This window comes from Lactuca saligna, chromosome 6, assembly GCF_052625555.1.
Source record: "Lactuca saligna cultivar CGN05327 chromosome 6, ASM5262555v1, whole genome shotgun sequence".
Taxonomy (NCBI): domain Eukaryota; kingdom Viridiplantae; phylum Streptophyta; class Magnoliopsida; order Asterales; family Asteraceae; genus Lactuca; species Lactuca saligna.
In genome coordinates this window covers 39,760,613-39,832,701 of record NC_136422.1, presented here as the reverse complement: position 1 = coordinate 39,832,701, position 72,089 = coordinate 39,760,613, and the positions used below count along the sequence as shown (strand labels likewise).

Below are 72,089 nucleotides of genomic sequence, written 5' to 3'. Positions count from 1 at the left end.
GCCAACATGGTGGCCGATGCCCTGAGCCGCAAGGCAGTAGCAGCCCCAATTCGAGATGTATGTCTGAGGATGATAGTGATTACTCCATTGCTGGAGCATATCAGAGAGACGCATGTAAAGGACCTTAATGAGGAATGGTGAAAGTACGAGCAGATTATAGGCTAGGTGGCCTCGTTTGATTATAATAGTCGTGGGTTGTGGACCTTGCATGGGAGGTTCTAGGTACCATACTGGCGTGGAGTACGACAGATCTTGATGGATGAGGCCCACAAGTCTAGGTTCGCCATCCATCCCGCGGCGACGAAGATGTATAGTGATCTTCGTTCGAATTATGGATGGCCCTGCATGAAGCGGGATATAGCATGGTACGTTGAGATATGCTTGACATGTAGGAAGGTCAAGGCAGAGCACCAAAGGACCAACGACAAGATGCAGCCGTTAGACATTCTTATGTGGAAATGTGAAGATATCACTATGGACTTCATCACTAAGGTTCCTAGGATTGCACGTGGAGTTGATTCGATATGGTTCATCATGGATCGACTCACTAAGAGTTCTCATTTTATCCCAATCTAGGAGAGCATATCGGATGAGAAGTTGGCCGAGATTTACGTGCATGTGGTAGTGACACGACATGGAGTGCCTGTTTTAGTTGTGTCAGACAGAGATGTCCGTTTCACTTCTAGATTCTGGAAGTGGTTTCTCGACGAGATGGGTACTTGTCTCCACTTCAACACTGTTTTCCACCCTCAGATGGACGGACAGAGCGATAGGACGATACAGACTCTCGAGGACATGCTACACGCATGTGTCTTGGATTTTGTGGCAGTTGGGATATGTATCTTCCGTTAGTGGAATTTTTGTATAACAACAGTTACCACGCCAGCATAGACCGACCTCCCTTCGAGATGCTCTACGGGCGGGCGAGGATGGTCAGAGGGTCATGGGGAGTACCGAAGTTGTACTCAATACAATGGAGATGATACAACAAGAGGGCCATAGGGAGCAGGCTTGAGAGTGCTCAGAGTCGGCAAAAGAGATACACTGACAGACGCCGATCGGACCTAGAGTTCCAGGTCGGGGATATGGTCCTCCTGAAGGTATCACCTTGGAAAGCTGTCATCAGGTTCCGGAAGTGGGGCAAGCTAGGCCCCAAGTATATCGCTACTTTTAGGGTTATTGCCCGAGTAGGCAAGGTGGAATACTGATTGGATCTTCCAGCAGAGCTCAGCCAGATCCACAACACATTCCATGTTTCTCAGTTGCAAAAGTGCTTAGTCGATGATTCAGCGGTTGTGCCTTTAGAGGATATTCAGGTTGATGACAGCCTGAACTACATCGATAGACCGATGGCTATTCTCGACAGGAAAACGAAGGAGATGAGGAACAAGAGGGTTGAGCTAGTGAAGGTGCAGTGGCAACACTGCATGGGCTAAGAGTAGACTTGGGAGCCTGAGGAGGAGATGAGGGAGCACTACCTGGAGTTGTTCCCGGATGCAACAGACTTTGAGGACGAAGTCTGATTCAAGTAGGGGAGAATTGTAATGACCGTCACTTGAGGTAATAATTATTAAATATTTCTTAATTCATTGTTAGTCTAAGTGTTCATAGAAGGACTAATTGAGTGGACCTTTAGTGAGTGGGCTGAAGAGTTGGGTCGCCCACATAGTTTTCATTTGTAATTGCATTGTAAGGACAAGTTTTTCCGCACCTTTTATAAATAAAGAAAATTTGATTTTACCTTATTTTAGGTTTCCTTGTAATGACATTTATGAAAATTGTTGTTTATATGTTTCCATTTACAGCAATATTGAAAGATGTTTTGATTCTTAATTATATCAATTGTGGTAGTGTCATAATTTTCTAAGTAAGAAAAGATCCTCCTCGCCCAAGTTTCACTTGGATAGAAACTTGGAATCATATGATTTGAATCATGTGATGTATGAAAATCTTGGTACTTGGGAAAATTGGGACTAATTCCTTGTTTACATAAGTATGAAAGTGAAGTGAAAAATAAACGGATTTAGTACGCATTCATGTGAACAGGTCAGATCCACCACAAAGAATGATAAAAGCTATTCGTCATGATCTACTAATGGTTCAGTAAATATGGTTATGCTTACAAGATTAAGTATAATTCCGATACATTGAAAAGATTCAAAGTAGAACGAATATGAATAATCAAATTAGGCAAAAAGGTAAAGCATTTCTCTAATCAGAAAAGAAAGGAGAGAACTTTAGTATCATGGTTTATGATCATCCTAATGATTATGGAACCATGTCACAATTGATCCTCTAAGGACATCTTGGTACACTTGTATGGATAAGAAAAGGAATCAACTATTGTTGAAATGGTTAAATAAAATAGATGAATCATACTTTGTTCTAAAATCAAGTCTTAGAGTCATACTCCAAGAGTGTACGATGAGTGAGATATCTTAAGTAGGTTATAATGCCTCACGAAATGTGGAGCAGAAATATTTCTTATTCTTGCACATTTGAAATTGGTAGTTGTGATGTTTTGGATAAAGCAAAGGTCAACTAAGACCAATTACTTGAAGTGGTGTCTTGATAAGGTCTCACACTAACTCTTGAATATATGGTTGTCAAGAAATGTTCCTTGACAGAGAATCTTATATGTCAAGAGTTCAGTGGGAGTCTTATTGGTCCTGAATAGTTTGAAGAGCTAATAAAAAATATACCTATTATTTATCACTAGCACACGACTTGAGTTTTATAATCTATAGTATTGACATATTCTTATTTATGTGCCCATTCCCGTTAGTTTGACTATACATGTTTGTTCTATGAGTTCTCAATTGATTGCATAGGGCAAAGCACCTTGATCAATGGAAAGTACATTGATCTATATGGGTGAGTTGCTCGACTAACATGGAAGCAATGATTTTAGATGAGCGCATGGGCATCTTACACATGGGATTTTTGCTATTGTGGGGGCTTGCAATATTTCCTTTTGCAAGTATCGTGCATGTGGAGCTCCCGAGTTCTTTGGGGAGAAAGACCCAATTGCTAGTAGGAGGTGGTTAGCGGACATGCAAAATGTTTTTTGGTCGAGCTTCTACCCCGATTGGTCGAATGTTAGATTGTTTCTGGTCTTGTAAAAGACAGAGCCCGAGATTGGTGGGAGGAGGTGGACTTCTCTTTGGGATGCGATGCCATTAAGATGATGACTCAGGAATAATTTGTGACCCGGTTTAGTGCAGAGTTTGCACCAGCTACCGAGGTGCAACAGTTGGCGAGGGAGCTTCAGGACCTTCGCTAGTTGATTGAGATTGTCGCAGAGATCACTTCCAAGTTTAGGGAGAGAGCTGTTTTGGTTTCGTAGTAGTCCACAGACGAATATGAAGAAGACTTTGTTTAATCATTATGAAATTATTTTTGTTAAATTCCTGTATTTATTAAAAAAAACTGAAAGATCCAATAAATTTTTAAAAATTCATCGTCGAATATGTTGTTTCAGATATGAACAAATTTAATATCTATACTAATAAAAAAAATAGTTCTTTTGTCATGTGTCATCACACTAGACCTCTTAATTAATATGTTGCCACTTGTCAATTTATTAATTCTCTATTTTAAATTTATTAGACATCATCATTAATGTGATGCTATATATTAATGTATTTATTATCTATTTTAAATTTTAAATTTGAATTTTATATTATTGTTTTCATTAATTCACAAATAAGAAATATCTAATATATATTAAAAATTAATTTTACATATTTATTTGAATCAATAATTATAATTTCATATAACAAATAAAAATATCTCTTAATTAATAATTTATTTAAAATAATTGATTAATACTTTTAAGTTTTTTATTATAAAAGTTTAATTAATTTTATAACCGTGGCTCCCACGGGTTATAAACTAGTTGTTGTAATAATAGAGTTTTTACAATCATATCTAATTTGTTAATATATATTTTTTTAGATTAACAAATTACATATGTAATTTGTTAATTATTTATAAAAATAAAAAATAGACAAACAATTTATGGACCACTATTTCAATACGAAATAAAATTTAGTTTTTCTTTACACTGAAGTGGTAATTTATGCAACACACACTTTTACGCGATCTAATATAAATATATTTTCTTAATAACGAAAATACGTTTGGTAGCGGTATCAATGTATTGAAAAGATATGTCCGGATCAAATGGTTGAGGCTTTAACTTTCAAATCTAATATTGAACAACAATATAGGTTTAGGACTATAACAGAGGTATGTGACAACCATTTAAATTATTAAAAAAAAAATGTATTAACCATTTAAAATTAAAAAAAAAAAATGTAATCATATTTTTCTTAGATTTCTTAAGCATCCATAATATATTTTTGTAAACAAAGTTCTTTTGAAAAGCTTTTGTTGAAGATAACTTGTTGACGGAAGATTTACAAGGTCGAGAAGGGTACACGTGAATGGATTCGAAAACAACAATTACAAAAAATATATTGAAATCAAGAAAGGGACCATTTAGAGGTAGCTTTGACATCAACTTGAAGATGGCTCCTTTGAAAGAGGGTTGTGTTAATGCAACATCTGAAAAAGATGCCATAGTTTCTGGTGGTCCATAAGGAGTTCCAGACAACAATGATGGGGATACATCATAATAAAGTAGTACGCATCTATATGTATGTATATTAAAGCTTTCTAAGACATGGTTCAAAATGGCTATTTCTTAGATTCAGACTTTTTGAGTAGAGATTTTGCATGTGTTTGTATGTTAAGTGACAGAATTACAATGATTTGAACCTTGAAGATCATCATGATATTGCCCCGACCCTGTGGGGTCGATAGAGAAAATATAAAATCATGAAATTAAATCAATTTATTTCTGAGGTTACAGTCAAAAGTGTAGAATGCTTTTAATTTATATTTGGGTGATTTTGTAAGATTAAAAAAATATGTATTCGTATGTCATAAAACAAATGCTGGTACCTCTCAATCAGTAATATGTACATGTATGTGGGCTCTCCCACGTCTTTAGCTTTTATTGCTTCGACAATTTTGCTATCTACATCGAGGGTTATCATTGTAAGAGATATTTTGCTTCGAACATTAAATTGCTGCCTTTGCGTCCCCAGTATTTTGAAGTCACTTGAGCATCAACCACTATATATATATATATATATATATATATATATATATATATATATATATATATATATATATATATATATATATATATATATATATATATATATATATATATATATATATATATATATATATATATATAGAGAGAGAGAGAGAGAGAGAGAGAGAGAGAGAGAGAGAGGGAGAGTGAGAGGAAGAGAGAGAGGAGGGTTCAACTGAAAAAAAAAAAATTGAGAATGAGAGAATCATTCCGGTCCATACATTTATTTTGCCGCAAAAAACTTAAATGTATCCGCGAAATGAGTAACGGATATACATGTGTTTTCCAACCAAACATGTTTCCTTAAAATATGCTAATCATTAATTTAATATACACAAATATATATATATATACATATATATATATATATATATATATATATATATATATATATATATATATATATACTGTTTTTATTTTTATTTTTAGAGTAATATATTTTTATTGAAAATTTACTTTAATTATATCAAAATTCATAATCTTTTATTCTCTATAAATAGACATCTATGTTGATATAGTTTTGGAATAAAAAAAAATTATTTTTTTTGAAGTTTCAACTATCATTATTTATAAATGAATAAGGTTATCAACAGAATAGTCCCAAATTTTTTTCAAAAGTTTCGTTAAAGTCGTAAAAGAAAAAATTGAATAGAAAAGTCCCATCATTTATAAAAAATTATATTATGTATTATTTGCTGTTCCAATATAAAAATGATTTTTTTCGTTAATTTAGGCAAAACATCAATATATTGAGACTTTTCTGTTAAAAAACCGTTTACGATTTTATTGAAACTTTTCAAAAAAGTTTGATACTTTTTGTATATAACCCAAGTGAATGAAAACACATCAATTTTTTATTACAGTACATTCGTTAATCACTTATGAATAAAACGTATGTTTAACTTTTTTACAGTTGAAGTGTTGTTTATATATAAATGTAATACATTATAAAGTTTTTTTATCTAGAATATATTTTTTTAAATCATCTTTCGTTACATGTTATATATATATATATATATATATATATATATATATATATATATATATATATATATATATATATATATATATATATATATATATATAAGTTCAATTGAGAAAATAAGAAATGTTGCGAAGGAGGAATCATTCTCAGCTACTCATTTATTTTTTTTGTAAAAGCCTCTGTTGTACCAAAGAAAATAGGAAAGATATACACGTGTTTTTTTGCAACAAAACATGTTTCCTTAAATTATGCTAATGATTATCTTAATATATACAAAAACATAGTTTTTTTCATTTTTTTAATTTTTAAAAATCTATTTTTATTGAAAAATGATTTTAAATATACCAAAATTCATGATTTTTTATTGTCTACAAATAGACATCTATATTGATATAGTTTTAAAATAAAGTAATTTTTTTTTAATTTTTCAACAATCATTATTCATAAGTGAATAAAAGTGTATCAGATTTTTAGTACAGTACATTCGTTATTTGCTTATGAATAAAAAAAATATAATTAATTTTTTTTATAGATTAACTGTCATTAATATATAAATATAACATATAATAAACTATTTACTGCTTACATCAACTCTTTTCACATATTATATTCACATATGAATAAAAAGTGTATTGACTTTTCTTAACAAGTTATATTAATATACGAAGAACACATTCATCATAATGTTGTTACAATTTATTTATTATTCTTATATAAATGAGTAGTTTAAATTTTTAGAAAATTTCATCTTTTTTTTACATGCTACTTATTTATATATGAATATAAAATGAATTGTAACAGAAATTCTATAAATGTTTTATTAATATATGAATATAACATATGACGATAACTAATACATGTTATATTCATATATAAATATAATATATGATGAAAGATAATGTAAAAATATATTTTAGGTAAGAAAGCTTTATAATGTGTTATATTCATACATCAACGATACTTAAATTGTAAAAAAGTTAAGCATACATTTTATTCATAAGTGAATAACGAATGTATTATACTAAAAGCCTAATGTGTTTTTTTTTTTTTTCACTTATTAATAATGATAGCTGAAACTCTAAAAAAATATTTTTTTTTTTAAATTTTATCTCAAAACTATATCAACATAGATATCTATTTATAGAGAATAAACAATTAGGAATTTTGATATAATTAAAATAAATGTTTGAACAAATAACATTAAAAAAAAAAAATGTTTTGTGTATATTAAGGTAGTGATTAGCATACTTTTAGGAAACATATTTGGTTGGAAAACACATGTATATCCGTTACCCATTCCGCCGGTACGTCTAAGTTTTTTGCAGCAAAATAAATGTGTCACTGAGAATGATTCCGTCATTCTCAATATTTTTTTGCTTAATTGGACCCTCCAATATATATATATATATATATATATATATATATATATATATATATATATATATATATATATATATATATATATAAGCATGTTTAAATGAGAACATTTTGAATTTTGAGAACATTTGAGAACAATTGTCAACCGGTCTATAATAATTTATTATTTAGATAATAAAAAAAAATGCTTCACTGTTATACCCACACCGCCAACCTTATAGTATTCTATTTATCACTATTTACAATATGTGCTCCACTAAGACTGTTGGACCGCCTCCGGAACTCCAACGAATGTCTTCGGAACGTTAGCAGCCGTCGCCAGAGTGTCACCGCTTCGGATCTTCATGAATCGCTGTCACGAACCACCTCTAATCGTCTCTATTGTTCCTGAACCAGCTCCTAATTCCTCTGATATTCTTCCACCGGAAAAGCAACTCCAATCATCGAAGACTACCTTGTCGGAAATCACATCCTTCTCGTCTCCTTTTTAATCTTGTCTTCATCTAAAGATCTGGTTTCATAGCTCAAAACTAAAACAGAAAACAACCAGATATAGTTCCTGATCTGGTTTCATCGGCCACTACCGTCACCATATAGAGTTTTTCTGGCTGCTGTAACAAGCAAATTTCGAACTAATATTTGTGCTTGAGGTTTGAAGCTTTGAAAAATGTGTTAGCAGAGAAGAAGTTGAAGCTTTGAACTAAGATTTTTCCTTGTTAGTGAGAGACCTCGATAGCTAAACAACTGACCTTCGGAACGGATTGGTCCAATATATCTTCTCTTTCTGCGAATCTTCGATGAAGTGCATCGTATCAGATCTGGTCGAGATTTCAGAAATTGCTTGTTGAGGACATCTTCAATGTAGGAATGGGTTGACTGGAATGTGGCTAAGTGGAGGAATTTGAAGATTCAATGTTGTGGGCGAAAGAAGTGGTGGTCGGATATGGAGAAATGGTGGTTGGAGATGAAGATGGCTAAGCACGGTGCTGCAATTGATGAGGTATGGACTTATTACTTTATTTCATTCAACAACAATTAGGTTACTTTATCTTTTATTTGGTCTTAAACCTTTTTTCATGGACTTAATGCGGACTTATATTTTTTTTTATAAAATTAAAAGATTTTGGTCAGACTAATGAGTACAAAACGTGAAATGCACAAAACCAAGTGGTATTAATTATATAATATTATTTGATGATTTTAATATAAAAAAATTATATAGTCCAAATTTATTCTCAAATGTTCTCGCAATAAAAAATGTTTTCGATTGATATATATATATATATATATATATATATATATATATATATATATATATATATATATATATATATATATATATAGAGGAGGGTTCATGCGAAAATGCAAATAATTTGCGAAAACGCGAAAACAAGAAAACCATATGATATTATGTCACCTCAACATTATATTTTGGAAAATAATTTATCCAAACTTTGAAATACATGATGATAATCGATGATAGATGATAGATTATTTCATATTAGCAAAGTATGATTTTTTAACATTTTTATTATGAAAACATTAATTTAAAAATGATTAAGGACGTGAAAAAAATATAATTATAAAAACCGTTTTTAAATCTATATTATCATAACATCATCTAATGTAAACTTACTATCTTTAATTTATTGCTAATAAAATTATTTTTTTATAGTACATGTATCTAATTTTCATAATATAAAAGCTGTTTTCGCGTTTTCGCAGGATATTTATATTTTCGCATGAACTTACTTTTATATATATATATATATATATATATATATATATATATATATATATATATATATATATATATATATATATATATCCACTGTCGCGGTAATTGCTGCTTTCTTATACGTGTTTGCTCAGCATCCGTCATATCACTCTCAGTTCTTATTAATCAATTCATAATTTGTATCATTATATTCATGTTAATATATTAAATTATTGATCATTTACAAACTAGTTAAGGTATCTCTCTTTACCAAGTCCAGTCATTTTCTTGAGGTTCTATAGGTGGTGACAGGAGAGAGTGAAGTTAGTGATATGTAGGTTTTGTTTTAATTCAAGTAACCCCCACAAGACCTTTAAATCATGAATTGTGATTGTACCTTCTGAAAGTATGGACCCCGTTCTACAAGGTTGGGCGGAATGGGAAGAAGAAAGGCTTGGCAAGAGTGACGCGGAGTGGGAACTCGGCAGAATTTCACTGAGTCTTTCTCCTCCCTATAAGATCTCATAAAAATTATCAATTACGTGCATGAATTATTGCCATCATTATAAACCTTTTTTAATAAAAATGGTTATCATAATCATAATTATACTGAATTGAATGTTTCGAGCTTTAAAATAAATAAAATGCAACGTGTAGTTTTTGAAACAACGATCATTGAAAATTGTAAAATTGGCAGATTAGGTAATGAATCAAAACCAATAAATTGTTTCAATGAATATAACTTGGTTAAGCGGTCATTTATCATTTTTTATCAAACTTTTGATATCTTCATATGTTATAAATAAAGATCCTATTGATAGATTGTTAGTACTTTTTCTGTGTTTTTGTAACCATATCAAAAGAAGGTTATGAAGATTTGATGATTTTTGCCATTAAAAATTGTCATTATGGAGAGTGAAAAAGGGAGACAAGGGGACCAATATAGAGATCACTAACTCATTTAAACTGCCACCACTTGTATTTGCATATACACATTTAAAGTGGCAAATTATCTTCATGTCAATAACACCACTATTGGTGAATCTCATCTCATCCACACACTCATCGATTATTATGGATAATAATAACACTGTGATATTCCTTTTCTCACTTTTTTTTTTTTTTATTTATTTATTTTTATTATTATTTATGATTCACATAAACCGTCGTTGACAATATGTTGATTTTAACCTTGTAGATATTAATTTACCGATGTTTTGCTTGAATGCTAGTTCGGTCTTAATGAAATTTGCGACTAATGATTGGATGAGTATATTCCATAGTCTTCAATTATTCATATCTCCTCTCCATTTAACAATACCCCTAATAATTACATTTTATTTTTTTTAATACCCCTATTAATTATATTTTTTTACCTTAAATAACTAATGATTACATAATTATTATGTTTTTTTTTTTTTTTAATTTTCTTTTAATATATACTAGCTTATTTGTATTTTCTTTTATTAATCTTGTTTTTTATATTTAATTTATTTGTTTACCTTTGTTTTTATGACCTAAATATATTTTTTATTTTGACATTTTCTTTGAAGACATTGTTTATAGTAAAAAAACATCTTTGACCTTTTGTTCTTTCATATTTTTTTGACATTTTATTTAAATATTAATATATTATTTTAAATCCCTTTACATTTAGGAATAGTCATGTTTTGCTAATTCACAAATTGGCTACAGTTTCGTATTTTTGGCACATTTGTTTCATTATTTTTAATCTTTAATGTTTTGTGCAATTACATATTTTTAAGTTTTGTTTGTATGTATTCCAAAATTTTATTTTTAACACTTATTTTTGTTTTGAAAATTGAATGACAAATTAAAAAAAATATGACTTTTTGTTTTAAAAAATATATGACGTTTTATTTGTTTGTATAGTAAAAAAAAATCCTTAATTTCCTTTTTTTATAGTTCAAAAATCTTTGAATCTTTGTTGAACAACAGATTTAAACAAAAAAATGTTTGACGTGTGAATATATTTTTAATGTTTTATAAGTTTATAAGTATGATGTCATTATAAACAAAATAGAAAAAATCTAAAATATTGAATATTAAGTAATATAAACGAATAAAATGATAATAAATTATTATAAATTTCAAATTATAAATATAAATATAATTATAAATAAAATTAAATGACATAGACCAAATAATATATTTAAATAAATATTAAAATAATTATTACTTTGACCTAAACAATAATTATTACTTTATCAAATAATGAGAAAGAGAAAAAAAGACTTTTGCATGGAAAATGTTGTCAGATTCTTATCTTTTTACCTAAAATGTAATAATGGATGAGGTATGGTAATAAAAAAAAGAGGTAGCAATAACCAGATCTTTAGAGTAATACTGATGTCTGTCCCCTGGGGTATCCCCATATCATTTTCCATGGGAGAAATACTGGATCTGGGTAAAGGCAGCCTCCTGTCGGGTAAAATCCCATAATGCCTATCCCAAGGCTGAATAAACACAGTTCTGTGCCTTGTTCCTCTCATGGTCGGTCTAGTATTTCTTTGGTTAAAGGCACTTCATATACTCTTATGTCCTACGGAATCGATAATCTGTCCTACGGAATCGAGAATATGTCCTACATAATCAAGAAAGTTAGTCATCAGGTAGCTACGAATCGAGAATCTGTCCTTAAGGTAAGCCTATCGAGAATAGTGTCTTGTTGGTCATCCTATCGATAATCTATCAGTAGGAATTGAGAATATGTGCGTAGGAATCAATAATTTGTCCTACATAATCAATAATAGTGTCCTTAAGGTTAGCTATCGAGCGAGAAGTTGTGCTATCCAAGTAATCCTATTGAAAAAGAAAGTAAGGGTATAAGTAGAGAGAAAATCCCGAGTATTACTCTTTAAATAGATGATAAAAGAAATAATGAAAATTTTATTTGACATATTTAGGGTTAATCACACTAGAAATGATATATATTACACAGGTAATGGTGGAATGCTGCCTGAAAACTATCGTTTCAGAAAAAATGATACGTTTCTCTATGCGTAAATGTCTGAATTTGCCAAGGTCATTCCTAAGCCAATCCAACCATTGATTTATATTCCCCCCAATGACAATCTGAATTCTCATGTAAATAAGGATGAATTGATTAATAGTTTTCCTATTAACAATCTACCTGTGAAGAGTTTCCATCTTACTGATTTAAAAGAAAGTCTGATTTATGAACAACTTGAAGTTCAATCAGCAAAAGATGCTATTATGGCGTTATATATCCGTTTTTTTCCAGAGCATACTCGTTTCCAAAGATATGAATTTATAATGAGCAATTCAGCGAAGAAAATGTTAATGTACATCTTTCAATCTCTCGGGTTATAAAAAATGTTATGTTTTGCAACCCGAGGTTCAAGGGTGGGCTGCACATTTGCTTAGAAGTTCTCTCCAAGACCCTGTATAAAAAGTAATAGAATTTATCACATATTATAAAGGTATGTATGGCCGCTTAATCCTAACACTACGGGTTGAAAACCATAACAAAGGCCACAAACACAATCTCTCCCAAATCTCAATTGGTAATAAAAATCACATTTTCAACTTTTCCATTAACACCCATACCATCCCAACCCTTACTTTGTTGAAAATGGCTCATAAATGAAAGAAAAAACCAAAAAGACCAAGAAGCGTTTGCAAGTTACTCTACACTTGTGAACCATCGTAGGCATTCACAACCTCTTACCTTCGCAGGTCCTTGGACTTTTGCATACGAACCCTTCTTTCAGACCGAAACCCCCAACTTTTGCATGCACCGACAACTTTCACATCCTACTCGATGACTTTTGCATCTGCTCGTACACTTCGGCACAAAAGCCTCTTGCAGCAAACCGATAACTTTCGCACATAAACCTTTTGCAGCGAACTGATAATTTTTGCACAGAAGTCTCTCACAACAAACCTTCGCTTTCGCAAAGCTTACTATCGCATCCGAAGATAGCAACTTTCGCCCCCTCACATCCCATTCCCGATTTTTGGCAGTTTCGCACTTTACGTCATTTTTATGAGTTTTTGACGTGGGATTTCCACCAAACTCTTATTTTTGACATCTTAAACCCTCTAAAATCATATTTTATCCAAATCATGAAGATTTGTTGTACATATATCATAATTTTGCTTAAAATAATATCTAGAATTAAAAAGATATTATATTAGGCAAGTGGGTCAAGTAGATCCCCACTTATCACCTTTATGTCACTTCTCAACACCCTATTGTTCAAATCATTATCCATTATACTTCCCAACAACCAATCCACTTGCATCATTTCCTTCCATATAAAGATACCTCCGGGGGATCAAAATCACACATCTCTAGTTCTCCAAAAACCCCACTTTTTCTCACAAAGAACTCTCACTGTTTTCTCTCCTTCTAGCCACGTTTTTGAAGTATTCTTGGACCATTTCCTTCTCTTTTTTGGTAAGTATTTCCTAAAACTTCTAATGTCCTTACATATTTCCATAACAATCTTAAATCATCTGCACACATATTCACACATTAACATTAATAGGACCACCGAAAGTCCCAAGTGTTTCTCAATTGCTCTCGACTCAAAATTCTTCATCCTCAACCTTCAACTCCATAAGAAATCACATCAGGTGAGTTCAGACCCCTACATTTTTGAGTTTTTCCAAGTTTTCAAAAGGGGGGGGGGGGGAATACAAGTGATAACACTAAAACATAATGTAAACTTTAAAATCAGGTTTTCCCATAAAAGTTGAGGTTTATTCACGGACTCTTTTACCCATCTTAAACTTAATATTTTTCAAAACTATACAATATGCAAATAGTTCAGGTTAATACCTTTATAAGGAATACTCGCACACATTCACACAATTTTTCTACAATTTATGTTGATTTTATAAAACTGCCTATCATTTCAGAGCAGTTTTCAGACTAGTTAGTAAATATGAACATTTTCACACCGGTTAGTGACTACTAATGGTCATGATAAAAATGATGGAAAAAGTAGACTCATTTTCTCAACTCTAAGAGTTTATGGATTCAAATTTCTACTTACAATGATTTTTCTATAATTTTTCAAAAAACGTGAACAGAAAACTTAAAACTACAAAAATGGTTCATAGATTCATTTACATTTTGTATCATTTGAGAAAGGTGTGTAATATTATGGATATATATATATATATATATATATATATATATATATATATATATATATATATATATATATATATATATAGATTATTTTTCATGCTATTTTACTTCCATAAGAAGGTGATAATCAAGCACATTAATGCTTTCATCACTACGAAACACTTATGATAAACTATAATAGATATTGTTTATGGTTCATTCATACTAAGAAATTACTATTGAAGGTTATCGTTATTATTCCACTACAAAAGAGTTTTTCATTCACACTACACGTAAACTCGTTGAATCAAATTTGTGAGCTAAAGTCTTCATGTACAAATCAGTGTACCTACAAAAGTACTGTATTATAGCAAGAATATCTTCTAGGGAGAGCGTGATACTTGTGTATAGATCTATATTTTGACTGATAATCCCGCACCTAAGGTGCTTGCAAAAGCTAGACCGGCAGGTCTGGGGTGACAAATGTCACAACATTCCAACGCCTGATGAACGTCGTAATAGGCCATCTATGTCGTTAGCACGATTATAATATCTCACATGGGGAGACAACCATACATATAGTTCATGGGGATACATTCACTCAAACGGATTTATATATTTTAAAATTGCATACGCTAATATAAGTATGGAAAATACTTGTACATTTCGGTCTTTGGGTTTTAAGATTGCAATACATTTTATAAAGGAAAATATTTGATTTTTTGGAATGAACACTATCTTTTTATAATGAAAGGCTTTTAACATTGCATGAAAACGTTTATGAACTCACCAACTTAATTGTTGATACTTTTTTCAAAACTACTTGTATTCTAAGGTAATCGCTAAAACAAGTAACTACAAGCATTTGAGGATGGGACACAAAGGCGTCAGACAAATCATTTTTGTCATCATATTGTAATTGATTTTGAAACATGTAACTCATGAAAAAATGTACCCTTTAAATTATAATTATGATGTTTGTGTTTACTTTGGTCACTATTATACTCATTGTTAGGATATTTTACATGAAGTCATCCATTCTCGAACGTTTCCGCCATCCTGGTTTGGGGGTGTGATAGATTGTTATCAGAGCATTGTTTAAAGTGAACTAAGTATATATCAGACCACGTAAGATATACAAACTATAAACACAATGGAACTAAAACTCTCTGGCGTAACATTTTTGTACAAGTATACTTTAAAATATTATGATATTTTTATAAAAGTGTAAGTACATTCATACTCACTAGTTCAGTATCATAACAGTAACAAAACAAAAATATTGAAATAAGTTGAACACTACGGGTAGGCCTCGGTGTATGTAATCAGAACGGGGATGAATATAGCCTGATCAACTATATTTATTCGAGATATGACTAACATATGCCGAGGGATGGTCGTAGTGAACAATGAGTCTAAAACTTACCAACCCCACGTATCAAGAAACTCTAGAACCAAACATAAAAACTTAAAATGCTATAGGAGTATTTTATGATACTGTAAGAACTGTAACAACAACGTTTAGGCCATAATATTTATTAAAACTAGTAGTCGTGAGGAACCTTCTCACCAAAATAAATTAAAGCATTCACATAAAAACTAAGGACCCTTAGTGATAGATCGATAATTGCAAGGTGCATACGTTAAGGTTATATATAATTAAGATTTTATTGACTTAGGATCTATGATTCCGCTTTGAATCATGTTCCTTGTTTGGTTGTGGGTTTAGAGTGGAGCTACATATCCGACAGTTTATTCGATTTTGATTATACACAACAAGTATGCATTAAGTAATTATAGGAGGACCCGGTATGGATCACATCACAAAATTTTTATTAAAAATATTTCTATTTAAACTTTATTTTCCTTCAAAAATATTACAAAATTATACACTTAAGTTTTCATATAATTCTCATATCCCTATTCTCGCACAAACGTAATGACAGGATTCCATATACCCAGAGACCCCTATTTCCCTAACCAGGGAAATGGTGGTTGGATTGAAGAGGATCCCGAGGAGGATCCTGAGGAAATAATGGAGGGAGACCCTAAAGACGATTCGGAGGAAGAAGACGAGTCAGAGGAAGAAGATGAGGAAAATGATCAGGATGACACCGAATCGGAACCAGAGGTCTACAATCCACCCCAGGCTGACCGAAACTCCGCTCCTAAACGGAACTTTCAGGGCCCGACGCCTCAATAGGTGGTAGATTTGAAAAGATGGAGCCAGGAATAGGGCCAACTCCCTCCCTATGGTATGGAACGAGGTTTCTACAATATTTAAAGAAGGGGCTCAGCAAACACGGTTCTCCCTATCAATGTTCATCATACAGATCGCCATGGTGAACAAGTAAGGGCATTCGCCAAACACATCATGGAAATCGGCGCCACCACTGAAATCACCGCAGTTCACATTCGTCGCCTGGACGGAGACCATGATCAAACTAGGAACGACACCGAGGCTCTCCAGGAAGAATTTGGATGCAGCTCGAGCCGATGTGAGAAGGTTTTCAGAATGTCAATCCACATTAGAAGGAGATATAACATAGGCTAAACGCCAAGTGGTAAAATCTAGAGTAGAGATCAGAGCAATGCAAAATTTCATGAATTCATTTCATGGCCCTCAAAGTAACACTCACCATGAGTAGTGCATGCACTACACACATTTTGATATATACTAGATTTACGAGTAAGCGTTGGTAACCTATGGAAACATTCATAACTTGAGGACAAGTTCTAGAGTCATCAAAACACTTTAATGAAAACACTCTTCATTTTTTATGTAACCTATGGAATTTTTATGAGCTTTAAGATTCATAAATGTGACCTTTTATGTAACTTTGATGACAAGTTACAAAAACACCTTTTATGAACTTCTTTTAGATTAATATGGACTGAAAGCAACTAAAAAAATAACATTTTTCATTAATCTAAAATACTCATAAAACAATGCAACATAAAAACTTTTGGTAATCCATAACTTGAGGACAAGTTATGGACTCCATACAATTTCATTGAGATCAACAATTATACTAACAAATAATTTGCACATAATTCCTATGATCTACCAAAACTCATAAGCATGAACATTCATAATCAACATTTTTCAAGAATTACATAAACACAGATAAAACTTGAAATTGGTTTAGCATAATCATTACCACTTAAAAAATAGGTTTAATAAGTCCAAAACAGTCGATGATAATTATTCTAGACCAATTTCGACACCAAAACTCGAAGATATGCTGTTTGGGGTTCCAACTTGTCGAGTGCATGAACCAACTCGTCGAGTTGGTTTAATTTTGCCTTGGACTCGACGAGTCCATCAGTGAACTCGGTGAGTCCACTGTCCTAGAAAAAAAAAACTTCGATTTTAAGCAGTTTGCATCAAGTATAAGTGAAAACAAGCCTAGGCTCTGATACCACTGTTGGGTTTTGAACATTCTAACACTCCTATGGTGTACATGCAACCCTATATACCTTGGATCTATTTTTTCTCTATTATACATGCAAATATCAATTTCCAAGGTATTTATCCTAACTAGCATATTATGAAGTACAACTAATATAAAATCGAGTAGAATGACATACCTCTTAGTTAGTGCTTGATTCCAAGGAGCTTGAGAGCCTAGTGCCCCAAGTGTGACACCTCAGTGTCGAACTCACTCTTGCTATCATTTAGCACAATTTGGAGTCTATTTGAGTGTTCTAAGCCTAGTACACTTAAGGAATACGTGTTGGGATTTTCCTGCTAAAGTCACAGTACAAGATTCAAGCCCTAAACTCCAACATGTGGAGTTTGCGGCCATAAACTCAACACAGGCCAAACACTCACCCTTATATATATATATATATATATATATATATATATATATATATATATATATATATAAGTCTTGGCCATTTCTTCCATTCTTTCCTTGCTTGGCCGATTTTCCTCCATTCTCTCTCAAGTTTCATCCAACATTTCATCTTAGATCTTCAAAAGTGTAAGTTTTCTTCCTTTAGTTTGTTGTTACACTTGATCTCCTAGTTACACTCCTTGATTTCATCCATGAAAATCATGTTTTCTTAGATCTTCAAGTTTCACCAAGAACACCAAGAACACACACTATTGTTCTTGGCCAAAATCAACCATTTCAAGCTTCAATATCGTAAGTATCCCTTCATTATACTTCATATCTACTAGGAAGACTTGAAATACATCATCTTAACATGCTTTTCCCATGAAGATCATGTGTTCACGGCCCAAGATCTCCCTTGGTCGTAAACTCCATTTTGATGCATTTTTGTACCTTAAAACCTTCATAGAGTTCAAGCGCTTGACCTAGAACACTTCCTTGATGAAAAAAAGACCTTAAACCACTCTCATTGCAAGATGTCCATGGGTTTACGGCCGTAAGCTCCTAGTTTTGCCGTAAACTCATCAAGAGCCTTTCTTATGATGGTCTTTATCATCCTTGTGTAGAGAGATGGTCCGTCAAGCTTCCCTAACCTTCAAACACCCTCTTATGCATGTTTGACCATGGAAACTCCCTTGTCCGTAAACTCATGATAGTGCCATTCCACACTCCTTAGTCGAATCACATGTGATTCAACACTTCATTCCAAGTGTTTCCTAGTCCCGTGAGGTGTTCCCTTGTCTTTAGTTACCTCAAAAATCTATATTTATGGTAATATATGTCATTTAGGACTTGTTAAGTATCGGGACTTCATTTTTGGAGCTTCTCATCCTTACACGCATATTCATTTGATTCACCCACATCAGGTGAGTTCATACCCCGTAATGAATCCTTTAACTGTTTTAAATGCTATTAAGGGGGGGGGGGGGGGGGGGGGAATACAAGTTGAACACAATTGATAATTGTGTAAATGTTTGTTAAACAACATTCAAAAAAGGTTACTTATGTCTTTTAAAAGTTATCAAAAAATTTCAAAAACTCTTTTAAAGTTATGTTATTTTTTCGTTTAACAGAACTTTATTTTTAAAGTACAAGCATAACTTAGCAGTAAAATGAGTCTTTTCAATAATAGTTCAAGTAGAACATTAGTAAACTATAAGGGGCATAGTTTAGAGTTCAATTCATACTAGATACAAAACACGATAACATAAGAGAACACACAATAAAGAGAAACCTGGAGGAAGATACTATACACGATAACTAAAAGAACATACTAAGATACTATAGCAGAACAAACATAATAAGGTGCTATAACATGGGGCATCTACATGATCTAATTATACCAATGAATCACTAATGATTTGTTCTAAACAAAAGGTGATAGTTATATTGGGTATACATGATCACATAACCTTAGTGTGAAGTTACACCGCCTAGCAACTCGTTTGCTAAAGTCGCGTTTGGTTCCGAGAATCTTTTGACAGGGAGAGCGTTTAGTATGGGAACTAACCTTGACATTATGACCTTAATAAAACAAATATGTTTTAAGGTGATTAGTACGATCAGTATGTCAATTTATAAGACAACTGAGTAGTTATATTTTCCCATTACTTTCATAAAGTGACAGTTCCACTTGGAAGTTAATGCAAACTATTTTTGAGTCAAGATAGTTATAAACAAGGGAAAAACTTACATCTTTTCAAAACAACAAACAGAACAGTCGGGTTTAGTACATTCAGTAGAAAGGGAGCATATTGCTAACCTTATGATTCCTTAATGTATACATCAAAGGATATATATATATATATATATATATATATATATATATATATATATATATATATATATATATATATATATATATATATCAATAGGATCCAACAAGTAATAGGATGTGTACTCTCCGCTTCACTTCATGTTCCTTGTTTGGTTGTGGATTTGGAACGGATTCATCCAGTCTATTATCTATTTGATTATATATATATATATATATATATATATATATATATATATATATATATATATATATATATATGTTCGATATACATTAAGTCATCATAAGGGTACCAGGTATGGGTCAGGTCATACGACACTAATTCAATGCACAGTTTTCTAGTACAAAACATACTTTTCAAATCAAAACTTTGGATATACGAAACTAGAAACTTACCAGTAAAGGGTTTAATCCATTTTATTAAACCATCTTTTTAAAGGACCTTAGGTAGTTAACTCTATAATACCTTATTTTATACATCGAAGGTTATATATAATTAATATCCAATAGGTAGTTGGATGTGTGCCTTCAGCCTCATTCCCTGTTCCTTGTTTGGTTGTGGGCTTAGGGCAGATTCACACAATTAACTAATTGTTCGATATTAGATTATATATAGCTAGTATAAGCTAAGTGATTATAGAAGGAACCACTGTGGTTACTATTTTATAATAAGAAATAAGGGTTTTCTTAAAGAATCTTTTCATTAAATATAAAGGAACTATTACAATTAACTCCATGAGTAACAAGTGAATACATCAGAGTTATATACAACAAGGATCGAACAACCAATGGGATGTGTGTCATCCGCCTCATTTCATGTTCCTTGTTTGGTTGTGGGCTTAGGGTAAATACACACAATCGATTGTTTGTTTACTCTAGGTTTTATATAACTTTTACCCATTTAATACTCATAGAAAGGATTGTAGAGTCATTTTTACTTATCTTTCATGAAAGCAGGAAATATAGGATTTTCTGGAGGAACAGACAAACTTTTCTAAATAGAACTTACTACTTACTACATTTTACCACAACTTTCTACAACTTACTTACATCACTAAAATCTTATGAACTCACCAACTTAATTGCTGATAAACTCTTTCAAATAACTTGTGTTCTCAGGAAACTAGTAGACAGATACTCGCGCTGGGAATTCAGAAGATGGAGCTTAGTAGCTTCAAGTCTTGTTTTGTTATTTGATTATGTATTCTATGTTTTGTGAACACACACATTGTAACACTTTCTTTCTAATGAAATGGTTTCCATTACTTTTCTTACTATTATACATGTCTTGTGATACTAAACATGACGTCCTCCACCCCCGAACGTTTCCGCCGTTCCGGTTTTGGGGTGTGACACTACGCGTACATATATGTACACTGGGCATACTAATGTCCAGGGGAAACCCTATTTTTTAGGGTTTGAAGAGTATTTAAGAAACTTTATGGATCATTTTGTTTCACTCTTTCAGCCTCCAAGTCCTTGAGTTGTTCTTAGCAAACCCTAACCCCATAACTGAGTGTTTTGAGCTTAAAGTGTGTAATTGTCTGCTTAAAGGAGAAGGAAGTGCATCAAGGAGGCAAGGAAGGAAAGCAAGCTTGTAGATATTGCATCATCAGTTGCTTTTGGAAGCTCTAGAAGGTATAAAGTTGCTACCTTTATGTTTGGTTTTCTTAGATCTCATCTTGGTAGCTTTATGATGTTCTTTGGTTCCTAAAAGTCCCATTGTTGTGCATGTTTGATATTGGACGTTTTGAGCTGTCCTTCTGGACCCTAGGAATAGTCCTTAGTCATAAAAATGAGATCCCAATGGTCAGAAGTATCTCATGCATTTGGAAAAAGGGTCTCAATGGATTAAGACCTTGTATTAAAACTTATGGACATGTAAGGTGTTAAATTTTGATACGTTATGACCATACGGTACATTTAGACCATGGATCTATAATATGGGCTTAAGTCATTAAGCCATTAAGCACTTAATGGGATTTTGGGATCTATGAGGGTATGCCCCCGTGTACTCGGTCTGCCACCCTAATGGTGGTCAAGGCGAGGCTCGCGTACGCCCTACGTAGCTCTAGTGTACGCTCAACGTATGTAGTATGTTGGATTTTTGAGTTTGGGCTTCGAGTTTTGGGCTACCTTTTAGGCTTAGATGCTTGGTCCTTTATTGGACTTTCTGAGTATGAGTTTCTTGGGCCACTTGGAGAGTTCGACCTTAGGAAAAGGCCCAATAAGGGGTTGGGCCCAATTTGGAAAATTTGGCCAATTATGGGTCTTGAAGTAATTTGGGCATTTTCGATCAAAATTTGCACTTTAGGCCTTCGCCTAATTGGGGAAAGGGTAAATTGGACATTTACCCTATGTGTGAATCCTTAGTCGAGGATGGTAATCCAATTGTTAATTGGATGTTTGTTTTGTTGTGATAGTTCAGGATTTTCATGAGCTAGCAACCATAGGTTTTCAGTGTGGATCAACATTGTGCGGTGAGTTTCCTCACTGTACTTTCGGGTCGAAGGCACCAAGGCTGACCCATTGGTTTAATAACCTAGTATTGTTGATATGTCCAGTATGTAATTGATAAGCATGCTAGTCGTGATATACTAGTCTTGATATGCTAGTCCGGTAGATCTGTAGGACTACCTGCGATTCTGTCTATTTATTTGAATATGTTATTATATATATTATATCTCAACATATTGTGTGGGTTGCGATGAGGTTGTACTACTCCGTGTTGTAGGAAGAAAAACCCTGGAGCATCCCAGATATGAGCTGATGTTCAGGGAGGGCATCCCAGACTCATACTGAGGACTCATGAGCATTCCAAACATGAGCTGAGGGTTAGGAACGACATGCTAGACTCGTACTAAGGGCTTAGTGGTATTCATTCCAATGATTGATCAGGTCATGGAGCAAGCCAGACTTAAGATGTGGGCACATGGGGAAAGTCAAACTTATGCTGTGGGCTGGGGGGTAATCTAGTCTATTAGCTGTGGACCCATTGCATGCTGTTATTTTATCTGTGCTATTTTTTTTATGTATCAATATTTTGGGGAAACTCACTAAGCTTTGGGCTTACAGTTTCGAGTTATGTTTCAGGTACCTTAGAGGATCGTGGGAAGCCGAATGCATGATCGTGCACCTCCTCATGTTTTACTTTGCACAGAATGAAACTTTAATTAATTTTGATTTTTTTAGATTTTTTTTTCAAAGGAAAACAATATTTCTGGGCGAAAAAGAAATGCATGGAAAAAAAAAACTACCAACGAATGCTTGTTTGACATGTGGCGTTAAGAAAAAAGGATACAATAGGATACATGTTAGAGATTGGTAATCTCGATTTTTTAGTTGCAATTTGTATCATCCAAACATTTAACCTTTGCTAAAAAATGTCAAAATCTCTTAAACAATTACCAAATTTCATATATAATCACGAGATTTTGATGATAATTAAAATTAAATCACGACACTTATTTTTACATTCTTACGACAAATTATACTCACCAATTTTTGAGTGTGTGTGTATCCCTTTCTTAATAAAAGAGTAATTTTAGATGCCACATGTTATTTATATATATATTTTTTACTTTTTTCTATTAATTCTAATAAAATGACATGCTTCATTCTTTTTTATTCAACCGATATTCTTCACAAATTGAATTAAATTGTATCGCAAAAATCAGCACAAAATCAGGGTTCCTTCTCCAATCACACTTCTATCTCCTCCTATTTCTCCTATCTCTTTTGGAAACCAAATTACTAATTTATTTTTGAAATACAACAAATTAGCAATGGTTTAATCATCCAACCCACCCCTTTTTTCTGAAGATTCATTTTCAGTTCCTAAAAAATCTACCAGATCAGCATTTCCTCCAGAATGCCTCACCGTCGAACATGTATAATTAATTTCTCACTATATAATCAACTTCTCACCATCCATTCCCTCTTAGGGATTCAAATTTTAAGAGTGTATGCCCTCAATTTAATGTATGATTGCTTTTACACGTGATGAATCAATGAATCAAGTATAGAATGAATTATAGAGTTAATTCAAAGTAAGTATGCGAGATTTGAACACCGATGTAAATATGATCTGTTTGGCTCTATTACGTTTTTTCTAAGTTTTGTAAAGACTTAGTTACTAAGACACTAGTAACTTCTCCTATTTATAGGAGAGGAAAGCGTACAAAAAAATATACTAAGGACTAAAACATTGTGCTTCGAATATTATGCCTTAGTAAAATAAAAATACAGAAAGGTTCGAAGACCCTAAATACAAACTTTGACTATTACAACACTTTGACCCTAACAATCCCCCCCTTTGTAATAAAATTCGAAGTCTTCAGTTTGTAAGTAGAGTGATGGAGTAAAGCAAAACTCTTTGAAGTTCAGTGTACCAAGAAATAATCTTCTTCATTTCCTTCTTATCGCCTTCATTATTATTTTTACAGTGGTTCAGACGAACAATTAAGTTCGTATATTGAGATGTTGAATATCTCTCCACTTCGCTGGCTTGAAACAAAAATCTCTTCGCTTTTCCAGCATTATCCTTCCCAACAAAAACAATTCTAAATGGTTTTAAACATATTTTTCCATCTGCAAACTTCTTTAACTCAGCCTGAGTCAATTAAGGAGCCATTGGAACTTTAACTTCCATTCCCTTCGCAGTTTCCAGATCCACATTAGTTAGTGCAAGGCACTCATAATAGTTTTCAATGAAAATTTTGATGTGAGCAACTCCAAGTTTGAATTCTTCAGGATCAGTATTTTGCAAATAGGAGAAATTTTGTCTTTAAGAAGTAATGCAACTTGTATAAGATCATACAAGTTCATTAGAGGAAAGTCAGCAATGGTGAATTCGCATATTTTACCATTTTGCCCTGGCCACAATGTATTTTACATTTTGAACAATATTTTTGAAGACCACATCTTTCTTCATGCTAATCACCTTTTTAATCTTGATTAGTGACCAGACTTCCTCAGGTGCTTTACCCAGAACTGCATGAAATTGAATCTTCATGTGGGTTCCTTCATCCTTTTCTTTGAAATTCCCTTTTACTTTAAATTGAGGCATGCTGAACATCATCTCATTAACAGGGAAATCCAACTGGCAAGCATCAGTGTTTGTAACCACATAACTCTGTTTTGGCTTCTTTTCAAATGAGTACATGTGGTTAAATGCAACCAAGACTTCGATTGTTTCATAATCGTAATGCTTAGCTGGATCACCTTTATTCGTACACTTTGGATCTCTAGCCCTCTAAGTCATGATGCTTTGAACAAGACTCATTCTCTCGAGTTCAGCTTCAGCTTCAGCCTTCTTTTCTTCCTTGGATTTTTCAATTAAAACTGATTTGCCTTTGTCTTTCAAAGCATATTTTTCAGTTAAGTCTTTTCGTTTCGAACCACTCCCACTAGACTCCAAAGGTTTACCAATAACAAATCCTTTCGAAATTGGTCGTGTAGTTGGAAATGTTGTAACAATTGTTGAAGTCATTGGTTGAGCAGACACAAACACTGGTTTCGTTGATGGGATGTTCGAAGAAAATACCTTGTCCACAACTTTCGCTTCTTCTTCTGTGGACTTCCTTTCTCCCCCTTGCACCCCTGTGAAAACAGGAGGGGCAGTTGTTGTGGGAAGAAGACTAGATATGCGAAAGAGTGGAGCAAGTTTCTTGTTTACAATAGCTTCGAACTGTACAAATTTTTGTGACAAAAATTCAGGAGTGATCAAGGGAGACGAAACTGGTTTTGTGGATATCTCCTTCAACTCTTTCAACAACTTCATCACTCTTTCAAAATTTTCAGTTTCAGACTTGGAGATTTGAGCAATTTGTGGACTCAACCCTTCGTACATTTTGACAAATTTAGTCACTGCATCACATATGATATCGACCTTCTGATGTAAGGATGCATAATCATGTTGAACAGATAAAATTTCTTTGTTCATTTCTTCATGAAGCTCTTGAATTTTCAAATTCACATCCTCTCTCACCTTCTTAACCTCCTGAACAAAAAGAACATGTCGTTCTTTTGCTACGCTTCGTAAATCTTTCACTTCTCCCAGAAAATCAGATCTTTGATTTTTAAGACGAAGCTCATTAGTTTGATATGAATAATCAACCTTCTCCATAAGCACTGTCTCCGAAGCCTTCAACATACCTGACACTTTGGCAATTATTCTTGACTCACACATCTTTAACATTGAATCAACCTCGAAACTGGAAATTGATGAAACCCCTCCAAGATCTGCTTGGGATTGAATAATGGAGTTCAACTTTTGATTCAAAATTTTGTATTGTTTCATGGTCATGAGCATGTGATCAGGGAAATCTTCTTCTTCATCTTGGAATTCCAAATATTCAAATGTTCCTCCAAACCCTTCATGATCTGTTTCAGTGGGTGAAGTTGGTTTGGGGGTATCAGTTGATTGAGAGGAGAACATGGAAGTGATTGGCTGATTGAGGATGTGTTCAAAGGTTGGAGATATAGTAGTTGAAGTAAGAGGAATGGTTGATGTTGGTGGAACAGAAACAAATGATTTAAAAGGAGTAGAGATAAATGGACCTTGATCTGAATCCTTCGAAACATTTTCACCCAAGCCTGAAGTTCGTACCTCCTCAAAAATTGACTTGGCAATCGAAACTTCAGGGGTGAATATGACAGTGGTCTCTGGAATTGAGCTTGTAAAAATAGAGGTGACTTTTGGAGTTTCTGGTACTTGTTCATCCTCTTCAGTAGACTCACTTAAGGAAACAATCTTCCTCGACTTCTTCATCTTCTTCTTCTTTCGTTGGGATAAATGTTTCGCCATATCTTCGGCTGCTCGTTTCTTGGATGCGGGAGAAACAGGAACAGGAACCTCACGAAACATTACTCCTTGATGAGAAAGTTGAGGTTTACGAAGCAGTTTCTGAGATGAAGACTTGCGTTTATGCTTGGATTTCATCTTTATTCTTCGAAACATCCCTATTTTCAAAGGAATAACCACATTTTCTTGTGACTCTTCCACTACTGGCGTAATCACTTTTGTTGCTTCGACTGTCACAACAACATTCTATGGCTTCTGCTTTGTGGATTTGGATGAGGTTGAGCCCTTCGATTTCTTCTCAGGAGAGGTAGGCTCATCTTTCTTCAACTTCTTAGTCTTCTTTGCTTCGTGTGGTAATAAAATTCCCGTAGGAATAGAAGAATCGAAGGTTTTTAAATATGCATGCAAGATAGGATTCGAAGGATCCACTCTTTTAAGCATTGCATTGGGAATCCGAGCAACACTTGGAAATTCATCAGCATCATCAACAACCTCCTTTGGAAAAATGATAAAACTGAAAAGTAACCTTTTCTTCTTCATTAGAGACCAGAATACCTTCCTTGTTGTAGAAATGTTGTAAAATAAGACTCCAGTAACGAGCACACGAAATGCCATGAACAACATCCGTGTGTTCTACCCCTTTCTGGAACTCCTGCCATAGCTGTGTGGAATAATCAGCAGGAAGATCATAATACAGACCAGCCACCATGACATATATCTCCATTCTTCCTTTATCCAAGCCAACTGTTCTTCCGGTTAAACAACGCAAAAATATTCCAAACAAAAAATTCCATATTTTTGGAAGACCAGACTTCTTAAAGTCAATGATTTTTGACAATGGGGGCTGATATCCCATTTCAGTAAACATATGAATGATTTGAGAGAATTGAAATTCAAGAAACGGAGGTGTATTTGGAATATCACGAATCTGGCAAAACAGTTTCTTGGAAAGCCTAAGCTTTTTATCATTGATTAAAAGAAAGGTAATCGAATCAGTGGATTTATTGTACGTAGCTATAGATCCTGCTTGAGAAAGCCAGGATAACGGAACAGAAAAGAGTTGGACATTGCTTTTGATAAAACAAAGTGTTTTAACGCAACAATTAGCATCCTGAATTCCTCCTGACACTATGAAAGTTCACCATTTACGTAATAATTGGTAGATTGAATCTTCATAATTGGTACTGAGGATGTATCTTCGGTGGAAGCATCAACATGAGAAGTAGTTTCCATTGTTAGGGTTTGAAGAAGATGAAGAACATAAAATTTTGGGAATTTTGGAGTGTTTGATCGCGTAAACATAGAATGTACTCTAAACCCCCTTTTATATGTAACGCTGGATGATTTGAATTTGAAGCGGGATGCATTTAATGAGATCTGACGTGGCACCTTGAAAATCGGACCAGTTTTTCGGAAAGTTAGCCATGTGTTAAAAAGTGTCTGTCACATCTCCTAGAAAACCAGGTTGAATACCATACGTCACGGTTACACAGCCTGTCACTATCCCCTTTATTGAATAGTAACCGTTAGAACCCTTCGAATGGAGGCAAGGCTCTTTCACTTTTGGGATGAAAAGCGAAGTCATATGCCAGATGTTCGAAATCATCAGCCTGAGTTGGTATTACTCAAAAGCTCAAGGATTTTGTGTGTGTAGTGTGCCAAAGAAAGGTTATACAAGAAACAATTAAAAGAAATTTGGAATGAAGTGATGTCAAAAATTCAATTTGACACAAGTGTAGTTAAACCTCAGGCAAAGGTTGCTTCGTTAATCATCAAGAGAGATGATCAACAGCTTGTGTATGTTCCCGTGAAGTATAATTGACTACGTTTTGATAAACATCAAAGGGCTTCTTTTAAAAGTAATTCTTGGGTTGGTTTAAAATTTCGTTACATGTCAACCTAAACATAAGGTGATATATTGTAACAGAAATTACTTGTTTGACCAGTGTAGTCAGTGACAAGTTTGCTTGGAAAAATATGATCATGACAAGGATATTCGAATGAAACTCACACTGAAATCATATTCATAAAAAAATTTGTGTTATGGATCTTGTTGGGTAACAAACATCTTGGGTTTCGAATGTTTGATCAAGACCACGCATTCGAAATAAATATGATTTGGAGTTTCAAATTTTGGTACGGAAACAAAAGTTTCGTTAATATCTGGAACAATGTTCCCCGTCAATTCCTTAAGTTTCAAGATGTTTGGGTTTCACTTTCATCGCAGACTCATGATGTCAGATCATTAACACATAATTTTTATATATCTAGCTCTCGATGGGTTTGATCAGAGACCTCTCGGACATACGACTTTGTGTGTGATCGTGTAAGAATGTATTGATGAAAAAGATAGGTGTAAGACACGAAAACAACCTCTGTTATGTTTTGGACTAAAAAGAAAACTCTTAACTCATTGTGAGAAGAGTAACGTAGCTCACAGACTAATGTCAATATAAGCCTGATTGGGAAGAATTTTTCATATGAAAATTTTCATTAAGGCTTTCGTACACACACATTGAGTCACGGGGGCTTTGGTCGACATGCATCAACATGCTTCTAGGGACAACCTAACTAATTCGAATAATGAAAAAGATAGTAATGTATACGAAAAAAATTTACCTGTCCCCAATACTGCCTGCTTTTTCCCTTCCAAATTATCAGAAGAGTCTGTATCAAAATTAAAGAAAAAATTAAAATTTTTTTTGTTGATTTTGAATTTTTCAAAAATTAAGACAAAACAAAAGAAAATCTTTTTGGATTTTTAATTTTTCGAAAATTTAAAGACAAAACAAAAGAAAATCTTTTTGTGTTTTTGATTTGTTGCAAACAAACAAATATTTGACATTCTTTGAAAAGTAACAAATGTACGAATTCGAAGCGTTCGAAGCATTGACTATGAACAGTAACCACTGATTCAATGTTAAAGATCAGTGACAATCATGCGAATTCGAAGGGGTCGAAGCGTTGACTATGAACAGTAACCGCTGAATGCTAAATAACTTTGTTCATCGCCTCTGACTCATTCTTTTGCGCTTAGTATTCGTCTTTTTCGCATGGAATAGAATTTCCATCGATCATTCCACGACCTTCTATTATTCGCAGCAGAGACTTTTCATCCAAAGCTTTCATGAAAATATCAACTAACTGATCAGTTGTTTTCACAAAATGAACTTCAATATTTCCATCCTCCACGTGATCTTTAATGAAATGGTAACGAAGATCTATGTGTTTAGTCTTCGAATGCTGCACAGGATTATGAAGAATTCTTATTGCACTTTGAGAATCACAATATAATGGAATCTTTTTCATATTAATTGCATAATCACGTAATTGACTTTGAATCCATATGATTTGCGAAGTGCATGCAGCAGCAGCCACATATTCTGCTTCAGCCGTGGAAATCGACACACATGTTTGCTTTTTCGACTGCTAACTGACTAATTTGCCATCAAGTAATTGACATCCACCACTTGTGCTTTTTTGATCAAGATTACAACCACCCAAGTCTGAATCTGAGTATGCTTGAATAAAGAATCATGTTTTTGAAGGATACGACAATCCTAACGAAATAGTGCCTTTAAGATAACGAAAAATGTTCTTCACAGCAGTAAGATGTGGTTCGCTTGGATTAGAATGATACCTAGCACAATTACACACATAAAACATGATATCAAGTTGACTTGCTGTAAGATAAAGTAACGAACCTATCATGCTCCTGTACAACGTTATATCAACAACAGGTTTGTCTAACGATGGTGTTAACTTTATGAACGTTGCCATTGGTACACGAAGCTTTGTGCTATTCGTCAATCCAAACTTTTCAAGCAGATTTTTCGTATATTTTTCCTGATTGATGAAAATCCCTTCTCTGTTTTGACGAATATTCAATCCAAGGAAATTATTGATTTTTCCCATCATGCTCATTTCAAACTTGCTTTTCATCAAGTCTTCAAATTCTTTAGATAAAGTAGGGTCAGTCGAGCGAAAAATAATATCATCAACATAAATTTGAACAAGCATAAGATGATTCCCTAGTTTCTTTCGAAATAATGTGGGATCAACAGATCCTTGTTTAAATTTGGATTGTTTCAAAAATGATGTAAGAGTTGCATACCATGCTCGTGGTGCTTGTTTTAGACCATAAACTGCCTTATCTAAAATATAAACATGATTAGGAAATTCTTCGTTAATAAAACCTGGGGGTTGTTCCACATAAACCGTTTCTTCAAGCTCTCCATTAAGAAATGCACATTTCACGTCCATTTGATATACATCAACATCTTTGTGAGCTGCATAAGCCAGAAATATTCGAACCGCCTTGAGTCTTGCGATAGGGGCCAAGGTTTCTTCATAATCGATTCCTTCTTGTTGTGAATAGCATTTTACAACAAGTCTGGCTTTATTTCGAATAATGTTTTCATCTTTTTCGGTTTTATTTTTAAAAATCCATATTAACCGGACAATCGAAATATTTTCAGGTTTAGGAATTAATCTCCAAACCTTGTTTCGTTCGAATTCAGACAATTCCGAGTGCATTGCTACAACCCAATCTGAGTGTTAAATTGTGTAACAGCCCGGATTTCCAGGTATCTTTTATTTATATATTTTTTTTTGGTGTTTTGTGAGGGGACTCGGCGAGTAGGAGCTTAAACTCGCCGAGTAGGATCGCGGTTCTGGACGCGGGTTCGCGCCTGGACTCGGCGAGTCCAAGGAACAGACTCGGCGAGTCCGCGCTGTTTAATGAAACCCTAATTTCCCGGTCCTAAGCCCTATTTAAAGGACCTTATGGCCCTTCATTGCGGCTACCTTGATCCTTGAGAGCACCAAAGCAGCTAAGGGTTCCTGTGAGTGAGATAAGACCCCATTGTTCACCAAATTTGTGTGTATTTGCAAGTAAGGAAGGGGAAAATCAAGCTAGAAGAGTTGGGGAGCTTGGATCTACATCCATTTCGCCAGGGGAAGCTTCTTGAGGTATCATTCAGAGCTTATTTCCGTATTTTTGTTGATATGGTTAAATCTAGGGTTTCTTCTTGCCTTGTTTGCTTTGTAATTGAAGTGTGAGAGGTCCCATGGGGATATGGTACCTAGATCTGGACCTTAGCAGGTCCAGAAAGTCCCCATGCCATGCTTTATGTCCTTTCTTTTGGGTTGGAGACTAGGGTTGCCATCTTAGAGGTCATTTCTCCAAAAAGAGATTTGTAGGTGTTGCATGGTAGCTAAGACTATGACTTTACGTGATGAATGAGCTTAGGAGGGCCAATCTATGAGTGGATGGAGCGGATCTGACCTCAGAAGCGAGATTTAGTTGGTGCATGGCATGGACTCGCCGAGTCTGAAGAACAGACTCGGCGAGTAGCATGAAGATTGTCCTTAACCACTCAGTGAGTGGTCCTGCCGAGTTATGGTTGACTCAGTGAGTCATGGAGAGCTAGAGAGGCTTGACAGGTGGACTGAGTCGAGCTGGAACTCACCGAGTTGTTATTGTGGCTCCGCGAGTTGAGTCGTGGTGGCCCCGCGATTCATTGCCAGGTGGAACTCGTCGAGTCAGGGGAGTACTCGACATGTCAAAAGAGAATCCTAGAGAGTTGTTGAAAACGCTTAGACTCGCCGAGTCGCCCTAGTGCACTCGCCGAGTCCGGTCAAGTTGACCGTTGACCAGAGTTGACCAGTGTTGACTTGATAGGGGTAGTCAACCTTAGTGGTAAAAGTATTAATTAGAGATATATGATGTTATAGGAGGATTATAGCTCGGGGGGATCTAGCATGAGTGATTTCCAGGATTCGCGAGTTATCGAGATATTCAAGGTGAGTCTTCTCACTATACTGTACCCGGAAGGGTTTGACTCTGTGACCGGAAGGTCGAATATGATATGAGATATATGCATTATGTGTGATGAGTTAATTGTTATATGTGCCATGTATGATATGCTTGATATGGGCCGGAAGGCATTATGTTATGGGCCGGAAGGCGAATATGTTATGGGTCGGAAGGCGTTGTAATATGGACCGTGAGGTTGACGTGGGTAGGATCGGAAGGTTTACCCAGTCGGGACGGAAGTCCCCTGAGACACATGGACTGGAGGGTCAGGGCCTGGAAAGGCGTATGTGCGTAGGATGTATTTTGGGGAACTCACTAAGCAATTATGCTTACAGTTGTTGTGTTATGTGTTTCAGGTACTAGCAAGGACCGTGGGAAGGCGCCGACGTGATCGTACACATTATCGGGAAAAACTATTTTATGATATTTGTGATGTATTCGGTTGTGACAATATTGCTTACGTTGAATTTAAAATATTAATCGATGTTTTGATGTTTGCAAAAATGAAAAAAATTGGTTTTAAAATTTACATCGTTACACATTGCAATCTTAATTGTTTTTGGTTCAATTTTAGAGATGAAAACGTTAAACATACAAAATTGTTTATGAGTATTCAAAACCTGATTCTTTGCACGAATTTGAGCTCTTGTTAACACTCCTTCTTGTGGATTCTCAATCACTTGATCCTTCGGATGGTCTCTAGTCCATTTTTCCATGGGTGGATATGCTGAAAAAACTTTACATTAGGTTTTCTATTATTCAGAATTTCGTATGGTGTAATATTAAATATTCGATGAATCAACGATCTATTTTGAGTAAAACATGCAGTTGAAATAGCTTCAGCCCATAGATATTGAGGTAAATTCGCATATGCCAACATGGTTCTTATCGCTTCGCATAATGACCGATTTCTTCGTTCTACAACCCCATTTTGTTGTGGTGTGTATGGAGATGAGAAATTATGAGAAATTCCTTTGTCCATTAAAAAGGAATCAAGATTTTTGTTTTTGAATTCAGTTTCATGGTCACTCTTGATTTTTCGAACAAGCTTTTTCAACGTGATTTCCATCTTTTTGATAGAATCAATCATAATTTGTGCAACTTCAGATTTGAGCCTGAGAAAATAAACCCACGTGAATCTTGAAAAATCATCAACAATAACTAAAATGTACCGTTTATTGTTGGGAGTTGATACAGTCGAAGGACCACACAAATCGATATGTAATAACTCCAGAGGTGCAACAATCTTTGAATCAATTGTAACTGGATGACCTTATTTATGTTGCTTGCCAACTTCACAAGTTGCACATAAAGAATCATTATCAAATTTAAGTACAGGTAAACCTCTTACCAGATCTTGTACCACAAGTTTGTTTATGTTTCGAAAGTTGAGATGTGAAAGTCTTCGCTGCCATTACCAGCTCAAATCAGATGTAGCTTTCGAAAGTAGACATCCTGTTGGTTTGCCTACAATTGGATTGATGTCCAAATTAAACATGTCCCCTTTCCTTTTAGATTTCAGTAATATTTCGTTTGTGTTAACATTCGAAATAACACTTCCTTCTTCGTTGAAAAGAACTTGATTTCTAGTGCCCACAACAAGTTGAGAAACACTTATCAAGTTATGTTGAAGACCTTCAACATATGCAACACGATTCACTGTGAATTGTCCATTTGTGATTTTTCCATATCCTTTGACTTGACATTTTTTTATTGTTCCTAAACTTTACTACTCCAGCATTTTTGAGACTTCGAAAATCTCTTAAGTTCTCCTTCTTTCCAGTCATGTGACGAGAGCAACCACTATCGATGTACCATTTGTTATCATATTGATCGTCACATAAAACCTGCAATCAATGAAATATTTTAGATACCCAAGGCTTTTTGGGTCCTTGGAAATTAGATTTCAATTTAGAATGAAATGAAGAACTTTTAACCCAATCACAAACTTTAGTTTTGAGACTATCAATTAAGTTCACTTCATCATCTAAAGGAACTGAAACATTAGAATTTGATAGTTTCGAATGTACATTGACTTTTCCCTTCGCATCTTGAGTTTGTGATTAAACTGTCTTCGCTTTTGAGACAGGTCTCCATGCTTTTACTGAGATATTCGAATCCTTAGATGATGAGCTACCATTCGAAGAAGTATTGACATACTTTTCGTATGCTTCATTAATTTGCTCTTTTAAATACTTATTTGACTGATATATTTTTCCTTTTCCTTCAAGCCAATGATCAATGTTTTTCCTTGAAGTTATTCCTTTTTCCCGAGATGTCCTCATTGTTTCTTTCTTTGTGTAATTAGGAAAATTTGGCTTTTGAGGAACAAAATCAACTTTAGATTTGGCAACATAAGAATAAACATAGGATGTATTAACTTTTAATTTTAAATCTTGACGCTGGAAAACTTTTTTATTTGGATTAGGTCTTTTTGAAAAATCTCTTGTTTTGTTAGTCTCTGAGACTTTTGAAAACTTTGTTTGCTTATTTACTTCAGACCTTGTTATATTTGATTGTTGTGTTTTTGAAAAAGAAGCATTTTTAGTTTTAAAAACATTTTTGGTTGATTGTGATTCAGACATCTTTTGTGATTCAATATATTGCCAAAACATTTTCTTTCTTGCTTGTCTTTTTGAAATGTTGTTTTCATTCGAAAATTTGTCAATTTTATCTTTAAATTCCTTTGAGTTTAATTTGACAACTTTTTCTTTTTCCTTTTCAACATGTATCTTTGTCTCTTTTTCAATTTTTGATTTTTCATCCCATTGTTTTTTTTTGGTTTTTGTCTTTGAAAAATATACGAATTCTTTGTTAAAGTGTTTTCAACGGTGTTTTGATTTGTGAAAAAACCTTCCTTAGTTGTTTTTGAGTTATCTTCCTCAACCATCTTCTTTAACTCTGGCTTAATATTCTCAACATTGCCTTTAGTTACGGAGACTTGATTTGGAAAAATGACATCATTAGTGCACTTGAAATTTGGAAAGACCATTGTGTTTGTTTCAAGATAAAGTGGACCTTTTTCTTTCATCACTTCTTCGAACTTTTGTGTATCACCATACACTTGGTCAACTACGATTCTTGGGATTTCTTCTTCTTTTGAAGATACCTTTTCTTTCGAAACTTTCTCAACTTTGTCATCATCACTATCATCAGTTTGACAATCTTTGAGATCCACGAAGTTCATTTCACCAACTTTCGAAGTTGAGGGTATATCAGTTTCATACTCAACTATCAAATCCTTAACTTTTTCTTTCCCTTTAGAATTCGAAGCAACATTAACAACAGTCAACTGAGAACAATCAACATCTTCAAGCTCACTAATTTCACTAATATTGTCAGAATCATCTTCAATATTAGCAAAATTAGATTAAGAATCAGATGTTGAATTCTCAGTCTTTTTCAAAATGTGAATTTGTTCAAATTTAGTCAAAGTATCATTTACAATGTTAACTAAATCATTCGAATCAAGACATTCATCGACTTTGACAATTCCATATCTATATTTGTTATTTGGAACTTTGTCAAAATCAACTATCTCTTTTTCACAATCATACGAAATGTTATCTACTTTAGTTCTTTCAAAAGCTAAAAATGGTAGCAATTTCCTATGTTGTTCTTTACTGATTTCACACAAATGATGAAGTTCAGTTAATTTTCCATATAATCTCTTAGCAGCATTACAGTAGATATTTCTTTGTGCTAATAACATTTTATTATCTCTTGATAAATTGTCCCTATCTACCATGATATTCGTTATTTGGAGTTCTAGACAATCTATTCTAGATATTTTCAAATCTAACTTCTTATGGGTCTCTAGCAATTGCATTGACAGCTTCTTAGCCTCATTGCTAGCAGATACCACAATTGAATCGAAATAAGTAACAGTTTCATCAAAAGATACTAATTCTGAATTATAAGCATGTATTGGAATATTAAAAGATTCAAGAATGTTTCGTACCTTTGTTGTCATTGGTGACTTGTTAGCATCCTTTGATACGAAGCATTTTCCACACACTTCATGTGTTTCCTCCTATGAATCCTCCTCCATCTTTGCAAACATGGCTCCATGGGTTGGATTGCGCATTTCTACATCATCTGATCCAGATGACCAGATTTGATATGTACCATCTTGCTCCTCATCAGTGCCCTTTGCAACTAGAGACAAACTCTTAGCTTTCGTTCTAACCTCCTCTAACTTTTCAGCATAGTATGCCTCATCTTCCTCTCATCTTTCTTTTGAAGCATACAGTCATTTGCAATATGATTTGCACCATTGCAATAATGACAGTCAATCCCAGTATCTCCCTTCAGCTTCTTCTTACTCTTTCCCTCAACAGCCTTCGAATCTTGCTTCTCTTCCTTCTTCTTCTCTGCTCTCTTCTTCTCTTCCCTAACATTTTTACTCAGAAAGTTCCCTTTTATCTTAGACGACTTTGCCTTCAGATTGAAAGGCTTTTTAAATAACTTTTTCACCCGATTGTTTGAGTAAAAGGCAATTGCTTCATCATCAGAGTTCATGATGAACCCTTCATCTTCATCCGAAGCATCTTTCTCATAAATCTTTGACATCAAAGCTAGTAGACCTCCCAACATAGCCTTCGATTCTTCAGCTATTTCATTCACTTCGTCTTCATGAGTTTTAAGCTGGTTGTACAAGTCATTCAATGTAGATGTGTCAAAGCTCCGTTGGTTCTTCACAACCATGCTCACGCTCCGCCATTCCTTTCGAAGTCCAATGAAAAATATCATATTGAATTCCATTGCAGATCTGGTAATCCCATATCGATTGCATCGATATATCAACTCATTCAGACGGTCGTAATATACTTGAATTGATTCACCATCTTTCTGTCTAAAGTCCTTCAACTCAACTAAGCATTGTTTGATAGAATTAACCTTCGTCTTCTCACTTCCCTGAAACTTTTCCATGAGATTGTTCCAGATTTATTTTGTAGTTTTACAACTCCTTATGTAGTTGTAAACAACTGGAGGGAAAGCTCCTCTTAGTTCTCTCATACATCTTTTCTCCAGCTTTTTCAGACGATCAACTTGATTTTCAACTTCAGAGTTTCCAGAGGAAGAACCAAGTGGTTGAACATTCGATGGTGGATTGCGATTTCCAGAAATACAATTCCACAGATCTTCATCCAATCTATTAAGATAATCCTGCATACGATCAGCCCACTGATCGTAATACTCAGGGATAAACATAGGAATTTTGGTGGAAGATCCTAGAAGATGAGAAAATGAAGTCATTGAATTCAGATTGAAGGACGCCATTTTTGTACGGAAGAAATACTTGAGATTTTTAGAAGAAACTATGAGAATTTGACAACAAACTCTATGACTCAGATCACAATTACTCTTAGAACACTAGATTCAATGAATTTAGTGCAGAATTTAATTACAATCTTAGATCTAAAGAATTTTTCACTTCCAAAAAGTGCGGAATCTTTTGAATCAAAAAGTTGATTCAAAAACCTTTTGAACAAAGTGAAAATCAGATTAGAGATATAATTCCTGCTCTGATACCAATTGATAAATCAATGAATGAAGTATAGAATGAATTATAGATTTAATTCAAAGTAAGTATGCGAGATTTGAACACCGACGTAAATATGATCTGTTTGGCTCTATTACGCATTTTCTAAGTTTACAGAGTACAATCAATATTTTGTAAAGACTTAGTTACTAAGACACTAGTAACTTCTCCTATTTATAGGAGAGGAAAGCGTACAAAAAAATATACTAAGGACTAAAACATTATGCTTCGAATATTATGCCTTAGTAAAATAAAAATACAGAAAGGTTCGAAGACCCTAAATACAAACTTCGACTATTACAACACTTTGAACCTAACAACACGACCTTCCTTCTTCGCCACACATAGCCGCTTTCCTTTCCTACTTCAAACCCTCAAAATTCTCATGGTTCAAGGATTTTTGGTTCTTGTCGTCTGACCTAATGATAGTCATATCTTCACCACCACCGTTCTGGTAGGATCCGCCATACCCGTTGTCACCACCTTTCCTCTATCTATGCTCTCATCCTCTATAAAAATCGACCGTGAGATCGACCTTATCAGGTATGAATCTAACCTTCTTTCTGTGTTCCTTTATCTCTGAGACTCTAAAAAGTACACATTTACCACCATTTACCATCAAGGTTTCTCTCTGTTCTTTTAACCTCATGATTTTATATCACAAACATGTTTCTGTTGACACATTTCAATTAGAAAATGACTACTTTTTTTTTTTTTTGTAGATATGTGATTACAGATCTATCTTTTGTGATGAAGTTGAATAGTGCTCGCAAGCCAATTTCACAGTGTGTAGCCTTCACTTTCCAAAAACTCCCATTGTTTCTTATACTGTCGTTCAATTTCAACCCCATAATTACCTCTCTTATATGGTCTTCAATTAGAAGGCGACCAATCACCGGCTATCCATATTGTGATTTGTTTTGGGTAATTACCTCTCATACAGGAGAATTCTGGTATTTGTATTAGCATCTATTTGAAGATTAAGTTTGGTTGTGTTTTTTCTTTGACTTTATTACAGGGCTTGTAAGTTGTATTTTTTTTTGGTATTATGTTGCAAGTATTTGTAAATTGCAACTTTGGTGGTCGAGACTCAAGATACAAAGTACTAATCTTGAGAGTGAGAAATTGTAAAAGATGATGGTTCAATCTCCCCTATGCAAATCTTCCTATTGAATGGAAAAATAGATGTTATGAGATCAGAAGGGTGGTATATGAGTACCATACTCATGCTTGTATTATGTAATATAATTAATTTTAATTCTTTATGTTGAAATTAGGGCCAATGGTTCTTACTGTAGGTTACGAACGAAGAAAATGAAGTTGTAGAGCTTTAATATGGGAGAAATACTCCAGGTTAACTATTTTTTTGTAGTACTTTAAAGCTTTGGATTAGATGTTGGGAATGAAAATATTAATTTATAAATTTGAGTGAGGAAAAAAAGATAATGATTTGTTGTTAAAATGTGACAAACTCATTTTCATACAACTTGGGCTTGGTTTCAATGACCAAATTATGGGTTTGAGTGGCCAAAGAAGGGTTCTTTCAAGAGTGAATCAGGTATAACTATATTTCTTTGTCTTCTAAAAGACAGGTCCCATATATATATGTCTCAATATCATCGATAAGTTACATCAAGGGAATCATGTATAACTATACTACTATACTATACATTGTTCAATTGGCTATATAAGAGAATATATCCCTCTTTTGGGTACTCAATTTCGGGGAAATCTACACGAAAGTCCTAGACTTTTGGGAAATGTTTAAAAAAAGCCTTTTTTTCAACAGAAAAGTTCCATTATTTTGAGAAAATCATATAATCTGTCATTTACTGTTCAAATATAAAAAAAAATGATTTTTTCGTTAATTTGGGAAAAATGTTAATAATCCGGACTGTTCTGTTAAAAAAAACTTTTAGGATTTTATTGAAAGTTTTTTCAAAAGTTTAGGATTTTTCTGTAGTTATCCCGTTAATTACGTGTAAGTCTTTTTTGATGATAAGATTGGTGCTACCTGCATGAAATGGTAGGACAATGTTAGTTTTGTAATTTCCTACTTTCACATCATACCCTTATTCTATATATTACTTCCCACACCATTTTTTGTTTTTTATTTTTGTTACAATAGGTTTACATTATTTGAGAGGTTGTTGCTAAAAACATAGAAAACACATTGTTCCACATGCATTGTATATTGGTTTATATTTATTTATTTTTATTTTATTAAATTGTATGTTTTTTGTTGTCAGGTGTTGGATACAGTTAACAACCCAAATTATTTGTACCAAATTACTTCTATTCGTGCAATTTCATTTCTTGTTCTATTTATGGCTCATAAATCACTTCTTCTAATTTGCTCCAAATTGGTTAAACTGCCTCCAAAGACAAGTAAGTCAATTCATTTCTTCAACTATACTTTTTTTTTTCCTTTTTGATGTAGCTTAGATGTTGCAATTCCTAATTCCTATTATTGACTGCTTTGTAAGTTTCTTTTTACAAAAATTTGGTCTTATACTTCAAAGAAAAAATGGTCATATTTAAAAAAAGGAACAGTTGAGTTGTTAGATTACAACAAAATGTAACATGATCATTTGTGTAAAATTTGATATTAGTAGGATTCAGTTATATGTTCATTTGTTTAGGGTTACACTAATTGTATGTGATTATGTTCATTTGTTTTGTTTCTTTTATATGGTTTCTTATTGATTAATTAACTATATTTTTATGAAACCCATTTTTGGTTAAAAAAAAAGTTTTTTTTTTTTTTTTTTTTTTTTTTTTTTATGTTTCTTATTTTTTACAAATACTTTCTTCAAGTCTAACTGACCTTAAATATATTTTTTATGGGTAGTGTACTTATATGAAAAACACTCCTGACAAGATTCCACATCATAATAAAAATATAAGATGAATACTAACTAAGATTTATAATTGTTGTTTTTATATATGTTTTGAAATTGTTTAAATGGAAAGATAACATGCTTTTTGATAAGAGAAATTAAATTACCTCCTACCTTTTATTCCTATAATTATTCCTACCCACTAAAATTATAACAAATCACCATTCAATTTAATTGTATTTGATATATTCCTAATATAGTCTTAATGATTTAGTTTAAAAAATATGGAAAGATGACACTTGTCATAATTTTATTAGGTAGGAACATTTGTAGGCATAAAAAGTAGGAATCAATTTAATTTCTCTTTTGATAATTATTATCGAATATGACTAAAATATTTAGAGAATGAATGTGGTTTTAAGATTATTTTGTTATTCTATTTAAAATCTTTTTATATAGATAACTAAAAGCAGTAGAAAATCATATTTTGGTAAGATTTTCTATTAAGATAAGTTATCAAGAATATATTGTTGAACTCGGTGGTTTAGGAAGATTACAATTGTCTACTTGGTTTCGAAATCTGATAATAACTAGGGTAATAGTCAAGGCCAATAATCAATGTTAAAGGTTAGGTTCTTTTTTCGAGAACTAGTTTTCACACATTGTTTATATGTTAATTTATCCATACTAAATGTTAATTTATCCGTACTAAATATTGATTTATCTAGAGTAAAGAGTAGAAAATGATTAAAGATATTGATTTTATATAAAAAATAATAATATTGTTTCAAATTTTATGTTAAAGTACTAGGTTTATTTTACTTATCACATTAATTCATGATTACTTACAATTGATAGTACATTGTATTTTTTGTTGACATTTAATTTTTTTTTATCTATATAATAATTTTAATCATAAAACTGTAGTCTACATGGGTTATAACTTATTATATATATATATATATATATATATATATATATATATATATATATATATATATAATGGAATTTTATATTTAATATCCTAATACAATATGTATTGCATATTCTAACAATTCGAATGGATAATAATAATAGTTTAAGATTATTCAATACAATTCTACTTAATATGATAATATTATAATTATTTTATTTGAATATTTAGAGTATAATATGTAATATAATATTTAAATATTTTAAAAATTCTAACAAATTTCCAAAGAATGTTTAAAAAACCGTTATTATATATTAATTTTTTTTAAGTTTTTAATAGAAAAAGGGACCAAAATAGTGTTTTAAAAAAATTAAAGTTTGTTACTTATTTTTCATTTTAGAATACATTTTTTGATCCCTACAATGATGGTTATGATTACGGCATAATGTCTCACAATCTAAATTTAACATCCCATTTAAAATAGAATAATTAATGATAAACCCAAAACTCCAAGAAGTAATTTTATTATTAATTGATGCTATGTTATTATTATCCAAAATCAAATATTAATTAGTGGGGTGTTGATTTCGAGGTGCCAAATGATATACTTTTAACACATAGATCTACACATTTACTTGTATTCTCCCCCAAAAATCATATGAAAACCGAAAAAAAAGGGTATGAACTCACCTTTGCTTTGATGCTTTGGTTTTGAAGAAGAGATGGAAGAAGTTGATGTTATTTTTGGCTCTAGCAAGCTCATTGAGTAGATTTTGACCCTAAGAAGTTTCTAAGAGTGTGATCATGGAATAAAGCTATGTAATAAGAAGTTCTAAATGTTAAATTGAAAGGAGATGTTTGTGTTTGATAATAACTTACCAATGATAGTGATTATGGTGAAAAATCCCCTTGGAAACACCTTAAATCTCAAAATTTTGAGGAATGAAGGAGGAGTTGTTCTTGAGAGTTAAGAGAGTTTGAAGGAAATTTGAAGATGTGTCTGTGTTTGTGTCTTTGGCCGAGAGTATAAGAAAAGGGGAAGGAGAAAGGTATGCATGGATATATATGACTTGTCTAGATGTATATGATACATTAAGCTTGGTTATCCTTTAAACAAAAGTGATGTGTTATGGTTTGGGGTGATTATCCATTAAATCCTTTTTTTTACTTGGGCCAAAAATGGGCAAAAGAGAAAGGAGGTAGATTAGCTTGGCCCAATTCTAGCCTTGGTTTGAAATATTAAGGCCCAATAATTACTTCTCGGCCCATTGGGCCTTTAGGGTAGTTCACGTCCTAAAATGGCATAAAAGAATGGATTTATGGCTACTAGGTTTAATTGGATTAGTTATGGCCCAATAAGGCCCAATAGGGTTAGAATGAATCATTCTAGGCCCAAATGGTCAAAGATGTTATAGATTTATGAATTGGGTCCATTTAGGATCCAATTAGGGTTTCTAAGTCCAATATAATTGAATTGCATGCTTATTGGTCCATTAGGCCCAATAAGGAAATCCTAGTCCTATATGGACTTAAACTGGTCTTTGGGTTTTTAGACTCTTTGTTGAACATGAGAGGTGGATTTAAATGAGCATTTAGTGATATTTACTTAGAGTATATGTTTTACAATAGTTGAATGGTTACATGAGAATAGAATTTCCTAGCTAGAATGCTAGTTGTGATAGTATCCGCCTTGGCCGTGCCTACTGTGGCTAAGGACGTTATCTTTCATGTCGTCGCTGCTGATGCTCCTACTATCGTAGAAGTTGTGAACGCTAAAGACCGAGTGGAAGCCGGACACCGACGTGTGGGTCGCGAATGGTTGGATCCTTCCACTGTTTCATTGACGTTATCGATTGCATCGTTGCTGTTCTCATCACCGACGAATCGAGTGTTTGAGTTCAACCCTATGGTCGTGTGGAGGCTAGTGGAACACGTCCAACAACCGTTAGCCCCTCTCCGCCGAGGTCACAACCCTCCGTTCACTTTCTTCATCGCTACTTCGCCTTGGCTAATGACCTCCGACCACTTCACGCCACCAGGTGGGTGGATACATTCGTTTGGCATATTTCATCGAGTCCTATTGTTGCTATTCATTTTTAGGCTTGTTACTGTTGGCTGGAAGTATACAGGGACCACCATGGCCACCAGCCATGGTGGCTACCACCACCGGCCACCACAATGATGGCTTTGTGTGTGTTATTTTATTAGTGTGTGTATTTCTTTTGTGTGGAGTTGTAATTGTAATCATGCTGAAATAATCAATAGAAAGCTTGTAACCACCACCGTGACATGGTTGCTATCGCCTCCTGCCGCCACCAACCGTCACGTTAGGTGGCGGTGTGCCTCTTTTGCGTGTTGACTCGTTTAAGGAGGCTTGGACAAAGTGGGCTGCATGAAAACCTAATGGGCGCAATGAGACCTTAGTGGGCCCAAAGAACCCTAATGAGCCCAATGAAGCCCTAATTGATCTAAAAGCCCAACCATTCCATTAATGGGCTAGTATTTGGGCTTGAAACCCTAATTAGGGTTTGGGAAAACCCTAATGCCATGAAACCCAAATTTTGGGAATTTATCGGGACATGCACGGGAATTATTTAGTAAAGTTAAAATATTAAATAATAATAATCGTTGGCAAATTAACCTAAGTCAATACTAGACTTACTGGATTAAGTCCTTAATGGGTTAAGTAAGAAACACTTAACCCAAATTATCATTTGATGTGAAACCCTAATTTCACTTGGGCTTTGTTTTGGGCCTTTCCTTTGGGCTTTGGTAATTGGATTATTAATGGGCCTTCCAAGAATAATCATATGGACTAGAATATGTTGATGGGCGTAGGGTAAAGCCCATATGAAGGTATGGGCTCAATTTGGAAAATTAGGTCGTGGATGGGCCATACTTTGGGCCTTGATGATTATATGATATTGGGACACTAGAAATGCCAAATGTTTGGGTTGGACTAAGTAGTTGGGCCTTTAATTATGACCATGTAAAGGTTTTGGCCCAATTTGGAAAATTGGGCCATACGTTGGGCTTTGGCCCATAGTTGACTTTTGGGCCTTTGGAGTGTGAGTTGGACCTTGGGCTTGGAACCCAATTATTAATTGGGTGTTGTTTGATGTTGGCAGTTCGGGAATCTATCTACTAGCAACTGGAGTTTCATCTACGGGACTTCAGCAGCGCCGGGTGAGTTATTCTCACTATATCAACAGGGTCAAAGGCACCAAGCTCGGCCCTTAGTTTATTGTCCGGATTATAGAATGTTATTATGCTAGTATGATTTGTTAGATCAGTATCCTGGTAGATAGGATAATGCTATGCTTAGTGATCTGTATGATCTGTGCCTATTATTGATTGATTATGTGTTATTGTATATGTCGACATATATGGTTGTGCTTGGGTTGAGGCAGTCCTGTTTCGTGTTGTAGACCAACATACCCGGGGTGGTCCGGATAGGCTGTAGCCCTGAGGAGGTGGTCCAGTCAGGCCGAAGGCCTGACAAGCGATCCGAATAGGATGTAGCCCCTGCGAGGCGGTCCAGTCATGCCGAAGGCTCGGGAGCGGTCTAGATAGGTTGTAGGCCCTGAGGAGGCGGTCCAGTCATGCTAAAGGCTCATTATACATGTTGTTTGTTATTATATTGATTGGTTTGTACATGTTGGTATTTTAGGGGTAACTCACTAAGCCTTCGAGCTTACATTTATTGATAATCGTCTCAGGTACGTCTGAGGATCGTGGGAAGGCAAATGCGTGATTGTGCACCTCCTCATTTTTTCATGATTTTATGATTTGATTATGGGGATAGTCTGATGATTAAACTATTTTGAAAATAAACTGTAATAACTTAATGGCTCTAATTGTTTTAGAAAGTTTTAAATTAGCTACTGGGAACTCTGATATGAGACTGTTTTGAAAACAATTTGGAAACTATGTTGGTTTTGAATAATTTTTATTTATTGGTTTGGATTTGAAAATTAAATTCTTGGTAAATGTTTGGGTCGTTACACTGAAGGTCTCATTTGAACACAATCTTTTATATATATATATATATATATATATATATATATATATATATATATATATATATATATATATATATATATATATATATATATATATATATATATTCCCAGGTTGGAATCGGTTTGGAGTTTTTCAAAGATTGCATGTTCATTTTGACAAACATCCCATTCTTTGTATGTGACTCATTAAGGATAGGGCTTCCAACTAGTGTTTTGTTTGTTTCTTTTTTGCTTTCTTATCTTAATTATTGTTTATAAGTGGTACCTTAGATTCCTACCCACATCCATGCATGTATGCTAATACTACTTAATCACTCACATACATACATTCTTTTTGTAGCTTGCAATCATACAAAAAGAACCACATTTTATTACTACATACACTAGGCATAATTAAAATTTTAAAACCAACCCTAGAGTATCCGTTTCCGGCAATCATATATAAACAATTAAACACCATATTGACTCCATCGTTGACCACATGTTGTATGTGGGTTTCTGTCCCTTACATAGCCAATGGCTATTTAAGTTTGAGTTCAGGAACACATTCGATTAAACATTCACAAAAATCAAAAAGCATGTCATGAAAATCCATGCGACTGAAGAATCTAAGATAAAAACCTGCAAGTGTCATAGTAGAGACTCTTATGGAAAGTATTATGGAGGCGATAATTAAATTTAACAAATTGCCTACAATAAAAGGGACTCTAATTCAAAAGTAGTAGATATATAGTTGGTGATTCGAACTTGATGGGGTCTCATACGCCAATGTTAGAAGAGCAGAAGGATTAGAAAGAAAAATAGAGTGTATATATGGGAAGGGGACAAGAAAAGGGTCACCATCTTCTGAAACCATAGCTTCTCTCTTTTGGGAAGTTCAAAAGTTTTTTTTTTTTTTTTTTTTTTTTATTTTTTTTTCCAAGCGATAAATAAAGAGGGGGAAAGAGTCACCATCCTGATGTTCCATATGACCTCTTTCAAAATTAGGTGTCGTGAATATGACACATGCATTAACAAATCCTAAATACAGTATGTTTTGGGAAATCATCTTGCTCAATTCGTATTCAATTATAATTGTTTATGTATTCGTTTCATAATTGATTTAGTAATTATATTTTTATGTTCAAATAAGTATGGTATTCAATTTAATATTTTTACCCGGTCAAGAGTTTATCAAACTTTCAAAAATTACACTTCTGGTCCAGATTTCAAATATTATTACAAATTTTGTTCATTTACATTTTTGGCCTAAATTTTAAATTTTATTAAAAATTTGGTCAAAAGTTTACACTTTTAGTCTAGATTTCAGAATTTTGTTATGAATTCATCATAATTTTTGTTTTTTATTTTTCAACTTTTTTTTCTTAAAAAAATTTCAAATATGTTTTTTCTTTAAAAAATCATATTTACACAAAAAAACATATTTTCAAATAAAAAATCTTATATTTTCTATATAAAAACTTTTTAATTTTTTTTGTAACGATATACCTATTTTTATAAAAATAGGTATTTGTTAAATAAATAATTATATATACAAAAAAAATTATAAAAAATATATATACAAAATCATATTTTACAAAAAAAAAAATCTATACAAAAATCTATTTTACTATAAATATATTTGTATACAAACACATATTTATAAAAAGATGTATACCAACACTCAATTCTTAGTAAACGTAAGTGTGTGTATGTATGTATATGTGACATCCTCATTTTCACAATAAAAAAATACCTATTTGTTTATCCTTTATTTGAAAACCAGAGTATACTTTTAAAGAAATATGTTGCGGAATTTGTTCCAAAAAATATAATTAAAAATTTATCAAAACATTTCCGAAGAAATGTGTTTTCATTATATTAAAACCCCGGGATGTCATTTTCAATACAGATCAAAAACATAAACAGAAACAATATAGGCCTTACAACATCTATTTATTCTAGAGGCTTATAATCCATTGATCTCTCATCAGACCATCACTACTGTGCTCTTTTGTCACTATATGTATAGAAGAAACTGAGTGGGTCAGGCTTGGGAGCCTGTTGAGCACATAGGGTTTTCACCCCATAATAATTAAGTTTATTAATTTCGTCAAATCATTCAACCCGATTACCATTTCCCGTTATCTTCACCTTACGTCCCTAAAGCATCTATTATAAGGGACCTTGCCTAAAGATTTTCATCGGGGTGACAACACTACTTAGGGGATTCCTCAGCAATATAGGTCAAATAAGGCAACCATGAGGAGGATGGAATACACCTGGTGAACATATAGCTCAAATAAACACCTACAGGTTGCGAGTTTGCTAGCGTTCCACTAAACTGTCTAGAATAATCAGTGGTCGTTATTTATACTCCGCTAAATGACTGAATCATCATAAACATCGAGGTCTCTCATCATTTTATTTTATCACACCTCGACTATTTCATATGCCCATGTTTTTCCAATATATTTGTAAATATAAAATACATATACAGTTTAAATCATTTAAAACATGTATAAAACGTTCATCCAATATAGATATCAAGAGCACAGGTAATATACACACATATCATGTAATTTATATTAAATACTTCACATCTATGTGTATGATGAAAGTAACAATGCACTAACTGGTTAAACTGGTGATTCCAACTTGGACGGCGCTTTGCTTCTTAATAATATAATTTCATTCAACGAAACATAGTATTGTTAACACTAGATTTTAGTCTAATATTTATCGCGAATATTTATGAGCAATATTGTTTTATAACTGTTAAACAGTACTTTTCAACCACTATATATAGATAGGAGCCAGACATGAAACACCAGAGGGCAGGATTATAGCACTTCTGAAAACTAACAACCTTATGCGACCCTTCAAACCAGATTCTCCGTATCGCAAGTAGTTAAAAGATATTATAATAACACTCTAAATATTATATATATATATATATATATATATATATATATATATATATATATATTGATTATAAGTTCATAATAACGATAATATATTAAACCTAATCTATACTTAAAGTAGGGGAAGCATAACTTACTTACCGGGAGGTTTAGCTAGGAACCGAGCTCTGCGGGGGCAGAACTTACGAGCCGAAATCTCTTCTTCTCGGGGCCTACTAGCACTCCGAAACTCACTACTAACTTTTAAGAAGTGCTAGATAAAAGCCTTGAGGCTTTAGGGGTGTCTGGGAGAGAGTTAGAGTGAATTGGTGTGGAGAAATGAAGAAAAAAAAAACTCTATTTATAGGATGTCCGTTGTTGCATACGTTGGTTGTACTCCGAGATATGTTGGGTGTATTAATGCCATGTATCACCATCTGGTGGCAAGTCGTGGGGAGGAAGCAGTGGCTCAGATCACACCACGTGTCACTCGTAGATCACTCAAAAACTATTTATCTTCTAAAATCCATAACTTTCACATACAAGCTTCGTTTTTGACGTTCTTTATATCCACACATAAGTGGAAAAATAATCTATAACTTTCTTTTAGACTCCGTTGAATAATTTTGAATTTATTTTTAAAGTTATATTTTAACAGGCCTGGACAGGTGAAGTTCGTTAAAAGTTAATAACTTTGTCATCCGATGTCCGTTTTCATCTGTCTTTTTATCGTTCAGCTCCTATTAATGAGATCTTAGATTCTCATTTAGGTTGTGTCAGCTAAAAATTGGTCGATCTGAAATTTGAAGTCTGAGCTGCATACTGTTATGCCAAATATTAGAAATATCATAACTTCCTCATACGAAGTTAGATTTGAGCGTTCTTTTTTGATGCACACTCTTGATTTAATGTATACTACGACTTTTATTTAGATCTCTAAGGCTAAGAAGTATTTTATCATAAACTCAATTTTTACGTCACACAACGTCGTGCCGGTTTTGTCGCGAAACTTCGACTTGTCATAACTTCTTCGTTATAACTCGGATTTCGACGTTCTTTATATATCCGAAATCATTGTCACGACCACTAAAACTTTCTTCATAGATATTGGGTTTATTTATTAATTTATTTTTGACACTTAATTTAAATTCTTAATTTATTATATCTTATAAATAAGTAAAATGCATATAAAATCACATAATACACATAATATTCAAGTAATTTCTTATTATTACTTCAAAATAGGTTACAATTATTGACTATAACTATTACATCATCATACTAATGCGTAGCCTAGAAACACGGGCGTAACAATTGTCTCCTCCTTAGGATGATTCCATCTTAGAATCATGCATTTGGAAACAGATGTGGGTAGCAACGAATCATGTCACTCTCTATTTCCCAAGTGTGGTTCGGCCCATTCATATGTTTCCATCGCACGAGCACTAAGTCGACCATCTTGCGTCGTAACTTCTTTATCTTACGGTCAACAATTGCCTCAGGCTTTTCAATTAGCCTCTTATTTTCATGCATCCTTAACTTCGTGAGTAGAATTATATCGGGAACTTCTCCTGTGAATTTCCTCAAATAACATACATGGAAGGTGTTATGAATACCATATAATTCTTCTGGTAGTTCTAGGTTGTAAGCTTGGTTCCCAATTCTCTGAAGAACTTTGAATGGTCCAATAAACCTTGGACTCAACTTTCCTCTCTTTTCAAATCTTATAAGTCCATTCCACAATGAGACTTTGAGCAAACCCGAATATCCAACTTCGAATACCATCGGTTGTCGTTTCTTGTCAGCATAACTCTTTTGGCGATCTTGAGCCGCTAACATTATTTCTCTAATCACTTTTAACTTATCAGCAATCTGACGGACTATGTCAGGGCCTATAAACTACTTTACTCCGTCCTATAGCCAACAAGACGACGTACGACACTTTTGACCGTACAAAGCTTGATAAGGTGCCATCTTGATGCTTGAATGGTAACTATTGTTGTAGGAAAACTCTACTAGGATTAAATGATCATCCCAGTTACCTTGAAACTCTAGGGTACATGCTCTTAGCATATCTTCTAGTGTTTGAATTGTTCATTCGATTTTACCATCAGTCTGCAGATGGTAGGTTGTATGTAAACACATTTTGTACCCAATTCCTCTTGTAGACTCCTCCAAAACCTTGATGTAAAACGACTATCAGGATCTGATACAATTGTTAAAGGAACACCGTGAAGTCTTACTATCTCCTGCACGTAAGCATTTGCAGGATTATCCATAAACCATCTCTCATTGGCTGCTATAATGTGTGCACTCTTTGTGAAACAATCCACAACTACCCAAATCATGTCCTAACCGTTCTTCGTCTTGGGCAGTTTAGTCACAAAATCCATGGCGATGTCTTCCCATTTACTTATGGGTACATGTAAAGGTTTTATATTCTCATACGGTTTCTGATGTTGTACTTTAACTCTAGCCATGTCACACACTCTGCCACATACTTTGCAATATTGGGTTTCATCGTCGGCCACCAGTAGTAAGGTTTCAAATCCTTATACATCTTAATGTTGTCAGGATGAGTCGAGTACATGGTCTTGTGAGCTTCTTCCATCAAAACATTTCTTATTTCGTCCATCTTAAGTACCTAAATGCAATCTTGGAATACCTTCGATCCTTGATTAATCGTACCGAACACCAATGTTTTGCCTAAACGTTCTTTCTTTCAGTCATTTTTCTCTAAAGCTTGTTCTTGAGCTTTCTTGATGTTTTCCACAATCGTTGAGACAACTTATATTCTTAACGCTCTCAACCTTTTTCTTTCCAAGTTTACTTTTCGACTTAGAGCATCAGCTACAATATTTGCTTTACCAGGATGGTAAAATATCTCACAGTTGTAATCTTTGAGTAACTCTAACCAGGATCATTGTCTGATATTCAATTTCTAACATCCATAAAATTCGAGCAAATTTAAAACTTTTTAAGTAATTTAAAACCATTCAGCCATTACAATTTGTTTTTGAAATAGTTTAAACTTTAGAGTTCCCAGAAATCATAATCATCAGTCGAAGAAGTGTACAGTACCGCCTTCCCCTTCCTGCTGCCATCCGTTGAACCTGAAAAAATAAACTGAAACTGTAAGCCTGAAAGCTTGGTAAGTTACCCCAAAATACCCATAACAACAACAATACACCTTAAATCATAAACAACATACTATGGGTCCAGTCAACCATCAGGTTGGAATACCCCAGGCCCTCAACCACCCAATTGGAATGCCGAATTACTATCGATCCAATCATCTTCGGGATGGAATATCCCAGGACCACAACCAACAGGTTAGAATGCCCACATACTATGAGTCCAATCATCCTCGGGATGGAATACTCACGACCCACAACCAACATCTTAGAATGCCCGGGTCTATTGGCTTTCGCACAAAGCAGATAAGCCTCAACCGCCAAACAAACATGTGCACATATAACAGATAACAGTCTATAGAAAGACAAATCGATCTACAAATCATAACAACATAACAACATCCTATCTACTATGATACTGATCTAACAGATCAAAGCAACATATAACATCCTATATACTAGGATACTGATCTAACAGATCATAAAAACATATAACATCCTATCTACCAGGATACCGATCTAACAAATCATAACAACATATACCATTCTATCTACCAGGATACCGGTCTAACAGATCATAACAACATATATCATCCTATCTACCAGGATACCGATCTAATAGATCATAACAGCATATAACATCCTATCTACTAGGATACCGATCTAACAGATCATAACAACATATAACATCCTATCTACCAGGATACCGATCTAACAGATCATAACAACACATATCATCCTATCTACCAGGATACTGATCTAACATATCATAACAACATATAACATATCAGGATAACAATCTGAAAAGCGACGGGCTTGGTGCCTTATACCCATGAGTACAGTGAGGATAACTCACATCGTAATGTCAGATCCGAACTAAAGAGTCGAACTCCCGAATCACCGCCTCACCAAGGATCCCGAACTATCCAGATAATAAAAACCAAGTCATTACACAACATAAAAATCTTGACTAAGGGTCCACACCACTCATTAAGTCCATTCTCTTTATTGTGCCAAAGCCCAATACCAAGTCCTTAACTTGAAAGTCCATTTACAAAGCCGATTATTGGTCCAATTTACTAAATTGAGCCCAACTTCCTAATTGGGCCTAATCTCACGATCCAATATCAAAACTTGGCCCAAAACATTATATTCATAAAGTCCAGCAAAGGCCCAAAGCCAACTAGTCCATGAACAACCCAAAACTCGAAGCCCAAATGTCAAAGGCCCAATAGAGGATGTACGCGGGGCGTACCCCTCTGGTATGTTGGGCATACTTGTCCTGATGTTCACCACCATCGAGGTGGCTGACCCTGTACGTTGGGTGTATTAGATTTGCGTGGGGCATATGTGAGCTGTTCTTAAGACTCCAATTAGTGCTTATGGGCTTAAGCACTTTAGCCTAAATTTCAGATCTATCAACCAAATGTGTCATAGGACTATAAAGTCTCGGACGTCCAGAAAGTTCTTAACACATGATCTAGATCCATTAAGACCTTTCCACTTCATGCATGAGATAAATCTAGCTATTGGGACACCATTTTTTGTCACTTAGGACCTCTTCTAAGGTATAAAAGGACAACTCATTTCGTCCAAAACATAACATGCACCATTTTGGGTCTTTTGGGACAAGAATGCTTCCATAAAGCTAAAATGAATAGATCTATCTCATACAAGTATAAAATTCCAAGCTTTTTACCTTATGGATCTCCCAAAACAGATGATGAACCAAGATCCACAAACCAATCTTCCCTCCTTGGCTCCTTGATGCATAAGCTCCTTCTTGAAGGCACCAGAAGCGCACTTATAAGCTCAAGAATGGGCACTAGGAGGGTAGGGTTCTCTCAATACGGCTGAGAGAGGTGTGGAGGTTGAAAGAGATGGGAGGGTATGGTCCATAAGGTGTTTAAACACTCCACAAACCCTAAAAGTTAGGGTTCCATCCTGGCACATGTACGCCCAACGTACACATGTGTATGCCCAGCGTACCACATGTATCCCTGTCGTACTACTTATGTTTCCAAACGTACCATTTTTCCACTAGGGCCTGCTTTTTCCACTTCCTTCTAAATCAAGGGACAAAATGATATAATTAGAATCCGAGGGATGAATTTGAAGATACTGGAAAAATGGGATGTTACAACTCTTCCCCACTTAAATTTGATTTCATCCTTGAAATTGTTCCTTACCTTCCCCAACAACCTGACATCCTGAGGGGAACCTCATACCCATTACATTCGACGATTTCCGAAGGAGACTAAACATAATATAAATCCTTCATTCCAGAGAAGACGAATCCATAAACCCATACAACACACAACCTTACTCTGCCTAAACTCGCAATCTGGAAGCCTTAATACGGTTTGGCTCCTTCAGAGACCACTCATACTAACCATCACTAGTTCTCTTCCCAAAACTACGAACGGACTATTCAACCCTGGAATCCTGAGGTTCCTACTCGAAAATAGAACCATGGATCATTTTCTGCTGAACCCTTGTTCCTACGACATACTGTCGACCCACACCGGGTATCTTGGCCTACTACATAGAGCAGGACCGCATCATCCTGATCAAGCACAACATGCCACCTAATAGACCATCTGGATAAGATGTCCACAAACTAGCGACGATAATGTACAATGTCGCTCCTTGTCATCGACCGCATCCAAAGAATACATCCCCGCAAGCGATTACCACCAACATACCTACCACTACTGGCTAACTTGACGAAATCCTAATGATCCAAAGTATTGGAAACCCAACTTTTCTTCTTCCTGAAACGTACCCCTGTGTGTGGCAGGATAAAGCATCCTTCAGTTCCTAAAATCTCATACGTAATCAACCCACTAGTAAACATGAGCACTCATGCCTGGCCCAATCAGCATCGGTATGGAATATCAAGCATGCTTACTTGGGGCTAGTCATCCCTAGGAAGGAATACCCTCGTATCCCCACACATGGTTGGCCTAATCAACCCTCGGGTTGGAATACCAAACATATCAGGTCTAATCAATCATTGGGTCCGGTCATCCTCAGGATGGAATACCCTAGATTCGAATACCTCTATGAACATAACACAGGTCTACTCATAACTTGAGATTTAAGGATCTATCCTTGCATCTCATCCACCATCCTCTGATTCTTCACAACCGAGTGTAACTCCCTCGAATCCCAAAAATACATCCAATCCGAACGCGCTCCTACGAGACATAACCAACACAATCTCTATTCCCACAACCTATGACTGTAATACCCTTACATGGTCCTCATCATATGTCTGGATTGCCTCTGATCCCACAACATAATTCTGGTATGCCCACTCCGGCCCTCAGCTCATGAATGGAATGCCCCCGTAACCTATCGACACTATTGTCGTCACTTCAGTTGTCCCAATGCTCCATCCTGCAGATTCTCACCTCCTCCATTTCCTAAGAGGGCCTAAACAATGTCAGTCACAACAATATCCACTTGTAGAACAAGTTGCTACCCCATAACAAATATATATATACTCAGATACTGATCCTATAACTAACAAAACCCCCATAATATGCTCAGCATACTGCATCATCATGGTCAATACTTGGGGACAGACCTACTGATTGCTATAGCATAGCAACATGCTCAATACCTGTACATAGTTCTATAAACACATACAGAGTTTTCAGCATGACTAGATTGCCTCACGAGGCCTTCACTTAGTCTGGACCGCTCTAAACTGTTAAGTATCTCCCTAGACCACCCTTCCTGGTGATCTCTCCCATGCAGACTGTTCTCACCCACTTGGGGTTCTGAAATCCTGATCCATTCCATGGACTCTAACCCCGACCTAACCCTAGGACTCATGTCGATCGTCCACCCTCACAAAAATCCGTGGTCCGTTCCCCAACCTGTGTGTCTACCACATACGCTGAATAACCCATACACCCGTGATGAATCTACTGCCGAGCCCTAGAAGCCAACAAAACCCTCAATTTATCAATCCAAAAACCCTCAGAGTCAAGCACACCCTCGACTGAAAAATTGAACTAAACTCACTTCATGACTAGAACTCCAACCTGGTTCCCCCAACTTCTGCTATCAACAAGCGAGAAGATGTGATACATATGTTGGGGAGTTTTACCGAACTCTCAACTCACATAACCCTCAAACCAAATAGCCACTTAGGTTGTCTTCCATCCTGACAACGATACGGAACTTATCCCATTTCAACACCGCTCCTTATTTTGTATCCCAGGACGATTCTTCCCCACTTAGATTCGACTAAGTCTTCACAATACATGAAAATTGGAATTCCCAATCTTTCTTACTTTCCAATGATCGATCCGATAACAACCAACTCTTCTAACTACCATCCCATTACTAGCCAATCCTTATTGATCACACACTTCTAAGAACCATATGAACACTTCTTGAATCCCCGTAAAACCGACAGTCCCTAATGCTTGAATGATCCCATACTTAAATCTTGAAGACCAAAAGGTAGATACTCCATCTAATACGTCAGCAACGAGCTACTTCCTTTGGTGCCCTCATCCGCTAATCAATAAAGGTTACTAAAACCACTGATTCCTAACAATGCTGAATAACCATCTGTGGAACCCTGTCCGTAGACCTCCCACCTAATACCTTTCTTCTAAAGGTTTTCTAAACAAGTCTCCCGCCCTAGGGCTCTAAAAACCATTCCATTTAGGGTTCACACCCTGACTCACTCACCCTCTCAAACATCCACAACTCAACTGCAGCAACTAAATCAATCTCTACCCTAAATCGGGATACAACTACTCCCCAAACATAGTCTGCAATCCCAAAGGTGCAATACGTCGCACAATCAATCCTTACCGACCGATACAAGAGATTCAAGGAAAACCGAACCTCACAAAATACTTATGCCACATTGACCCACCTATGCTTACCGATGCTGGAATAATGTTACCCATCCTTGCAACCAACTGACCTCGAGCTAGAGTACAACTTGATCCTGGGGTCATAAGCCTGCTCACTCCTTCGAGTTCGAAAACTGAAAGGGCACAATCCTTGCCCTATAAAACGACAGTCCAATCCATCAATTAACCATTCTATTTCTAGCTACAAAACCCCAACTGAACATAATCATTCTGCATTTTCAGTATCGAGCAAAATCCTGAAGCCTCAAGTCTAGAAACTCATGTGCTAGCCTCTCCCACTCAGCCCGCGGAATGCAATGAGTATAGATCATCTCCGTGACCACAGATAACTGCAACCCTCTACTCATCATAATATGTACCAGTAACAACTTCCGATACTAGAAAGCCCGACCAGCTCCTCTTCCTGCCGTTATTATAGTTGTTGAAGCTGCAGCGGCAACCGTCTTAGCAATGGCTACATAGCGCTCGCATAAATACTCAACCATGGCGGTCTTTAAATACCCAATCATCTCTAGAATCGGTCCTCGAACGATCTCTATCACCCCCTCCCGGATGATCTCCCTAACACGATCCTCTGACAATACTGACCTATCCTCACTGCCAGCTCCCTATCCTGATCTGGATCGGGTCTTAAAACGTCTCTTAAACATCATTCTGATAATACACCCGAAAGATCTCAGATAATCCATACAATAACAGGGAACCAACTTCCAACTAAACCCCAGGGGTTGTGACTTCCTTGCTATGCGTATGGGTCCTGTGTTTTCAGTAGTACGGGCCCATACTACCTTCGACACCTACCCATATATGTCTCAAGTCTCATCATAACGCCGTAACAATATACATAATCATAGTGAGCGCTCAATCCTCACTCCTAGAGGAATGAGAAATATCTCGCAACTGGCCTACCAGCCTTACACTACTCACTCATCCATGAAACTTTCATCAACCCTACAGCAGTCGTGTATGCTAGCCAAACATAATATTGGACCTTATAGACTTTCGAATATCTGATCCTACCCTAAGCCCATAATCAATAAGAACATAACATAAGGCCAAGTTAAATATTCTCAAGCTATAAGATCTTAATTATGTATAATCGTAATGCATATACAGGCAACTACAGTAATGATGTCAATCTCATATAAGGAAGACCCTAGGTAAGCAGGCATCATGTAATCAGGTAATTCTATCATGCAATTCCTAAAGATCCATTGCCTAGTACCAGCATGTTGTTTGATATGTGCATAATTAGTAATTATTTAACATATATTCTTAGTTATTTTTATTAATTATGTGAATAATGTGGACAAAAGGTACTTAAAATGTTGTGAATTGTGTTTTCAGTCCAAAAGATATGCTTGGAAGCAAAAATGAGAAAAGGAAAGCAATTGAAGATTAAAGAGTGAAAGAAGGAGTTCTACTCGGCAAGTAGATCGACCCTACTCGGCGAGTACACGAGGATATGCCAGAAGATAAATACGACTGCTGATTCAAGACGGATAAGTATGGACCTACTCGGCGAGTTGATTCTGCTACTCGCCGAGTACACCCTGTTTTGGGATATCTATAAAAGACGAATCCTTATCTCATGGGAAGGGACCCCTGGTGATTTTTGAAGGATTAGCTGCGACTAAGAGTTACAGAAGGCTCTAAGGAACCCTAAGCTTCAAGAGTTGGAAGAATTCAAGCAATTAGGTTAATTCTACCACTTAGACTTAGGAATTGAACATGTTTGCTTTAGTAAACTTTGTTTTCATGTTTGTTTCTACTGCAATTATGAGCTAAATTTGTTTTTGTTTCTGTTTGGGGAATACCAAAGAACTCCTATGGTTTAATTATTAATTTTTGCTTAATTGACTATTGGTGATTTATTAAATTAAGTTTGTTAAAGAACCTTATGTATTAATCACTACTATTTTCTGTTAATTGGAAGGCAATTAGGTTGCATGAACATCACTTAATTGTTAACCTCATATGTCTATGTGAATGCTAAACCATATGCTTAGAAGTAATGATTATGAAACTAAGATTAATAAGAAAATAGGAAGATTAATGTGTGAGCTTGTTTAAGAAACCATCAACAAGAGGTTAATTGAATTAATAACTTAATTAACCATTACAAATCTTATTTAATCCAAATAATTAATCTAGGGAATTAATTAGTCTAAACACTTGATCAACGTTTAAATTAGTTAATTGTCTAAGGGTTAGGAGTAATGAATATGAACCTAACTATTATAATTGGTAACCAATAGCAATTAATCCACCTTAACTTAAATAACCATAGGAGTGAATTGGTTGAACCTAAATAGAAACATCTTTATCAAATTTGGTGAATAGTTGTTGCTTTAGTTAATTAGTTAATTTAGTTTGTCTAAGTTTCTAGTCTTGTAAAACTAGAGAAAAACCCTTTACTTTTATTATTTGTTTTAGTTAAAATTAGCTATTAGTTTAATTTCCCGTTCCCTGAGTTCGATACCTCACTTATCAATCTATACCACTTATAGACAGGTTCACTGCCTTTGTGTGCTCAAACTATTAATAAAAAGTAGGGATAAAACTAGTTGAATTTACACACATCAAGTTTTTGGTGCCGTTGCCGGGGAATGGTTCTAAATAATTAAGCTATTTTTTCGATCCTTTGTGTGAGTTTACTTGCATAAAGTTCATTTATTGCAATTTAGTAACTGGTAATTAGGTTTTAGTATCTATTTTAGTTAGGTTAAAACTTAGAAATTTTTCTTGAAAAATCACTGATACTCGCCGAGTGCAATCGCACCTACTCGGCGAGTAGCAGTTTAGTCAGCAATATTTTTTTTATTTTTTTTTTACAATCTTTTGTTCTTTTTACTTTTTTTTTATTTGATCGATTGCAGGACTTTCATGACCAGAGGAGCAAACACACCACTGGTACCCCCGTTTAAAGACCTCGAATCCGCATTGAAAAGAAACAAAGGGAAGGACGTGGAGAGTTCAAGCACACCAAAGAAATCCCCATTGTCCAACTTGAAGACTGTTTTTGGGAAAAAGAAGAGCAGTAAATCAGGAGCTTCTAGCGCTTCTTTGATAATTGAGGAGCCAATTCAAGAAGATATTGGATACGAGACCGAGGAAGAAGAGGAGGCAACGTACGAACAAGAAACCGAATCGGAGGAAGAGTTAGCATTCACTATGGCTAACATTGATGAAATCCCCATGGGAGAATGGAAGAAGAGGATGCGCGACGACCATGGCCCGGGACTTGTGCAACCCGCAATTCCCGCAACTGCTACCTTCGAGCTAAAAGGTCATATCCTAGCTTCACTCAAGGAAATACCTTTCTATGGGAAAGATCATGAAGATGCCTACAAACATTTGGATGAAGTAAATGATGTTGCTGATTACTTCAACATTCCAAATGTAACCCGCGAAACTCAACTACTTCGTATGCTTCCGGTAACCTTCAAGGGTGCTGCTAAAGACTGGCTCAAATCACTTCCCCCCGGATCAGTCACTACTTGGGCCAGAATGAAGGAAGAATTTATTGATCACTTTTGCCCACCATCCAAGATAGCCAAACTGAAGAAGGCCATTGCAAACTTTGAACAACAAGCTGGAGAGTCTTTATATGAAGCATGGGAGAGGTACAAAAGTCTCCTAAGAAATTGTCCACACCATGATCTAAATAGCCAGCAAGAAGTTTCCATCTTTTATGATGGAGTCAATGTCACGACCCGGCAGTTGCTAGACTCACAAGGCCCACTTACAAAGAATCCACCCCCGGTGATTAAAGAATTGATTGAAGAATTCTCTAAACACTCTAGAGAATACAACAACCCTAGGAATGATGTCACGAGGGGAGCCGCGTACGCTGCTACTGAAGATTTATCCGCGGTCATGGCTATGTTAAAAACCATGGATAGGAGAATGGACAAAATGGATCAAACTATCCATGCTATACGAGTGGGTTGTGAAAACTGCAATGGACCTCACCTCACAAGAGATTGCGATTTGGATGAGAACGGCAACAAAAAGGCACAAGCATGTTATTCGAGCGGTGACCGGTATGATGAGGACTGGTGTCACACCCCGCTAAAGCGGAAACGCAAGGTATGACAGCGATAACGGTTTCATTGCAAAAGATAAAGATACATCACCATAGCAGTATTTAAAAGTTTACAACCCATAGCTTCAAAAGAACAAAATACAAGTTTTTCAAAATAACATTGTTCAAAATATAGCTTCATAATAGCTTCAACACGATGCAGCATGCTCTATGATGATGAATCTTTACATCCACTTACTAATTATTTCCTGAAAAAGCATGTAAAACGAGCGTCAACTATGAAAATAGTTGGTGAGTATCACAAGTTTATAAAATCGAGCGTACAATAAGGCTTTTCGTAAATACAAGTACATTGCTTCAATGATAAACAAGTTGATTGCTATTAATGAATACAAGTTTATTGCTATAACGAGAAACGAGTTTGTATGTGTATGAGCAAACAATGAGTCTCAACCAAACCTATGACTGAAGCCCTATCGAGATCTATGCTTATCGTTCCATAGATGAATATGGTATCATGCACTCCAGCGATTCGGGCGAGTGAGGAGTTGTCAATTCCTAATAGCGCTATCCATAACGACCATTGGCTCAAAGAGTTAATGGTTAGAGATAAGGGAAGGGCCTTTGTACGATAAGTTCTCATGTTCCGTGTTGCATAGACATACATAAAGAAACATAGCAATACAATAGCAATCATGTTTGATACAATTCAATTTAAGTACAACATGCAAACAATAGTTTTTCTGGACATGCTTTTCCACCCCAAAACATAAAACTGAAAATAGGGGAGTGCGTGAATACTCACGATGTTTTGTGTAGACACAAGCGGTACTTCGGGATGCACCAACGTCTTACTACCGGGATCCTACGACACCAAACACACGCACTAGTGAGTTTCCATGTCGATATCTAATGCTAATATACTAAACTCTACATATAGGGAAATGCCAATTTATGTTTTAGTATTGGATTTATATCATTTTGTTACACTTTTTCTGATGTATTGAAATTTTACAAGTCGTGCGATTAATTACAACCTTGGAAGGTTAATTTTCCAAATTTTAAGTCTCAATAACAACATAAATTCACGAAAAATAGCATTCGAGGGATAAAAATTCTCAAACTTTTTATTTAACTGTTAATACACAATACTAAGCTGGGAAAATTATAAAAATGGATTTCCAAGCTGTTTAATTATATTTTATAATTTTTGAGCATTTATTTCAATAAAAATTGAAATAAATAGTAAACAGTTTCCAAAATTACCCAAACTTTTTATTTAATTGTTATTATACATAAATAGGCTGGGAAAAATATAAAATATATTTTTCAGTGGTTATTTGTATTTTTCCTTGTTTTATTCCTTTAAATAGTCATTAATTAAAGAAATATTATTAAACAGTTAAAATAAATTACCATAAATTTTTGTAACATCATTTACAGTATAAATATCTTGGGAAAAATATCAAAAGTGGTTTTCATAATGTATAAACTGGTTTTGGGTATTTATGTATATTTAAGTGAATTTTAGTGCAATTAACTTTAGAAAATAAGGGAAAAATAGTTTACAGTGGAGAAAAATATTCAAAATTTTTATGTAACCTCCTACTATATAATATGATATCCTGGCAAATTTTCATGAATTTTGGATGATCAGAACTATTTTTCCCATTTTTAAGCCATTATAATTACCAAAAATTGGGAAAAATAGCTAGACATGATGAAAAATCTTGAAATTATTTTCTTGAGTCACCCATCACAAGTAAGGTATGCGAAAATTGTTAGATAAAATTTTCACATCCTAAAAAGTGGTTTTGTAATTTATCATGTCCTAAATAAAAGAAAATTAGAAATCATATGAAACAGTAACAAAAATTGCTGAAATTTGGTGAGGGGTCATTATTCCCCATAAGTATCATCCATGAATTTATTTAGGATTTATTGACCTCTGGAAGTATTTTATATGATTTATGCCCTTGGTTTTAGCAATAATTCTAATAAATCAAATAAATAACAAAAGCTCTTGAAAATTTCCAGATTATCTCATGCATGCAAGGGCTTTCAAAAGTAAAAATGTTAAGAATGTATTCAGAAGAGAAATGAGGGTAATGATTCCAAACAATTTAAGAAAAGTTGCATGCAATAATGCATGAAGTGTAGATGTGGCTGAGGTTCATGAATTTTTGTAGCCCATTCAGTGAGGTTTTAAGCCACGAAATTTCAACCATAACTCACTAGATATGTTAAGTTTCTAAGGTATTTTTCCTAAGATTTATGGTTGGGTTTAAGACCATTGTTTAAGCAAGATAAAAATAGTGATCACAGAAAAAGAGCTGTATGCGCAACCTTTTTGTAAAATCTGCCAAAAATCGGATATTTAATATTTTACAGTAAGACCAGTTGGGTTTGAAAGTTAACTCGTGGAACTAACCAATACAAAAAGAATATCATGATTTGGTTAAAAAATGACTGAGTTATGACTGTTCAAAGTCGAACAAAATAATCTGGCAGATTGCATGTTTGCTTGTGTGCATTTTTAGTGTATTTCAACAAGAACATCATGCATGTCTTTGGTAAGATCCGATTTCTAACACATGCATGGAATGAATGAGGATTCAATATGTACTAGAAATGGTTTAAATGCTTTTGGTCATGCATGAACATAAAAGAGATGGAGAAGAACATGAAATATTAGATTTTGATGTCACATGATCATATGTGCATCTTTTTCACTCCTTGCATGGGTTTGATCCCGGATTTTCACCATTTCAAACACATGCATTGTGTTATGGTGAGAATCTACAAACCACAAGGGGAGAATAAAGATTTCTAGCCATGGAAAGGCATAGAATCCTAAAAGAAGAGAAAACTAAGAAGGAAAAGAAGTAGAATCATCAAATTATGGAAGAAGATGATGTTGTTTACCTTGGTTATGATCTTGAGAGAAGTAAGAACACTTCAAGGTCTTCAAAGTCTTGAAATTTGGCAGAGAAATGAGAGAAATTTCGTGAGTTTAGAGAGAGAGAGAGAGAGAGAGAGAGAGAGAGAAAGAGAAAGAGAGTGAAGTGTGTGAAGAGAGTGAAGTGAGAGAGTGAAGAGGGAAGAGGTGGAGTGTGGGTTTGAGTTTAATCATGAGTTTTGGGAAGAGAGTGCATGGGGAGAGGGGAGAATGGCCAGATTTTTGAGTGGATTAGGGCCTTCTCTCTCCTCAATTCAAATTTTATCAAAATCCCTCCTTAATTTTTATAAAACCCAAGAATTTTTTTATAAAATTTCTTCTTTATATAGTTCTTGATTTATTTAAAAATCTTTGTATTTAACCAATAGTTTATGATTAACACTTGATAATTTAATTTCTATTTCATTGATTATAATTCATAATTTGATTAATAAAAATTTGATATTAGGAAGTTTATAGCCAAATTTTATAAACTTTTTAAGCTTTATAATTTATAAGTTTGGATTTTTGGCTCTTTAGGGTTTTTGGAATATTGTTTGATATTCAACAACATGTTGAAGTATAATTAGAATGTTTTAATTTATTTTTAGAGTTTTATACCCTATTTCAATTATAAAAAAGCTTGAAGCTTTATTCTAATTATAGTATTGGCATTTCCTATTGTAGCTAAGCAACTTACTAGAATTGTAAGTATCAAGTATATTAGTCCTAGACCTTAGTTGGATCCTAGTTTATGCAAGATTTTTGACCTAATTTATACTACTAGGTCATGGCATGTTGTGCATGAATGGTTATTATAAAGATGCATGAGTCCAAGAATGACCTGAATTGGCAGTTGTCACAGTATCCCCCACTTAAAAAGAATTTCGTCCCGAAATTCATTCTATGTCATCGCTTATCATCGCAAGGGAAAAGTTGCGGATACTTTTCCTTTATGAAGTCCTCGCGCTCCCAGGTGTACTCCGGCCCGCGTTTTGAGTTCCATCGAACTTTCACAATCGGGATCTTACTCCGCTTAAGTTGTTTTACCTCCCTGTCAAGGATTTCTATCGGTTCCTCAACGAAGCTCAGCTTATCATTGATCTTAATTTCCTCCAGGGGTACTATCAATGCTTCGTCGGCTAGACATTTCTTAAGGTTGGAGACGTGGAATGTGTCGTGAATGGCGCTTAACTCTTGGGGCAATTGGAGTTTATACGCTACTGGACCAATCCTTTCGAGGATTTCAAAGGGTCCAACATATCTCGGGCTTAGTTTTCCTTTCTTACCAAAACGCACAAGCCCTTTCCAAGGCGACACTTTTAAAAGTACCTTGTCTCCTACTTGGAATTCTAATGGTTTTCGACGATTATCCGCATAACTTTTCTGACGATCTCTAGCAGCTTTAAGCTTATCTTTGATGATAGTAATCTTGTCAGATGTTTCCTGGATAAGTTCGACTCTAGTCAACTGTCTGTCACCGATTTCTGTCCAGCATAAGGGCGAACGACACTTGCGTCCATACAATGCTTCATATGGAGCACATTGGATACTCGTGTGGTAACTGTTATTGTAGGAAAACTCAATTAGGGGCAAATGAGTATCCCAATTTCCTTTGAACTCAATGACACACGCTCGTAGCATGTCTTCCAATGTTTGTATTGTTCTCTCTGTTTGCCCATCTGTCTGAGGGTGGTAAGCTGTGCTCAAATCTATCTTGGTTCCTAGTGCCCTCTGTAACATCCACCAAAATCGAGATGTAAAACGACTATCTCTATCAGAAATGATAGATAGGGGTACACCATGCAGAGAAACAATTTTGTCGATGTAGATTTGGGCCAATTTTTCCATCTTGAAATCTTCTCGAATAGGGAGAAAGTGAGCGGATTTCGTCAGTCGATCCACTATGACCCAAATTGAGTCGTGACCTCTAGCAGTTCTAGGGAGTTTGGTAACGAAATCCATAGATATTTGCTCCCATTTCCATTGGGGAATTTCAGGTTGTTGCAACAACCCGGAAGGTTTCTGATGTTCAGCTTTGACTATTGAGCATGTCAAACACTTCCCGACGTACAAGGCAATATCCTTTTTCATTCCAGGCCACCAATAGTACTCTTTAAGATCCTTGTACATCTTATCTGCTCCAGGGTGGATGGAGTATTTAGATCGATGAGACTCTTCTAATACCATGTCTCTCAGGTTGTTAACCCTTGGAATCCAGACCCTGTCTTTAAAATAACGAACTCCATCAGGTTTGGTTTCAAATCTTTCTTCCAAACCATGTAAAGTTTCGCCTGGAAGATTTTCCTTGCATAACGCTTTCTCCTGGGCATTAATGATTTGAGATTTCAAGCTTGTCTGAATTACCATTCCCAAAGCTCTCACACGGGAAGGTTTCACTCTTACTTTCCTACTAAGAGCGTCGGCTACTACGTTAGCCTTTCCTGGGTGGTATCGTATCTCACAATCATAATCACTAAACAACTCTACCCATCTTCTCTGCCGCATGTTTAACATTTTCTGATCCAGGATATGCTGAAGGCTTTTGTGATCGGTATAAATGGTGCATTTGGTTCCGTACAAATAATGCCTCCATATCTTAAGGGCGAAAACTATTGCTCCTAGTTCTAGATCATGGGTGGTATAATTCTTCTCGTGCGGTTTGAGTTGTCTGGAAGCATATGCAATGACCCTATCTTTTTGCATTAGCACACATCCTAATCCTTGATGAGACGCATCACAATACACCACAAAGTTCTCTGATCCTTCTGGTAAAGCCAGAATTGGTGCATTGCACAGCTTGTTTTTCAGGATTTGAAACGCCTCTTCGTGTTTCTCTTCCCAGAGAAATTTTCTATCCTTTTGGGTCAAAGATGTTAATGGTTGAGCAATCCTAGAGAAATTCTCAATGAAGCGTCTGTAGTACCCAGCTAATCCTAGGAATTGTCGTATTTCTGTCGGGGTTTTGGGGGCCTCCCATTTCTTGATTGCCTCTATCTTAGCTGGATCTACATGGATTCCTCTTTCACCGATCACATGACCAAGAAAATGTACTTCCCGAATCCAAAATTCACACTTAGTGAACTTGGCATACAATTTTTGTTCCTTCAACAGCTCCAACACTAGCTTTAGATGTCTATTGTGATCTTCTTTGGTCCGCGAGTAAACAAGTATGTCATCGATAAAGACAATTATAAACCTGTCTAGGTATGGTCTACAGACCCTATTCATCAAATCCATGAATACAGCGGGTGCGTTCGTTAGTCCAAAAGGCATGACTAAGAATTCATAATGTCCATAACGGGTTCTAAACGCTGTCTTGTGAATGTCCTCTTCGTGAATTCTTAGCTGATGATACCCTGACCGAAGGTCGATTTTTGAGAAGTAGGAAGCGCCCTGCAACTGATCGAACAAGTCATCTATTCTAGGGAGGGGATATCGATTCTTGATTGTCAACTTGTTCAATTCTCTGTAATCAATGCACATTCGGAACGAACCATCTTTCTTTTTGACGAATAACACTGGGGCTCCCCAAGGTGAAGAACTTGGTCGAATAAACCCTTTGTCTAGAAGTTCTTGAAGTTGTCCGGATAGTTCTTGCATCTCGGATGGTGCAAGGCGATATGGTGCTTTTGCTACCGGTGCCGCTCCGGGAACTAAGTCTATCCGAAATTCGACCTGTCTATAAGGGGGTAGACCGGGCAATTCCTCCGGAAATACTTCGGGATAGTTTTGAACCACTGGAATCTCCTTGAGTTGCTTAGCTTCAGGTTCTCTTTCTAGCACATGGGCCATGCATGCAATACAATTCTTCTTCAGGTACTTGTGAACCTTCACGCTTGATACTATGTTTAAACTTCTTCCTGGCTTCTCACCGTGTATGATAAGGGTTTCTCCATTAGGGAGAGGCACTCTGATGACTTTCTCATAACAACCAATGTCTGCTCTATTTTTGGATAACCAATCCATCCCTACTATCACATCAAAACTACCTAGCTCTATAGGAATTAGGTCAATGCTAAAGAGTTTATCAGCTAAATTCAGAGTACAACCAGGAATTATATCACTAGCCCTAATTTCATACCCATCAGCAAGTTCAATAGCATATGCAATCCTCATCTTTACCGATTTCAAGCCAATTAACGGTCTAAATGCTAAAGAAACAAAACTCCTATCTGCTCCCGCATCGAATATTACTGATGCAAAGTGGTTGTTCAGGAGGAACGTACCTGTTATCACTTCAGGGTTCTGACGAGCTTCTTCTGCACCAATCACAAAGGCTACACCTCTTGGTTGTCTAACTTGATTTCCTTGAAAGTTTTGCCTGGCTTGGCCTTGTCCATGGTTACCAGGTCCATTGTTCAGTTTAGGACATGCTCTACGGAGATGATCAATACTCCCGCACTCGTAACATGTCCTTTTTCCCTCCTTATTCACCTTACAATACTTCGAGTAATGGCCTGTTTGCTTACAGTTTTGGCACACCGGGCAAGCTCCCTTGTGATGGAAGTTACACTTATTGCACTTCGGAAGCGACCCTGAGTACTGCTTTCGCTCCTGCACTTCTTGTCCTTGAGTTTTCACTGGTTCTTGCTCCTGGGCTCTTACCATAAAGTTTCTTGAGACTTTCTGCTTCCTCCCTGACTTGCCTCCATACTTCTTCTCTCCCTGATCTGCTGGCTTCCTCTTGCTACTAGAGCTTTCCATTGTCGATGCTCCCATCCTTATCACATCACAATCAATAATAGCCAACCAAACATATAATATGCTGTCATCGCATGACCTGCCTCTCGTCTAGCAGCACTAGCAGTGTCAGCAGTCTCCATCGAATGCTGATACAGGATTTCCATTCCTGCCAAGACTTCATCCAAAACTTCTCGATGCCCAGCTATCGCAGCGAGACTGTGACGTAGGCCTGCTGCTATCGACTGCAATCTCCGGGACTCCTCCGGGGTCATACCTGGCTGTCGGACAGGTATCCCTATGACTTGCTGAGGTGAGGATGCTCTTGGTCCTGCATCGCTGGGTCCTACCCCGCTAGGTCCTGCCGTGCCATGTCCTGCTGTGCTGGCGGGTATCCTTCCTGGAATGGGGACACTCTTCCTCGCTGTCCTCCGAATGCGAAGTCCATAGAGCGGTGGCTGTGGCAACACCGATGTCGGTGATGCCTCGCGTCGTTGACTCGGGGCGTTGTCATTGCTGATCTCCACCGAGTTCCCAGTATCTTCCGTATCCTCTGATGGGTCTTCTTCTATCGAGGCGGGGGGATTACGTCGAGGGATAACAGTGACGTAGCCGGATTCATCGGCTGAGGCGGTAGCGCGGGAAGATGACGATCTTGACATAGTGGACTGTGACATAGTTTCAATGAGATATGAAATAAATGACAATGCATGCCTATAATATGCAATGCTTACACACACCAAAATTAACCTTTTGAAATTTTTAAATAAGGTTTTCTCAAATATTTTTGTTGAACATATTCCCATTATAATTAGCTCAAGCTTTGTATAAATCTTTTCTTAATTAAACATAGGTGATCAGGCTATGTTTAATCAAGGTCCAATAATACAACTCCCAACCTAATTATACTTGTAATATGTTTGATGTAAAAGGAATTTCTTTGTAAGTTTTAGTTATAGGTTGTGTTTTCTTAAAGAAAAACCGATGTTCTCTATAACTTTAGCTCTGATACCACTTCTGTCACACCCCGCTAAAGCGGAAACGCAAGGTATGACAGCGATAACGGTTTCATTGCAAAAGATAAAGATACATCACCATAGCAGTATTTAAAAGTTTACAACCCATAGCTTCAAAAGAACAAAATACAAGTTTTTCAAAATAACATTGTTCAAAATATAGCTTCATAATAGCTTCAACACGATGCAGCATGCTCTATGATGATGAATCTTTACATCCACTTACTAATTATTTCCTGAAAAAGCATGTAAAACGAGCGTCAACTATGAAAATAGTTGGTGAGTATCACAAGTTTATAAAATCGAGCGTACAATAAGGCTTTTCGTAAATACAAGTACATTGCTTCAATGATAAACAAGTTGATTGCTATTAATGAATACAAGTTTATTGCTATAACGAGAAACGAGTTTGTATGTGTATGAGCAAACAATGAGTCTCAACCAAACCTATGACTGAAGCCCTATCGAGATCTATGCTTATCGTTCCATAGATGAATATGGTATCATGCACTCCAGCGATTCGGGCGAGTGAGGAGTTGTCAATTCCTAATAGCGCTATCCATAACGACCATTGGCTCAAAGAGTTAATGGTTAGAGATAAGGGAAGGGCCTTTGTACGATAAGTTCTCATGTTCCGTGTTGCATAGACATACATAAAGAAACATAGCAATACAATAGCAATCATGTTTGATACAATTCAATTTAAGTACAACATGCAAACAATAGTTTTTCTGGACATGCTTTTCCACCCCAAAACATAAAACTGAAAATAGGGGAGTGCGTGAATACTCACGATGTTTTGTGTAGACACAAGCGGTACTTCGGGATGCACCAACGTCTTACTACCGGGATCCTACGACACCAAACACACGCACTAGTGAGTTTCCATGTCGATATCTAATGCTAATATACTAAACTCTACATATAGGGAAATGCCAATTTATGTTTTAGTATTGGATTTATATCATTTTGTTACACTTTTTCTGATGTATTGAAATTTTACAAGTCGTGCGATTAATTACAACCTTGGAAGGTTAATTTTCCAAATTTTAAGTCTCAATAACAACATAAATTCACGAAAAATAGCATTCGAGGGATAAAAATTCTCAAACTTTTTATTTAACTGTTAATACACAATACTAAGCTGGGAAAATTATAAAAATGGATTTCCAAGCTGTTTAATTATATTTTATAATTTTTGAGCATTTATTTCAATAAAAATTGAAATAAATAGTAAACAGTTTCCAAAATTACCCAAACTTTTTATTTAATTGTTATTATACATAAATAGGCTGGGAAAAATATAAAATATATTTTTCAGTGGTTATTTGTATTTTTCCTTGTTTTATTCCTTTAAATAGTCATTAATTAAAGAAATATTATTAAACAGTTAAAATAAATTACCATAAATTTTTGTAACATCATTTACAGTATAAATATCTTGGGAAAAATATCAAAAGTGGTTTTCATAATGTATAAACTGGTTTTGGGTATTTATGTATATTTAAGTGAATTTTAGTGCAATTAACTTTAGAAAATAAGGGAAAAATAGTTTACAGTGGAGAAAAATATTCAAAATTTTTATGTAACCTCCTACTATATAATATGATATCCTGGCAAATTTTCATGAATTTTGGATGATCAGAACTATTTTTCCCATTTTTAAGCCATTATAATTACCAAAAATTGGGAAAAATAGCTAGACATGATGAAAAATCTTGAAATTATTTTCTTGAGTCACCCATCACAAGTAAGGTATGCGAAAATTGTTAGATAAAATTTTCACATCCTAAAAAGTGGTTTTGTAATTTATCATGTCCTAAATAAAAGAAAATTAGAAATCATATGAAACAGTAACAAAAATTGCTGAAATTTGGTGAGGGGTCATTATTCCCCATAAGTATCATCCATGAATTTATTTAGGATTTATTGACCTCTGGAAGTATTTTATATGATTTATGCCCTTGGTTTTAGCAATAATTCTAATAAATCAAATAAATAACAAAAGCTCTTGAAAATTTCCAGATTATCTCATGCATGCAAGGGCTTTCAAAAGTAAAAATGTTAAGAATGTATTCAGAAGAGAAATGAGGGTAATGATTCCAAACAATTTAAGAAAAGTTGCATGCAATAATGCATGAAGTGTAGATGTGGCTGAGGTTCATGAATTTTTGTAGCCCATTCAGTGAGGTTTTAAGCCACGAAATTTCAACCATAACTCACTAGATATGTTAAGTTTCTAAGGTATTTTTCCTAAGATTTATGGTTGGGTTTAAGACCATTGTTTAAGCAAGATAAAAATAGTGATCACAGAAAAAGAGCTGTATGCGCAACCTTTTTGTAAAATCTGCCAAAAATCGGATATTTAATATTTTACAGTAAGACCAGTTGGGTTTGAAAGTTAACTCGTGGAACTAACCAATACAAAAAGAATATCATGATTTGGTTAAAAAATGACTGAGTTATGACTGTTCAAAGTCGAACAAAATAATCTGGC

At 34.9% G+C, this 72,089-nt stretch overlaps 1 protein-coding gene, 2 long non-coding RNA genes and 1 other non-coding gene across 17 annotated transcripts in view; 2 read left to right on the top strand and 2 right to left on the bottom strand.

Annotated features, from left to right (window-relative positions):
• Positions 1–5,103, bottom strand: part of LOC145003289 (uncharacterized) — a 6,873-nt gene extending 1,770 nt beyond the window's left edge. The window contains exon 1 of the long non-coding RNA XR_013661915.1: positions 4,969–5,103. This is a non-coding gene — a long non-coding RNA (uncharacterized LOC145003289). The remainder of the gene's footprint in view (positions 1–4,968) is intronic.
• An 8,487-nt stretch (positions 5,104–13,590) lies between these two features.
• On the top strand, positions 13,591–15,336 carry LOC145002369 (uncharacterized). The gene is made up of 3 exons (XR_013661861.1): positions 13,591–13,690; positions 13,782–13,869; positions 15,204–15,336. It is a non-coding gene; the product is annotated as an uncharacterized LOC145002369 (long non-coding RNA).
• Positions 15,337–39,715: 24,379 nt separating this feature from the next.
• LOC145000853 (uncharacterized) lies at positions 39,716–58,733 on the top strand. 14 transcript variants are annotated; one of them, XM_078960143.1, is made up of 5 exons: positions 39,716–39,770; positions 40,462–40,600; positions 43,726–44,004; positions 45,094–45,151; positions 58,255–58,733. In XM_078960143.1, the coding sequence occupies exons 1-4, from the start codon at positions 39,726–39,728 to the stop codon at positions 45,111–45,113; spliced, it is 483 nt and encodes a 160-aa protein (XP_078816269.1). In that variant the 5' UTR covers positions 39,716–39,725; the 3' UTR covers positions 45,114–45,151; positions 58,255–58,733. The 14 variants fall into 14 exon arrangements, 6 of the variants coding, with proteins under 6 accessions (XP_078816269.1, XP_078816267.1, XP_078816268.1 ...); XM_078960141.1 differs by lacking the exon at positions 58,255–58,733 and adding an exon at positions 45,685–45,944; XM_078960142.1 differs by lacking the exon at positions 58,255–58,733 and adding an exon at positions 45,394–45,944.
• A 1,732-nt stretch (positions 58,734–60,465) lies between these two features.
• Positions 60,466–60,572, bottom strand: LOC145003590 (small nucleolar RNA R71). The gene has a single exon (XR_013662044.1). It is a non-coding gene; the product is annotated as a small nucleolar RNA R71 (small nucleolar RNA).
• Between the last annotated feature and the right edge of the window lie 11,517 nt (positions 60,573–72,089).

Excerpts from the sequence above, each read along its gene's own strand:
- LOC145000853 (XM_078960139.1), top strand. The coding sequence starts at position 39,726 with ATGGGTTTGAGTGGCCAAAGAAGGGTTCTTTCAAGAGTGAATCAG. Across the intron at positions 39,771-40,461 it reads TTCTTTCAAGAGTGAATCAG|GTGTTGGATACAGTTAACAA; the intron begins GTATAACTATAT and ends TTTTGTTGTCAG. Across the intron at positions 40,601-43,725 it reads TAAACTGCCTCCAAAGACAA|AAGTTGTGAACGCTAAAGAC; the intron begins GTAAGTCAATTC and ends CTACTATCGTAG.